The following is a 60,803-nucleotide window of genomic DNA, read 5'->3' on the forward strand; positions in this document are numbered from 1 at the left end:
CTCCCAGGCCTCTAATACAGGACCCATGATCGAAGGATAAAGAGCGCCTTCAGGGGTGAGTTTGGATTATTCTTTTTTTTTTTTTTTTTGTAATATTTGCAGTGCCACGTAAAATCAAAACTTTCTACAGGCCTATTTTCTGAAAGAAATGCAAAACTGAAGTAAGAAAATGTGACCCACAAAAATATTTACAAAATGGTTACATTGTGACTTGAGACACTGACACCATAACAGGTTGCATGCAATTTAATGTAAAAGCTGGATTTAACAACTACCATAAAATACAGTCAACATACACCTACCTATTTCCTAGATACGAACTTTTAACCTTAACATGAAATTCCACTGGATAAAAATATAAAATGTATGCCTCTTCTATATCATTCACAGTGGCCTGTCAAACTTGCATGTTCTGATATGTCCCAAAAGATGCCATTATGGCCAACACAATACGGGGCTTTTATTTCTTTCTTTCCTAGGATCAAAAATCATAATAAAAACACACGGAATTTTTATAAGGTTACATAAAACCAAATGCTAAATTCAGGTCACCATTTAACTAACTGATGAGAAGCTAGACAAGATTCAGTTACATTTTTAACACAAGTAAAATTTCATTACAACATTTGACAAAAAAAAAAATGCATATCTGTAATGCATTAAGAGAAAATATTAAGCTGGAAAGTGAACAACTGCATTAAAAACATAGTTTGCTGATTACACAGTACACATTTGCTTCTCTTGAGTACTGGCCTGTTCATGTCGTAGGAGATTTTAGGGTAGGCATACAGAAAAACAAAGGAAAATGTAAAATAGCAGAATTACAGATTGATGTTCCAGGTAACAGTATGCACTGAAATGATATTCAGCCTCCGATCTACTTCATCCTCGATATACTGCTATTACACATTTTCTAACTGAGCTTGCATTGGCCTGACATCAATGTCAATTAGTCATTTATCCTGATGAATTGCATCCAAAAAGATGATTCTGCATATCAACATTTGATGGTGAACACTAACATTAACATTACATGTCACTGCAAGAAATAGGGCCTACTTTGCAAAGTAGTAAAGTATAGTTTGGCGTGATGAAAGGGCATGTATATGTCAGACATTGATACATTCTTAGTCCTGTCTTACACTTGGATTTATTAAACATAACAAGTGGTTATAATTTTAGGGGCGGGGGGCCACATGTGGTTTTCACAGGCACCCATCCATTATTAGTTTCATGTTACACTGTGAAAGCCTCCTACTAGAAGCATATAATTGTGCAACTTAAATTGTGGAGGATCAACATGCTTTACATCTTGCTATTATATTATTTTGGCTTCTACAGTGCTATTTTTTTACGCTTTATTTTCTGTTTGAAAGTTACCATACCTGTGACAACTGCTTTTTAAGGGATGGGATGAAATGAGATGTGATGTTATTTCAACACCTCCTGTAGCACTATTAGAGGAGACAAGTTTAACTACATGCTCATGTTGTATCCATAGAAGAGATTGCTCTTTATACCAATTCTAAAGCTAAAGCTAGATGAGAGATTTGTAACCAATCACAGACAATCACTGACTCTCTGTCACCCACATCACTTTGGTCTGGCATCTTGCTTCCTGCACCTACTGACGTGACTGCACATACTGGTGTGAATTTCCCTGCTGTTTTACAGATTTGTGTTTAGTGTCATTATAAAATTTATTCAACATCAGTCTTGCTTCATAATTAACACAGCAAGTAGGTACAGGGTGACAAAGGAACTGACACACTTTCAAATCCATACATATTAAGAACACCACAAAAGTCCATTTCTCACTGGAAATAATTGAACACATTAGAATTATTCTCTTACATTGTTTCCATAAACTGGCAGTGACTTTACAATTGAATTTGAATTCACAGCTGTTGGCAGACAGAATGTGTTAAAGAATGCCAGGCACAGTAAAGGTGACAGGGAAAGAGAAGCTTGATCCTTGCAAAAGTGTTCACAGAACATTCTCTCGTTGGGTATGCCAAACAATTCTACCTGGAAAAACCTGGGAAAAAAACCACAAAACAAGTCTAAAAATAAGTACATCTCCCACTGGGAGTAACTTGTGAGAATTAAGTGTTTCCTGCATTCAAAATAACTTCACCTTAAAACAGGATTGAACAGTATCTTTAGGTTAAAAGTTTTAAATGAGCTGAGCTAACATACCACAAACAAGAAATTGGTTAAATTCAATGCACTTGTTTGATTCCATCCTTGAAGAAAATGAACAATAATACCAACTTGTTTGCATCACCCCTTTGTTTTTGCCAACACAGTTCCATTTCTCTGTACATGCTATGGAAAGGGATGCCAAGTAGATAACATATGAACTTAGTTCTCAAATATTTAATGGGGTTGGCTGGAAGTTCTTCAGTTCCTTTCAGGCACCTTAAACAACAATCACATCTCACTCTACTCCCTACCACCTGGAGAATGTTTCTAAGATACAGAGTCTTTGTTACCCACTGCTGAGCTCCCTCCACTTGTGACCAAATTACGGAGCAGTTTGCGTCGACCAGCTTGGTAGTCCTCCTCATCAACATTGACTAACAGTTTTATAGCCTCGTGGCCTACAGCCTGTTTTAGGGAATCTGTGATAAAGACCCCTTTGAGGGCCTCTAACAATGATCCATTGATGTAGTCCCTCCAAAAGGCATCCAAGTAGGTGAGCTCAGAAAATTTGATGTCACAGATGATGGAGCCCAAGTCTCGCGATTTTAGGATAGTGTTGGCCTGGTTGAAGCGCTCAAATTGCCGCTCCACTGCCTCTTGCTTGTTGGAGAAGACGTTGCCCTGAAGTGCAGATTCATGCTGGCAGTACTCAGCACGAACTCGTAGACGAATATCTGAAAGGATTGAATAAAAACACAAAAAACAAGAGACTGTCAAAGTATTCTGGGAAACTTCTTTGTCATTAATTGTCTTGTAAATGTTGTACAAGATAATGATTATTTCAATCATTACAGTGTTAAAACAAACAAACAACAGAAGATATGCTTCAAACTCACACATCGCTTCTATACTATACCCTTCCTGATATTCCAAATAAAGCAACACTCCTAAAAGCAGCAGTCATATCAACTACAAATTACCACATGCTTTTTTCTGTTCAGTGCAATTTGCAGTAAATTGAGAGCTACAGAGCTCATAAACCACATGTGTAGTTTATTTAGGGGCGATCGTGGCTCAAGAGTTGGGAGTTCGCCTTGTAATCGGAAGGTTGCCGGTTCGAGCCCGGCTCGGACAGTCTCGGTCGTTGTGTCCTTGGGCAAGACACTTCACCCGTTGCCTACAGGTGGTGGTCAGAGGGCCCGGTGGCGCCAGTGTCCAGCAGCCTCGCCTCTGTCAGTGCGCCCCAGGGTGGCTGCGGCTACAATGTAGCTTGCCATCACCAGTGTGTGAATGTGTGTGTGAATGGGTGGATGACTGGATCTGTAAAGCGCTTTGGGGTCCTTAGGGACTAGTAAAGCACTATATAAATACAGGCCATTTACCATTTAAATATATCCCACCCAAAATGTTAAGTTCTGAAAGGCAATAATAAGCAACAAGGCTAGATTAAAAAACAAAAGGTAGTTCGAGACCATGACTTTCATTGCAAAACTAATTGCACTGCTTTAGTTAATACAAAAGACTGCTTTGTTTCTACTCTTTTATCTCTTTGAACTGCGTGTGGACATTAAAGGTGAATCTTTGGATTGATTTAAAGTCAAACTAACAGAAGTTTCTCTGTTAAAATTTGCCGTTGCCCTCTTGCGGTGTACCTCAAGGGTCCTCTATTTTGTGTACCTCTATTTTGGGCCCATTAGGTTTGCTTTGAGGAAACATAATCTGTCTTTTCATCGTTTTGCTGATGAGATCCAGATTTATAATCATATGATATTCACTGCGGTTCTTGTTAAACTGCCTTAAAAACCTAATGAATTGGTTAAAGCAATACTTTTCGTCATTTTCATTAATGAAAGCAAAACAGAAATTGTTATATTTGGTGTGCTAACCAGCTGATAGACTGTGCTGCCTCTTTTGGCTACTTGGGCTCACACATCCATGAATCTGATAAAAACTTGAGTGGGACTATTGACAGCTCTTTCAACTTTGGAGAATGAAAAAAAAAAAAAAAAAAAAAAAAAATTATATATATATATATATATATATATATATATATATATATATATATATATATATATATTAGGGGTGCAACGATATTCGTATCGATATTGAACCGTTCGATACAGTGCTTTCGGTTCGGTACGCATATGTATCGAACAATACAACATTTGTAATTTATTTTATCAACTTTCCTTCTGACGATGCTGTCTGTGTTGAGCGCTCAGTGAATCTGCGTTCGACTACTCCGCCTAGGCTGCACTGTCGAGCGCAGGGCACCTCCCCCACCCTCATTCAGATCTGGCGTTTGGAATTATTTTGGTTTTCATGTGACGTATGACCCTGAAGGTAAGCGAGTCATGGACTAAAGTAAAACAGTATGTTGGATGTGCCATGCAATGCTCAATTACATTGGTGTGAACTAGTGTGTTAGCGCAGTTAGCTCGTTAACGTGTTGGCCGTCTAGCCCCATGCACGGGGCGATCGGCGGTAGCTCGTTAACGGAGATTTGCCGTGTTGTGGCGTTAAGGTCATTTCAACGAGATTAACCTGAAAGCACTAGTGGGAACACAACGAATATGACTGCACATTTACGCCGACATCATCCTAGTGCAAAGACAAAAACAACAAGCATGCTACTAACTTTAGCCGAGTCATTTAGACAGCTGTTAGCACATGATTCTCCTTATGCTGCTGAGAATATAGCCCAGAAGAAGCGGATAGTATAGCTTTTATTTTGGAAAGAGACATTTCTCTGTAATAAACTCTCTTTTCCAAAGATGAGTGATTCCTCAATCAGATACAGGGCTTGCAATATCGCTAGCCTGACATCCTGGGGCTAGCGATTTTTTCAGTCGGGCTACCCTGCCCGTCGGGCTATTGTAGGAAGGAAAAATATATGTCAATGCTTTTGCATTCTTTCAGAAATGTAGCTGGGTAATTATGTCATTGGCATCGGTGAGCCACTGCCAATATGTGACATATTGAAGTCGCGTTTGAATTTGCGCTTGTTTTTTTGCTTTCACTTTGCAATCGTGCGAACTGTGTATAGAGAGCGACAGCACTGATCTGTGAGTGACGATAATTTGTGCACCAATTCCTCTGACATCGTCTTATTAATCGTTAGCTTACTATGCAAACATGACAAGTGAAATCTCCCGCAGCTTAAACTTGTGAGAGGTTGATCACACAGAGGATCGCTGAGCTTATGTGAGTGAGTGTGTAAAAGCATTTCAGTTCTGCTGAGCCAAACAAGACAGGTCAGGGTGAAGAAGTGACAGCCAAAGAAAAGCTTACCACAAAACGGAGAAGTTATGACAAATCAGACTATAAGGCAAAAAGAAAGTGCAGCTTTATGGTTTCATGGACAAAATAATTTCTGTGGCTGCAATATGATGAGCTAAATAACCAGGGCTGCACATAAGTGGTCCGCAGGTGCGCATTCGCTGTCAAAATAAAAAACACGCACAAGGGTTAGGGTTAAATTTAAAAACTGTACTTTTGAGTTAAAATATATATTTATAATTTTAATAAATGACAAATTAAAAATGCATGAACATTTTTTTTGTATCGAAAAAATATCGAACCGTGACACCAAAGTATCGAACCGAACCGTGAATTTTGTGTATCGTTGCACCCCTAATATATTTGTAAAAAAAACCCAAAACAAAACGATGCAGGGCTGTGATTGGATATGTTTGGTGTATGTGTGCACACACACACACATAAGATAGTAGAATAGAAACACTGATATTTCACTTTGTGGGACTAATAAAGGTATAACAAATCAAATCAGATAACGCAGTATATGCAGTTTCTTCTTACCGCATGTTTGCTTCTCTCTGCAGTCAGCCGAAGAGTGAATTCTCTTCCGTTTGCGGTTTGGTACAGGAGGAGTTGGCTTTGTTTGTGCAGGACCCACGTGTGGTGCTGATGGGGAACAACAAATGACTGGCTGGGGACCTAGAAAACAACATTATTTTTATTATGTTTTTTAGTCATCTGAATCGTACTACAAAATGTGAATAGGAAGACATAAGCGTGCACTCAGATGTCAGAACCCACCTGTTCTTCTGTACGGTACAGTGTCTTTGTTCTGTACTCTTCCTCTTGGTAATATATATCGTACTGATGTCTCTTCCAGGTATTTATCAACAGGGTCTGGGCACACTGAAAAGAAATGATTTCTGATATTATTTTATTTCAAAAGCTAATGTGTGTGTGAATGTGTGTGTGAATGACTGGTTGTGTAAAGCGCTTTGGGGTCCTAGTAGTAGTAAAGCGCTATACAAATACAGGCCATTTACCATTTAATCCTCTTCAAACTACAGGAATCAGTCACACATAATGCAAAGATGACATGCAGCAATCAACATTTATGTAAAGAACGGATTAAATTAGCTTTATATGTATCATTTTAATGTTTGCATTAAGACAATACACAAATAAGGTGACGGTTCTAGAATGATGTCTTTACTCCAAGCAACATGGTTATAAACAAAGGCTTTGAATGAAAATGGAACAGAATTAAATTTTAAAAAAAAATCATGTTAAAAAAATGTAAAAAGTAAAAAGGCTTGAAATTCATGTTAGTGAGCCGGTGACACTGGATGATATTTCTGACTGCTGGATTGTTTTGTTTTTTAAAGCTAGAGCTTAAATTACAGCATTGGGTATTACTGTTTAACATTACTGCATTTACTGTATATTGTCTCCTTAACTTCTTCTCCCCATGGTGTCTATTGTGCTGGCAGAGGAAAGCAAAGAGAAAGATGATATTTGCAACAGAAAAAAAGAAAAAAAATAATCAGAAACTAGCATTATTAGTTAGTTCACATCCCATTTTATCTTAGGATGATATGGTATACCTCATAGTACCATATCACCCCAACAGGACGCGTCCTCAGACTGCTGGTTTACTTGTGTCACCGGGGTATTTAAAAGTAGAATGGGAGGCGGTGCCTTCAGCTTTCAGGGCCCTCTTCTGTGGTTTGGATTTGTGAAACAGACACCCTCTTCTACTTTTAAGGTTAGACTTAAAAATTTCCTTTTGATAAACTATATAGAGCTAGGGCTGTGCAATATTACCAAAAGTAATTTCTTATCCCGATAATGATGTATTATAACAAAATTCTGTGCATTTTCTGTAAATTCAGTGAACAGCTTATTTAATCACCACATCAAAAATACCATTTATTTTTTACACTTATATTAAACAATCAAAATGAAGTAAAGACTGGGCCTTAAGTAGCATTATCCCACAGTAAAACCCACTAGATGACGCACACAGTCACACAAGCGCTTCCCTGAGGCCTCTGGCTGTCATTACTGCTCCTGTGTGGTCGTCAGGCAAACATCCTGTCTCCAAACATCGACTGCAGTGTCAGTCTTGGATTAAGTGCACCGTTAAGCTAACACGGGGTGAGTTGCAGATGGCTGCCCGTACCGGAGCCTGGTTCTGCTAGCGGTTACTTCCTGTTTAGGGGGAGTTTTTCCTTATCACCATCACAAAGTGCTTGCTCATGGGAGGTCATCTAATTGTTGTGGTTTTTCTGTTTAATTGTATGGTCTTTACCTTACAATACAAACACTGTGAGGCAACTATTGTTGTGACTTGGTGCTATATAACTTACTGAAGTGAACTGGTCTGCAACAATGCTTAAGTTATATGTCAAAGTAACATCCAGAAGACCTAAAGTTTCCCAGCAGAACATTACCCAAACATCACACTGCCTCTGCCAGCTTGCCTTCTTACCATAGTGCATCCTGGTGCCAGGTGGTCCCCAGTTTAGTGATGGAGATGCACATGTGATGTAAAAAAAATTGCAATTCATCAGACTAGGCACAGCTTTCCCTTCCTCCATGGTCCAATGTTGACGCTTACTTGGCCACTGTTGGTACTTTTAGCAGTGGACGAGACCAGCATGGGCACCCTGACTGGCCTGCAGCTATGCAGCCCCATATGCAACAAGTTGTGATGTACTGTGTATTCTGACACATTTCTATCAAAACCAGCGTCCACTTTTTTTGTTTAGCTACAGTACCTTGTCTGTTGGATCTGACCACATGGGCAAGCCTTCATTTTCCACATGCATCAGTGAGCCTTGGCTGCCCATGACCCGGTCAATAGTTTACAACTGTTTCTTCCTTGGATCACTTTTGATAGATACTACCTACTGCAGACTGGGGCACTGAGATGCCCCAATCCAGTTGTCTACCTATGACAATTTGGCCCTCGTCAACCTAACTAAAATCCATTTTTCCAGTTTTTCCTGCTTCACACCACTCTAATGTAAATTCCTGCATGAATGTGCAACTTATTTTTGTAGTCATTTATAGGACAACATGGAGTTGGCTAGATTAACTCACCGGCCTGCCGTTTCCTGAGTGTGACATAAGGCAAAAGGTCATGGCGGGTGATAATCCTTAGAAGCTGCAGCACGTGTCTGAAGTTTGTCTCATCACAGCGACCCTGGCGCTCTAACGCCAGCAGAAAATCTCTTCCACTCCTGATGCCACCTCGCTCATACTCGTCAATCACATCAACAAACAGGAATGACAGTACCCTTACATCCCGATGTGTTAGCTGGGCTCCAACTATGTCAAACATACGGTGGAGTGAGTACAGCCCATGGGAGTTATCCACTGCTTCCTCGGGCCATGGTTCAAAGCCCCCATCTCTTCTGGTCAAGCTAGAGTTGGTGGAGGAAACAGAAACATTCCTGTTGACCAACTCCCCAGTAGTGGCTAAAGCACCAGGGCAGCCTGGCCTGCCTGTCAGAGGCCTATGTTCAAGAAGCCCAGCATTTGCACTGCTCTGACTCGACTCCAGCTGATTCGGGTGAATGTGAGGTCGGATCTGCTGAGCATTGGAGTTCTGAGCAAGCTGGGGAGGTATAAGAGCATTAGGGAGTTGAGGTTGTTGTGATGTCATCTCAGGGGCCAATGGTGACGAGGGATGCGAGAATCCCTGCAACTCCTCCTTCCAATCAATTGATGAACTACAAATAAGGAAAGGAACAAAGACATAAATTTTCAAGCACTTCTGATAAAGCTTACCGTTAGTGAACATAAACATGAATAACCAAACATTAACATGATACAAACAAATAGGATCACTCACATCTTACTTTTGGGAAGGCATTTCATAATTACAGTCACGGGTGGAAATTAAAATTTATCAGCCACTCAAGCATTTAACCTGCCACTATCTTGCTTTTTTGTGTGTAAAAAAAAAAAAAAAAAAAAAAGAAGCCTGGTGCTTCGTGGACCACGCCGTTGCTTTTTTATAACCATTCCCTTGTTTCCGGGTTTCAAAAAATGGCGGTTTTAATTTTCACGAACGAGACCGAGTGACGCTACTGACCAGCAGCCGTCTCATACCGCTACCTGGGCTGCAGCAGATATCTTGCGCTTAAACTGTATAATATATAATCTACATTTATTTCCTCTCCTAATATTTTACACTACAGTTCATTCTTCATTTACAAAATATGTGCTTTCCTAACCCCTGTGATTGCATATTCTGTAAACATCAACTCTTTGTGGGTGCGGACAAGATAAGAAAGTTTAACTTTTATACTTTTACAAAAAGTTGAATTATTTAGATGCCAGATGTTGGGTTGTTTGTTCTTCCCTTTCTTTATTAGAGGTTTCATACATGTTTAATGTCACAGACGCCTTCATTTACATCTGATGTTCACTTTTCCTCACTTATACAATCAAGCAATCCACTAGGTGAGATAATGTGAAATGAGAATTTCTAAACCAAAGCAAGGAAAAGGGTTTCTGACAGAGTATATCATACCCTAAAAATACCTAAAATAAAAATACTTTAATGACAATTACATTCCATACTGCATTCTGGGAACATTCAGACTGAATGCAAGTAAAATATCAATATAAATGGCCGTTACATCACGGTCCCAATGCCTGCGAAAACAACAAGCATTATAAATCACTAGTCAAATACGAAAATGTCTGCTTATGTTGTGGCGACTGTAATTCAAAGTCTTGTTAGCATTTATATAAATTCACGAGCCCAACTCACTTGAATAGTTTCTAAAATAAAATAAACAAGAACCACTTCCATCTGAGCAGCAAACCACAAAACAGGTTAACAGCTAGCCACGTACCAAACGGAAGTTAGCTAGAAAGCTAACTACATTTAAATAGATTTAAAGAAACTGCAGTTTGTTTGTTTTTCGTATGATTGCCACATCCCTGTTATTGTTCTCTAGCTTAATAACCACTAATATGTAAAGATTACGCAATACAATGCTACACCGATCTTTATGAATTACGTTATTTGTTGTGACTCCTCATCGATTTAGTCATGATTTCATGTAAGCTGTAACGTCACCTACCTACAGTAATAAGATCAGTAAAAAAATTACAACGAAACAAAAGATATACATAATTATCAAAGATACATTTATGTTACCTTTAATGTGTCCTGATGAGTCCGAAGCTATCAAACTTCAGTAGGCAGCTAACGGTAAGTTAGCTTCTCGGGATGTAATAGCAACGCTTCTTTGAAGGTAGAAACCAAGTTTAGCTACGTTTAATGTTTTGGTCAACTGCACGATATTTGTTAAAGACATAGGTTCCCACCCTATTAACATGCGGCACTGCTGCTTTCAGGGTGAGTTTCAGATACGAGTTCGTTTAATGGTTTTGGTCTTCAGCCTGACACCGTGGGAAAATAAGGAAACAATTTTCAGTCTTCAGCTAAAATGAAAGAACTTCCAGTTCAATGATCAGTTCAGTTCCGGTGTTCGGGGTACTCAAATTAGCCACTCGCTTTGTGAAAACCCCTTGGTAGTACACAGACGCGCTTGTGTCTGTAGTTCAATATAATATTATCTATGAGTTTTTGTGCAACCTCATGACTGGATAGCTTATTAAAATGTAACATGGACGGTCTGTGTCAGTGGTTAACCTTATTCTTGTACGGATTCTCCTGTGATATTTGGTGATACTAGTTCATATCACCAAATCTGCTTCTGCTTCTGTCAGATTTTGTATATATATATATATATATATATACAAAATCTGTTCTCTAATAAAGTTGGGATTCTAAGTGACATTTACTGTTTGTCGTGTGAGGGTTACTAAGTAAGATCAGATTTTTTTTTACCTGAGATGTCAGGTAACGTTGCCCACATGTGACCAAAAGTAATTTTTTCATGTTCTTCGATACTGGAATATTTGTGTCGCTAGTTTAGTAAATTAGGATAAAACTAGAGATGGGAAGCTCCAAGAAGACATTTCGACATCCCGAAGTGCAGATGTTTCGAAACACTGCTCCAAAACGTGGTCCACAACACCGAGATCACGTGACCACGACAAACCCAGGTTTTGGTACCCCAGTTTCGACTGGTGGCGTACCATACCCAGTCTTTTGGACTGAGGCTTGTAATTATTGACTTCATATTTTTGATACTACCGTTTCAATTATATGCGCAATAATACCGTCTCTGTCATTATTATTTTTGCTGTGGATTGTGAAGACTAGACTATCCAATCTCTTAAACACTGGAATCTAAAGGATAATGAAATAAACATTATATAGATCTATAAATAATATATAAATAGCTTATTTTAATGATTACTGGAGAGAAAGCGAGAGACAGAGGCTGGTGGGTGAGCTCCATTCACTCCTATCAGCAGAGAGAGAGAGAGAGCGAGAGAGCGAGCGGCACACTGGGCTGTAAAATCATTAAAAGATCTCAATAACAACAATACGCCTGCTTTAAGGAGAACATTTAGTTTTGTCTGCTTTCAACAGAAAATGTCATTTGCAGCATTAAGTGACTTCATCCTCACTACAATCCGTATACTTACACATGCGCCGCCATAAAGAATATGTTTATACTATAAAAAGAGGCGCCAATAAAACTAATCCATCAATTACAGGCGATCTATTTCTTAACAATTTTCATGACAGATGTGTGGGTTTTTTTTCTTTTTCTTATGCAGGTTCACTATGACCAAAACTCCAGACTCCCAGTAAAACATCACGCCAGTGTCACAAGATAAAGTTCAGGAAAGTTTCTGCATAGTTCAGAGGCTGCTCAGCAGAGGATGAAGATGTGCGTGAAATGGACTGTTACGATTGGTCAGAATTATCCCATGAAAATGTTAACTTTTTTTTTTATAAAGAAGGAAAACACATGTAGTCTTTTCATTTAAATGTATATTTTTAAGTTAATTAAAATCAAAGCTAACGCTATGCCAGCTTCTCACTTTGGTTGACAGTGTAAAACCAACCTGATGACATGAACTTCCAGAAAACCTAAAAGTCAAACAAACACATTCAAAGTTTCAGGGCTGTGAGCACAAACAAAACGTCTGAGCCCCAAAACAGCTGTAAATCAGTGTGGTCGTTACAGTGAACATCGCAGACTTTTCTCTGTTTGTTTTACTATATAAATTGATTTATTGTGAGCAGCAGGAATATTAACAGATGGAGAAATTTGCTGAAGCACATCGATCACTATAGTCACAGATCTGTCTTTAACAGTCTCATTATTTTTTCCCCCTTGTTTGTATGAAAACATCTGCTGATCACAATTACTGACAGTCTGATATAATAAGTAGCTTTGCTTGAAATTGTGCAGGGCATGTCTGCGGGGATGGGGTTGGGTTTCGAAGCCTCAATAAAGTTTCGACACAACTGCTTTGTTTCAGAGTGTCACAAAGCCTCGCTTTGCCATTCACTAGATAAAACCCAGTAATCAATTTTAGAAATTTACTCTTGAGCCGTGCGCCATTATTTAGAAAATATTCCACCACCGCCGCGCTGTGAATCTTGGGATGGTTTGGGCCACGAAGGAAAAAGGAGGCTACACATCGAGGCTTTTGAATGCGCCCTTCGAAGGCTGCAGCCCCTGAATTGGGACACGGCTATGTATGATATATATATTTTAAATAAAGTTGAAGAAAAAAAAACGTTATCATAGTCATGAGACTGTCTTTATGGTGCATTCTGGGAACTGTATTTTGGCGAGTTTTCATTTCTCATTCATTCTCGCTGACAGTAAGTCTAGAATAAAACTCAACCTCCCAGAAACACCGCGTTCACTCACACATTATTCGATTGGCTTGGTACTTCGTTTCCACACTGTAGGAGACACAGAAGTGTCAGATTTATTTAGTTTGATAGAGAAATCCCCGGTCAGGTTCAGTTTGCAGGGAATGAAGAAAACTAATTACAAAAGAAGCTGTTTTGTAGCGAATGGTCTCCAACGCAGCGGATAATTACAATGCGTTTTGCCGATATAAGGAGTGGCAGTCGTGCTAAGTAACTGGTCTCTATTTTCAAGCTAGCAGAAGATGGAATGTACCTTAACTGTGTTTTATGCATGGAAATGATGCTAATACTTTAGCTTTAACCAGTACCAGCGAAGTCGATGTTCATATTTCGCCTCACTGTCACCGGATGCTTTGCTGTTATCCAGTTGGTTAGCTAGTTTAGCTTCTTTCAGAGAAGCTCCGGCCATGGAGGAAGTTGATAAAATTCTGATTCACGCCCTAAAACAGGTTGGGACGTAAGTATCAACAACAGGGTTTCATAAATGCCAAGCAGTGCACTGTGATCTTAAAAGTAAGCATAAGTTACCGAGCTGACATGTTTACAGGCTAATGGGAAGTTTTCCGCTCAGTCCTGTGTTGAACCAGCCCCAGTCATATGATCATGCTGTATGTGGGTTATTTGAAGCTTGTGTGGATACGACCAGCTTTGTAGCAGCTAAGAGTTATTTTTTTTTTGTCTTCGTGTCCCGCAGGGAAGTGCCTGAAGAAATTAATAGCGTGAAACAGTTCAGTAGTGAGCTGATAGTAGAGGCGGTGGTCAGATGTATTCGGGTGATCGATCCTGGTCTGAGCAGCACGCTGGCCACCTCCCTCCCTCCGGGTATGTCTGCCCGCTTCAGAGTGGGCATGAGCCTGGCACAGGCCTGTCAGGTAAGATATCTGAATGGAACTGTTGTCCCCTGTTATCACTGGCTGAATCCAGTCAGGCAATTGGCAGTGTTCAGACACAAACACTGTAAGCAGTTGTCTACTTAAAGAGTTTGTGCACAACTAGTTCTTCGCAACAGGAATCATTAACTGGTAGAGAAAGTACAATTAGGAACCCCACCTACACGTTGTTTCTCTTTTCACCATGGAAAGAAGAATGTGAAAAAAGCTGACAACCTAGTTTTTTCCAAAACAGTTCAATGTAAATAAAACGCAGTGATAGACCCTGATGGTTTTAATGCCATAGCTTATCTGCTGTTTGTATGAGAATTAAAAAGTGTGATAGCTCTGGGTCCCAATGATTTTCTGTCTCTTTGTTTTACAAGAGAGAAAGAGTCATCTTCTAGTAGTGATGTTTTTTTTTGTTCTGTAAAGATGCTGTGAGTAAGGGATTGATCAAAGTTATTCAAGATGACTTCTAACATCGTTAGTGTGCATCTTTCCACCACTTCCCCCAGTGTGTCCAGTCTGGCTCCAATTACAGAGCTAGTTTATTTTTAGGATGGGAGATGTTATCAGAACGAGAATGTGATCAGCTCTAAGCTGTGAGCGCAGTGCCATAACCTTGGCTCTGTCCTAAAACTCTTCGCTCATTTCTCATGCTGAGAGGTGAGGTGAGCCCCACTTACTGCAATTTAATGCCGCAGTTTTCATGAAACACTGCAGAAATGAACTGAAATGAGCTTTTTCTTGGCACTGTGCACACACTGAGCGGCTTCTCTCTGCTGAATCTGTAACAACAAAATGTGGCACAATAAGTGATCTGACGGTAAATACAGTTTCGGGTTCTTCTTTATATTGTACAATCCAGCTGTTCCACATAGATGTCAGGTTTGTAGGGAAAATCTCCTCCTTTAGATAAATCTTGCACCACACCTGAATCCTAATCCTCTGAACCCTGTGCTCAGTGCGGAATGATTTCTATCAGAAGCATATTGATTTTCCTTTATCTGAGCTGACGCACTGTTTTCAGAGAAAAACATTTGTGTGAAGTCTGAGCTTACACTGAATTATTTTGGTTAGCAGGCCTGCAGCGGCTCCCTCACACTCCCTCTAGATTTTTCACGCTGCTCCTGGGAGAATGTTGGTTTTTACTGAAGTGAACTGCCTGCATCTTTGTATGTAAACTACAGCACATTGTTTGTAGATCACCTTGCAAATTTTGGCCCACTTTGCCTCATAGGATATAGAATGAATCCTAAGGACTGCAGTAGTTCAATGGACAGTACTGATGAACACTGATAATGCTTGAGCACACTTAGTTAATATTGATCATTATTATAGAGCTTATACGGCGGTCTGTGCTCTTTATGGAGCAACGACTCCATAATCCAGCTGTATGATGTTCAGCTGTGAGTTTAACAGGCTGTTTTTTTTTTTTTATATATATATATAAATATATCAGGCAGTTATGACAGGAAATGAAAAAGGAATAACAATGAAAATGCTTATTTTGTTGATGTTTTTATGAATGGTCAGATGATCCTTTGCAGTGGGATGGAGCTTTCTCTCCCCCTTTCATAAAGGATTGTCCTTGAAGAATTAGAATTAGTTACTGTGTGGATCTTTTCGGGGTTTTTCTTGCATGGTTGAATTTGACCTTCCTTTCATGAATGGATCCTTAATAAAATAAATGATTAATTTTACAGTTTCCAAGTTACATGATCTTTTCTCACTTGAACCCACTGAGTTTGGTTTTGTCAGCATTGTCTGTTGTATACAGATATTTCTATTTTTCATTCTTCTCATTACTAAAATTTGTATCAATAAATATTTTTCTTAAATTGTGAAATTATTTCTTTCTGAGTGATGAACCTGTTCTGTCTTTACTTTTGAAAGATTCTACCTTCCTGGGATCCTCTTTTTACACCCAGTCATGAGTGCATTATTTATTTTTGGCTGAGCGTTACACAAATTTAATTCCCTTGTTGCTTGTACCTCAGTGTCTCCTGTGGTAGTTAACACATTATGAATGAAGACGTGAATCCTTGGAAGTGTTCCATCAGGAAGGACATGCGATGTAAATATTTACCAAATAAAAGATGAAAGAAGATGTTTTTCACCTCAGCTGTAAAACACTGATGTTTATGGGTATTGTCGACTCGTGACCCTGTTGGGCAGATGAGCGACGTGGTTATCCAAGTTTGTCAATGCAATAACTTGAGAATCAGGTGCCGTCTGAGTTGAAATTGATAACATCAGTGTATCTACTAAAAATCTCAGATGAATTTGAATTTGAGTGACCTCGACCTCAAGGACAAGGTCAGAGGTTAAAGTTTCTGAAAATCTTGTGAGTGCGATAACTTGAGTATGAGGTGACATAAGATTTTAAAAGTATACCACTCGGATGCTGAGGGGTACTGCTGGCTGCTGCCAGTATTGTCTTTGTACTATTTTAAATTTAATATAGGCTTCAAATGATTTATTGCACAGCTTAACAAGTTATAGCCTGTACTGGAGTTTTGGCTTATCTTTCTCATCAGGTGAAATTTCTAAATTGTTAATGACAACTGAGAAATTCAGTGAGTGATGAAGCAAATAATGTTCACCGAAGATATAAGAGCAAAATTGCGTATTATTAGAAAAGTACAAAATTAGCTTTCTGTTGTCTCAAAGTAAATTCTTATTTTTCAGGACATTGGATACAAAGGAGAGCTAGGATACCAGACTTTTCTGTACAGCAGTGAACCAGAGATCCGCTCCCTGCTCATGTTTCTGGTGGAGAAGCTGCCCAGAGAAAGTGCTGAGACTTCAGACCAGCCGACAGGTGCACTGACACAGTTTATCTCTGGCATACACATAGTTTCATATAATATTGGAGATATAGACTATATTGTCTAGTAATTGTTGTTTTACTTTAGCCTCTAATGTTAGATGTAATTAGAGTATTATGAGATACAGCTACAGGTAAATTCAAAGGTCTTATTTTGTGAATTTTTTTTCTGTCAGTGCAAATCTTTTTGAGACACTCGAGTAGAAAATGTCTCTGACATTCAGCAGACATTAAAACAACCCACTGACCCAGGCAACCTGATGGACAGACAAAGGCTGTTGTTGTGTTAACTGCCTGAAAAGCACGAGGCCCTCATCAAATGGCTAAAAAGAGAACTGATAGAATAAGGTCTTGGCACTACAGGCTATATGAACAGGGGCAAGGCCATAAAAGGCTTTATATCTTATTAATAACATTTTCAAATTAATTCTACATTTCGCTGGAAGCCACAACAGAAGTGATTTGCCAATTCAGCCAAGTTGTTGAATGTTGTCATCCTGCCGGGCAGGCAGACAGGTGGCTGACATAAACAACCCAGTTTGTGATAACTTGAGATTAAAGCGATGTAGGAGTTTCAAATTGATGCCGTAGTTTTGTCTACTAATAGCTAGAACATACAACTTTGACAAGTATGAAGCTCAGTGACCTCCACCTCAAGGTCAGGGTTCAGAGGTCACGTTTTATGAAAATCTTGTGGATGCGATAACTCGAGAACTAAGTAACGGAGGAGTTTCAAATTGATACCATAGGTGCATCTTCTAGAAGGCTGAGGGGTACTGCTGGCTGCCACCAGTATTTTCCTTGCTGTTATATCTATAAACCACGTTTGTAGTGGCGATTCTGTGAGGACTAGGGATGGAAATTGAGAGCTGGTTCTCTACAAAAATAGATTCCCAGTAGTCCAATTCCTTGTAATTGTTAATATGCCTGCATATCAATCCCACTTATTGGTTCTTACAGTCAGCTGATTTCAGTCTGTGTGTCAGAGGAGAAAAATAGTGGCAACACAACTTCAGCTTTTGATGAGCAGACAGATTGCAGCCTGTGTTTCTACCTGGTCGTGTTTCTACAGTAGAATCACCTACTTTGAAGTGTCTTTGTTCTGGTTTTACATCTTTGATTTGTTAATTGATAAGTTATTGATAAATGATATTGATAATGGACTCAGAATCGCCAAATTCTTATCAATTCCCACCCGTAATGAAGAACAAATATGTGTGAAAAAAGCCAAACAAACAAAAAATGGTTGTTCTTGAGATCAAACATATCTTGGTTTTTAAAAAAAAATCATTTACATATATATGTATATACAGGTGCAGATAGGACCGCCTTACTGGAGGGTAAGTGGTATGACGCCCGATCTATAGGGAAGTTTTGGGTTCGGGAGACATGAGCAAAGGTAGCTATTTCCAGTGACAGGAAATAGCTAAATAGTTAACACTCTGTGGAATGCTAAGCTAGCTAGCCTAAGAAGGCTGAGATATGCCCTGAAGCGAGAAGAGGTCTTTGAATAACGGTTATGCAGAAAGACCATTTAGGGTTGGTTGCTCTGCCCTGTCGCCAAGTTTCTAAGTAAGTATATTTCTAAAGGTGACTTTGACATGGAATTCTCACCAGATGTTGGTAACAACCCATCCAATCACCACATGCAAGGAAATCAAACCTTAGATGTCCAACAATTAAGTTCTGTAATAATGAGAAATAACACAGGGACTGAATTTACTGAAACTTATTGAATACATCATAAAGTAGCATTTGTTGGTGCTGATAGCTTCAAGATGCCTCCTGATTGGAGAGGCTAGTTGCAGCATTGCTCAGGTGTGATTTTGGCCCAGTCTTCTATGAACTCTGAGCTTTAGTTCTTAAAATTTCAGTAGATTCAGATGAGATGATTGTCTGGGCCATTCTATTAGCCGAGTTTTCCTCGGCTGTGTTTGGGATCATTATCTTACTGAAACGTTCACCTCGTTTCATTTCCATCATCCTGGTAGATGGCAGCAGATTTTTATCAAGAACGTCTTGGTACATTTTTCCATTCATCATTCCTTTAGTTATGTGAAATCCTGTAGCTGAAAAACAGCCCTCATGATGTTCCCACCTCCAAATATCACTGTTAGTATGGCATTTTGGGGTCATATGCAGTGTCGTTTGACCTCCAGACTTTATGGTATATTATGACATCCAAAGAGTTCTATTTTGGTCCCATCAACAGGGAATATGCTCCCAGTATTTCACAGGCTTGTTTAAATGTCTAAACTTTGAATGTGCTTCAACGTGCTCTTTCTTCAGCAGTGGAGTATTGCATGATGGAGCATGCATGCAGGTCATGGCGGTGGAGTGCATCACCTGTTGTCATCTTTGAAACGTTGTTTTTCTGTCCAGTGGTTCTTGTTTTAGCTCCTCTGTCTGAAATCTTGGGGGCGAGGGGGGTTGCCTGAGCCTTTGTGATTATTACTAGCATTATTACGTTGTGGTGGGATTGCTGTCATTCCTAATCGCTTCCACTTTATTAAAATACCACAAACAGTTGACTGTGGAATATTTATTTGTGCAGGCGGCATCCTGGAATTCAATGATTCATTTGTGAAATGCTACATTTTCTTATTTTGAATATTGGATCAATTTGAAATTGATGACAGTAGCATGTATCAAAAGCTAGGACGGGGCCATGTTTACCCCTGTGTAGCATGCTCTCCTCTTTTAACAACAATTGGTTAATATAGACACAGGGACATATCTACGGTGGCCCCTAGAGACAAAGCACGTACAAACCCCAAAACACTTGCAAACCCCAAAACACTTGCAAACCCCAAAACACTTGCAACTAGGGGCAGTGTTGAGCTCGATTTGCAAAATAAACGGCAAGTTTGTCTGTATGGGACGGTCTAGTCTCCGTCGCGCTTCCCAGGTTGCCTAGCAACCATGATACTAACCGCTAGAAACGTGTCATACAACTTGGTTTGACAGAAATGAAGGAGAACATATTTTGTTCATTTGTTTGTTTGTTTCTACAAGAGCTTTGTGTGATTTGATAAGTATCTGAGGCTGAGACCACAGGACAGTAAAACATGATTTTTGGGCTTCATTTCTGTACTGAACAGTCATTTAAGATTAGTTAGTAAATAAGAATTAGCTGATGTTGTTCATGAGACTAAAGTCATATCACTTTGGTAATGTAAATATAATATGGCCAATATTATAGTTATTATATTAATCATTATTAGCTATTACAGCAGTGAACATGAACTCTGTGCCAAATAGGGCTGCTCAATTAATCGAATTTTAATCACGATTACGATCTGGGCTTTCAACGATCATTAAAAATGACTGAGCCGATTATTAGCCCCTCCCTCATGCTTTACTCTCGCGCTGCTCCGTGTGGCAAATCAAGCGCACTACTCTGCATTTCGAACACGCGTCACAACAATTAAGAGGACCCGAGGGAAGCTCGGAAAGCTAAGCAGAAGTTATTTGGAGAGGAGTGGACTGCCGTTGGTTGAAAAGAGAGGTAAAAAAAAAAAAAAACTTCAGTGGTGTGGAAACATTATGGGTTCGCGGAGTCAGACGTGGATCAAGTAGACACAGTGTGTAAACTTTGCTATGGTGTCGTAGCTGCACCACAGAGCAACACTGCAAAGTTTACATTTTTCATTTATTTCTTTTATTGCAAACATTTGCACTGTTATCAGTATTTGCACACTATTTTATATTATTTTTTAAAGTAATTATTCAATACATTGTTATTGTTAACCCTTTAAAGCCGGTCAGAGCAGCATGCTCGTTTTGTATAACTATTTTTAAATCCCTGTAGAACCTGAACCGCTAAGCTAGCACAATAAATTTTTTTCCATATGAAACCAGAGGAGTTGTACTTACATCTTATGCCATCAGCTTGTCCTAGGTCACGGTTTCCTTCCACATATAGCTTTGCAAAAATTGCATAAAAAGCGCTTGCAGGAACAAAAACATAATATTCCAGAAACACGCTTTGCCGATCCGATCAGCTGTTCTTAACACTTCCCACATTGAAAAAGACGTCAACGCGAACTATCGCAAGTGACGTCATTTTCGCGGAAAATGTAGTTTTTTACTTGTAGGCCTTAGAACTCGAATTGCACTGCTGGAAATAGTTTATTTTGATGCACATGCACATTCTTTGCAAATTTGCATCATAGGATTGTTTTTTTGTTTTTCCTGCAGTATATAAAAATTGCTGTATCTCCAAAAATAAAACTATGAAGACACTCAAAATAAATTTCCTGTGGTGGGAAACTATTTTTTGCAACTTTTTTGTATTTAAAGTTTTGAGGGATAAGCCTCTTAAATTTCTCCAAGTAGAAATATATGTAAAAAAAAACAAAAACGATTTTCAATTTTTTTGTAGTTTATTGCACTTTTTTGCAATTAATGTAGTTACTATGGACTTAATACATACACATTTTTAAAATATGGGCTATAACAGTTGTATTGATGTATAGCAACTTGAAATGCTCCCACAAATGGCACTACAGCATGTAAAAAAAATATTATAAGCTCTGGCGGACTTGGTTCTATGGTAGATCTTAAAGGGTTAAATAAATATCGTCAAATAATCGTGATCTCAATTTCAGTGAAAATAATCGTGATTATCATTTTTGCCATAATCGAGCAGCCCTAGTGCCAAATACTGAGCTTCAGTACAGATTCAAGTTGCAGTTATTTATATGTCTTATCACCTTAAATCTTCACTCAAAGACAAGTATCTTTGACAGTGTGTATATAGGTGTATCATATATAAGAGACAAATGTTGTTCCTTCAGTATGTTGGCATTACTAAATTTGGCTCATTGCTTACTTATATTTATAAAAAGAAAATGTACGAGCTGTGATAACTGTTTCTGATAAAATGAAGAGTAGACTGATATATTGAATATTCCTTTATTGGGTGAGAAAATCATACCATGTCATAACTGCTTTAAGTCATACAGAATAGATATCAGAGCCTTAAACAGGCTGACTTCTGCTAAATGGGTCAAACTGGGCAGAAAGTATGCAAACACATAACATCCTTACAGAATATGATGTAACACTATAGATCAACTTACCTCAGAATATATAAAGCATATAAACAATTACAGCAATATGATGCAACAAACACAGGAGTGCTACTAATCCCAAATACTCAAAGCTTCATAGAACTGAAACAAACATTTATTTTAGGTCCATTCTGCTGCTGATACATACTTTAGGTTTCTGAATATTAAACTTGTTGCTGCCTTTCATAGTGTGTAACTTGAAGGCCCTGAGTACTTTCTCCCACACTGAAAACACTGGAATGATATAATTATTTGAACATTACCTAATAAGACTGATTCAGGACAGACAATTAGTTATTTCAAACTTTTCTAGCAGTCCTTCACAAACAGGGAACAGTCTGTCTATTCTCTCCATCTGTCAGCTGGCTCTTCCTCCTCCTCTTCCTCACACACTGTTGAGTTTGTCCTGGTGGATCATCAGGGATGCAAAGCCTCACAGATGATGTGCAGCAGTGGGTCCCTCAGTCTGTCCTCACTCTGGACACTTGCAGTTGTCACACATGGAAATCAAATGTGTGATAAGCTGCAGGATTCAAACACAAGTGTAACTTATAAATACATGTTCATACTTTTATTCCACAATCAGAGAGAAAGAAAAAGAGAGAGAGAGTGCAGGACAGACAGACAGGTGACAGTCTCGGGTGTATACACTGCTACAAAACAGCACAAAAGAAGGAGGATTTAGTGTTTGTGTTATTACGAATCAAGAAGAGTTCCCAGATGGTACAGTGGACACATGTGTGACCTTAAAATGCGGCCTTCAAGGCTGCAGACCCCAAATCCGGTCATTGGTACTTCCTGGCTTGTGTAGTAGGTTGTTACTAGGTAACTTTGACTACGATGACCTGGATGACTGAGAACCTTCACAGACATGTTACTAGGTAACAAAAGCTCAACACTGCCCCTAGCGTCCTGGAGCACTTCCGTTGTTTTTTGGAATTTGCATGTGTTTTGGAGTTTGTACGTGCTTTGTCTCCAGGGGCCACCGTACATATCTGGTTTAATAGGCGTTTGCAGATCTATGTGATGGGACAATAACGTATTCATTAAAGGTTCAGAAAGGTCACAAATGACCTTGTGCTTAGTGAATACCTCAGGTAGCAGACACCAGAGAGAGAAGAGGAGCCATGATGGAAGGACAGGTCCCTGCACGACAAGCGGCAGGTAGAAGTGGCTGACATCCAGAAATCCTGCTAGTGGCTGGACAAAGCTGAAACATCTGTTCCTGTATACTGTTACATTTTTTATATTACACCTCTAACCATCCTCTCTGAGATTGATTTAAGTTGTTATTGGAGATATCATGTCCAAATGCTCCCTGACTGCTGATCTTTTTCGGTGGATTTATAGTGTGCTTACGATCTCCTTGCAAGCTCATAATAATCCTCAGAATAACCTCAGGTCCAGTTCACACAAAAAAAACAATGTCAGCGTCTTTTCAAAAGCTTGTATCACTTAACAAGGCAGTCATGTCATTTCAGAGAATCAGGACCTTGTTTATCTTTGATCATATAATATTCTGAAGAATGATTCGGGCCTTGACACGGGCTTTATTTGGACACGCCCCCTTTACTCAGGACAGACCTCGGGCTTCAGTGTCAAAGATAATATCTCTACTTGGTTTAACACACAAAATTAAAGCAGGACCAGGAGCAGGAAAGATAACCAGCAACAACGCTTGCAGGTGGATCTGTGGCCTGTATAATGTCTGACGGCTAATTATTGAGTGAGCCAAGGTGCCAACTGTGGGTAACTGGTGGCAGCTGAGTCCTGGAGTGAGAGTGGAAGTTTGTCCAGTCAGTTGAACTCCAGATCTAGAAGGAACATTCTGGTCCTGGAGTGCTAGACCAGCTATTTATTCTCTTGACGATATTCGAGGATGTGTTTTAGAGTTTATCTAACCAGTCTACCTGTTTTGTGAACCTGGGACCAAATCCCCCTGAGATACCCTCTGAGGGGTATTTGGCATGTTGTTACAGACCATTTGGTCCTGGTACAGAGCTTGGTCTGCATTGTCAGCCATAAGTTGGAGTTGTTCTCAGTGGGTGTTGCACTCTGCCAGGGATTTGTTTATAATAAATTTTATGGACAGAATTTTTAGGCGTAGCCAAGTGGGAGAAGACTTCCACTCAGAATCTCTGCTTTTTGCAGATAATGTGGAAGTGCTGGCTTCATCAGGTGGTCCCCTCCAGCTCGTACTGGAGTGGTCCGTAGTCGAGTGGGAAGTGGCAGTAATGAGAATTAGAACCTAAAATAACACTCTTAGGGTGCCCCTAAAGGGTGCCCCTCCCACTCTTGGATGGGGACAGGTTAAGTGGAGAACTGTGTTTAATCTTGTAAACTTGTCTTGTTCATGTGAGAAGAGAGGGGAGATTGGCAGGTGGATCGGGGCAAAATTCAACACGAGTAAAATCATAAACTACCTACCTCCTATTACCAGTTTTATTTCACTTTTTTATGCCAGTTAGTTTGTATAGATACATAACTGTACGTACTAGTGAGTAATTTTAAAGTGAATTTCTGCGACCCACCTGTAGTAACTTTGTGGCCCAACAAGGGCCCTGGCTCACACTTTGGGAACCACAGCTGTAGAAGACGACACATTTTTCTGCTGTGGATTGTTTAAAAAAAGTGATGTGATCATGATGTGGACATGACCGGGGCACTTTTCATCAAGGACGATGCATTTAAGTCACCCAAAGCTTTGGTTTTTGTCTTCCTTTAGGGAAATCAGTGGTACTGGAGAGAACCATAGCTGCTGCGATCAAAGCCCATCTTGCTGTACCTTGGCTGCCTCCAAAATGCAGACTACCACTAAACTGTGAAACACAGGTTAACTAATGCCCCATTCTGCTCGTTGTTATATGCTATAGTTTTAATTTTGTTTTTGAATGTATGTGTATAATTATGACTGGCAGTGAGTGAGACTTTTGAATTACATTTTTTGTGTCTTCATGGCATCAGTACAACGTATAAACTATGAAATAATTTATAATATTCTTATAAATAATAATAAAGTGGAGCTAAACATAGCTATGTTTCCTGAGTTAACAGACAGCCAGGTAAAGATCAGTTTTGTTTATAAAATGTTTTACTTCTATTTTCACATGTATAGAGACAAGGAGTCATGCACAGCTTCCACGTCCAGCCCCTCAGCCTAACAAACTGCACTAAAGGCTCAAGCAAGAGGCACACAAAAGGTAGTCCTCTTACTGTACACACACACACACACACACACACACACACACACACACACACACACAGTGTGTTTTTTCCTACTAATTATGAATAATGAAAATGTTCAGTTTGCCATCACACTTGCAGTGAAATCACTTCTGAAAAGTTTTTACAAAAGAGAAAGTGTGAGTGAAATGTAAGGTGTGCTGTGTTTGCAGAAGTGAAGGACTACCAGCGGGACGTTCTCTCCCCTGTCACCGCCCAGATTTCCAGTCAAGCTTCTGTGGTGGCGTCCATACTGGAGCAGCACACAGCTGAAATAAGTGCTGCTCAGGAGTGGGACAACGAGTGGAACAATCAGGGACTGTTGTCCCGCTTTACTCCACAGGCAAATATTCACACAGTCCTATTTGAATCTTAGAGTTATTTGCTTCCTATTAACCTAATGTTACTAATGCCAGTACAAAAAAATGTCCAAAAGTTCATTATTTTGTAATTTAAATCAAAAAAGTTAACTTGGATATATTGTATCAACATTTAAAAATATTCATGCCCTTTTTGTTTCATTATTGGCTTGTAGTAAGTCAGTAAGTAATGTCTTTTTGAATGAAACTATGAAGGTTTTTCACAGATTTCTAATCTTTTGAATCACACGAGTCGATATAGTATTAACTATACCCTGTTGAGTATGCTCTGTCTAAATGCACCAAATTTGAAAGTGTTAACTCCTTGTACACCTCTGTATGAACATGTTTATTGGATGTTGTGTAACAGGAATATTGCTTACGGAAATTCACCCGGTTGCATAAACGGATCGAGGACCAACTGCGTTCTGCTGCCCTGCCCTCTTCTCATAGTGCCTTTGGTGTTTCTCGCTCCACCTCTGACCTGTGTGAGCTCCTGCAGGCCTTCAAAGGCTCCGTTCAACCCGGCCACATCCTGACCAAGGGCACACACTTCACCCACACACAGAAGTTCAACTTCACACAGGTAGAGACCTCAGCATTGTTTAAAACAACTGCATACATACAGTTTGATCCTCACAAAACTCTTAACCAGTGAAAACATTTTTTTCAGCCTAATTTACACTTTGTCCAACAAATGAATGCATTCTGATTGAAGTTTGACCACCTCAGCAAACCTAAAACAACCTGCTTGACAGTTTGAATTCTTTTTTTGTGGGGCATTTAACACATCCTGTCTTTGAATCTGTAAGTTTGGTCCTGAATGTATCTCTCAGGTCTCACAAAGCCTACATCACATCCTTCAGCCTGTGTAAGAAATTTCACTGAAAAAAGAAACTTAAAAGTTGAATGATTGTGTGGTTTACTTCTACCACACAGCCTCTCTTTCCACTACTAAATTAGATACAGATAACAATAAACTTACCTTTACACGTCATTACTTTGGGCTCAGTAAATTGAAATGAAGTTTTATTTCAGTAATGCTGCAAACTAAGTGCCTGAAAACTCTTTAGAATTGCTTTTGTTTCTTATAACAAGAAAGATTTTCACTGTAGTTCTAATAGCTCCTGAGTTGAGCAACTTCCTGATGGATCCTGTCTGTGACTCCGTATGTTTACAGATTCAAACAGGAAATTTTAATGCAAAGTTTGTTCTGTGAAAGTACGCATTGTTACAACAAATAGACTTGGCCTTTGCTCTGTAGAGTTTACATGTTCTCCCCGTGCCTCCAGGTACCCTAGTTTTTTCTAAAGACATGCACCAACTACATGTTTTTGTTAATTAGTAGTTGTTAATTAACTGGAGATTTTAAATTGCCCATAGCTGTCAGTAGTTGTTTGTCTCTGTGTTAGCATGGGCAACCTGTCCAGGGTGTAACCTACTTCCCCCTTAAAGCGTGTGTGTGTGTGTGTGTGTGTGTGTGTGTGTTCTACAGGAATTGCCTCCAGTAGCAAAAACCATCCCGACTAATCATCAGTCAGAGGGGGATGTACAGCTGGGTCAGCAGGAGGAGTTGGCTTACCTTCAGCAGCAATTCCAGCAGCTTTGCAGTGAGGTTGACCATCTAGCGGCAGACATGAAGCACATGAGTGTTACCAGCGCTCAGGTAAGCTCACCTAAGATGAACCTGATGGACTGGTGGCAGTCAATAGTTACTTTTTTCTCTTTCTCCCGTTTTCATTCATAAATAAGAACTGAATACACTGCAAAGATGTCATTTACTCTAGTCTCTTTCTCCTGAGAGGAAACTGGAGTGTATAGCTGTTTTTCCTACTTATCTGAAATGGAGAAGTCATTATTGACTAAGTTGATTGAATTGTTCATGTTACAAATGTGTCTTTCATATCTTACTTCATTTTTTCCCTTAAGTATTGCTACTAATGATAGAAAACATTTGGTGAAAGGTTTCAATTAGAGGAACGAGGGACAGAAGGCAAAATTTGTAAGTGATTTTTAAAGAGTTGCTCCAAAGAGCTCGTTTGTCACCCTTTATTTTGAATTATGTAATGTCCACTTAGACATTTAAGCGTTTTAATTTATTTTTGCTTTTGTTTTTTACTTTATTCTAAGTTGTTTTTCATGTACCTCAGTGCTGTCCCAGCATTTTGGAATAAAAGAAGTGTTTTTCTCAGGTTGTCTTCAGTAGGCTTTAAAAGCTGGTGACGTGGGTGATGTAATCACGAGGGCTAAATAAATGCCCCTAAGCAGCATCTAGGAACGTCGACGGTAATGTCTTGTGTATCCACCAGGGGGAGCAGCATGGACGTACATTCATTTGCAGGCTTGCTACACTATATGCTTAGACCTTTTAAATTTGTTCAAGGATTCTGTAATTATATAATCATATTTACATTTTATATTATAATTATAATAGAATCATAACGTTGAGCCTTTCTATAAAACATACGTATTTGATTGCAGCAATTAAAATAGAGCTTGTCCACACCGAACGAGCAAGACAGAAGACGGGAAGTGACGCTTGCACTCTGTGATTGTTGCTGATTTATATTTCTGAACATGAAAGCGTAGAACAGTTATTTACCTCCACTGCTAATGTTCTTATATAAAATGCAAAATCAAAACGTAACGTGAATTCGTTAATTGATGGATGTTGCAACACCCAGCAAGTAATGCTATACAGATGGGCAGGCAGAGAGCACTGCTCTGGCACTGTGCATGTAAAAGCAACTTCACATTCTCCATTTACATTTGTTTCATATGGCAAGTCGCCTGTACGTAACTTAACAATCACCAAAATGTTATGGCAGTGGACTTTTGTTCAACTCAACACTAAGTATGGAATGAAGAATTTGAAAAATATGACACTTCCCAGTTTGTCTTGTTTCAGCTCGAGCATATCCAAACATTCAGTTACCTCCAAGAACAAAACCCTCACTGTTGGAACAGACGTTGATGAGTCCTGCGAGTTGCAAGGGCCAAATGATGTCATCTTACATTAAAGAGAGAGAGAGAGTGTAGAGGGTTTTTTTTAACACGACGTCAGATGTAAAGCTTGTAGAGAGATGATTCCTGTATTTAAGGATTACAATTTGAGTCATTATGAGATGTAACATGCATCAGAGTGTTTGGTGGCTGAAAAGCTGGACAAACTGCATGAGCTATACTTCCCATTGATCTCAACTGGTTCAGTCAGACATAACCAAAGGGCTGAATGTGGCCGTACAATGCCCAGGTTTGCTCTAGATTTATAAAGTAAGACGAAGATCAACAAGGATGACAAAATCCATCTGTCGTTCTCTCTATAATCTTTTGCTTATCTGGAGTCAGGTTGCAGTAGCAGAAGGCTAAATAGGATATTTCATATTTCCTTTGTTCCCAGCAACATCTCAATGGGAAGTCTACACCAGTCTAGAGGTCAGGGGAGTTAAACAGATCTGTCTTGGCGGTTTGACGTCTGTAATCCATAACATGGTGAGAGTTATGGGTTGCAACATGCGTAGGAGTGGTAAATTCTTCGTTACCACTTCTTGTTCTGCTTCCTTTTCTTTACTCCTGACACTGTCAGTCTGTTCATCTCACAGACAGAAGTGACAGTATACTGAAAGGTGCTGACAGAAATGTAAGAACCTGTGGAGGATATGAATTGTCACAATCTCTGAAAAGAGCAAAATGAGCACAAATGATTGTTTCCTGATTCAAGATTCACAAATATGCACGGCGACGTGGCTAATGATGTAACAGAATAACCTGTAGATGCATATAATAATATCATTTTTATTTATTTGTGGTGTGGTGCAGGTGTTGGATGAGTTGAAACAGAGAGAACTGAGAAACTCTGAAAAAGAAGAGAAAATCCAAGTGAAGAAGAAAACAATTGATCTTCTGCCAGATGCAGATAATAACCTGCTGAAACTTCAGGTAGGAGCTGATGCTTGATGTCACCCAGCCAAGCAGGTCTCACAGATCCACTATATATATGTGCCTTCCTCTCTGCAGGCTCTGGTAGAGGCCAGTGCCAAGCGAGTCGTGAACCTGGCATCTCAGTGGGAGAAACACCGTGCTCCACTCGTTGATGAATATCGCAGACTCAAAGACATCTGCAGCAGCAAAGATGTATGTCGTGTAACAGGCCTTTTGCTTTTCTTTAACAATAAATGTACAGTTTGATCATTTTTGTGTATTTTCCGCAGGTGGAATCATCCAAGAAGCTGTCCGAAATCAAGTCTTTGCATGAAAAGATCCGTGTTTCTACAGAGGAGGCCAAGAAGAAGGAAGATGCATACAAACAGCTGGTATTGAAGATACTAATTACATTTTTATTGGGGTTGACATAGACAAATTTAAAAACATTAAAAATGATTTTAATTTGTAACGTTGAGTGGTTGATATACCTTTAAATAACGTGAAAATTGTATTTTCTAAGCCTGAAAAAAATGTCATGAGAAAAGGCAAGGAAATTTGCTCCACAGATCCCTTTTCTAAAGTAGTGCATCTCCAATACATCAAATTAGGTCATTCATTCTTTGAAGCTTGTTTCGTAATATAAGGTTTATAATGGTTATGGCAAGTAGTTGGAAGGATTAGTTTGCAAAATATGTGTTTTGGCTGCTGAATGTAATAAATGTGCTGGTCTTTTGTCCCCGTTTGCTTCTAACGTAGGTAACAGAGTTAGAAAATCTTCCTCAAGATGCGTCTCGCTCAGCGTACACTCAGAGAATTCTAGAGATTGTCAGCAACATCAAGAAACAGAAGGAGGAAATTACAAAGGTATGTTTAAAACCAAGAACTGAAGGAATCTTAATTAGTGATTTTTACATGTCCTATGACCAGACCAGCAGTCTGCATACCTAGGTTCCTGATTTTTATACACCTGTGGCCATAGAAATTATTGAGCTGCATGAATTCGATTATTTGGATGGTGCGTGAATAATTTTGGCAATATAGTGTATTTCTCCCAGCTTCTGTTTATTGGCTCCCTGGGATATCTAGGATTTAAAGTCCTTTGCACATAATACAAATGGTAAATGGTAAATGGCCTGCATTTGTATAGCGCTTTTCTAGTCCCTAAGGACCCCAAAGCGCTTAACACTACATTCAGTCATTCACCCATTCACACACACATTCACACACATTCACGATGGCAAGCTACATTGTAGCCACAGCTGCCCTGGGGCGCACTGACAGAGGCGAGGCTGCCGGACACTGGCGCCACCGGGCCCTCTGACCACCACCAGTAGGCAAACATGGGGTTAGTATCTTGCCCAAGGATATTTGGCATGCAGCCAGGAGGCAGCCTGGGATCGAACCACCGACCTTCTGATTAGTGGCTGACCTGCTCTGTCACCTGAGCTACAGCCACCCTATAATACAAGATCTTGAATAAACAGGCCCGATCTTAACTTAATGTCCTCAGATATCACCCCATATCTTATCACCCTAGCAGAGTACTTGTTAGGGCTGGATCAGGTAACCCTGAAGCAGTACGCCTGGGCTGCTGCAGGCTCACTCACCATTTCTTCTTCACTCATCTAGTTATAATAGTGTGAATGCCTCAAGGCATTCACACTATTGAGATCCTGTTTCTCTTTAAACTTTGTTCTTCTACCTTATTGTGTGAATGCTTCACAGGCATTCACACTATTGAGTTCCTGTTTCTCTTTATACTTTATTCTTCTACCTTACTATTCTAGTTGCTCAGACCTTTGCTGGTTAACTACTCCCTTAGTTTTCAGCTGATTTTCACCATTCAAACTTTAAACTGTTCAGCTCTTTCCGCTGAAGCGTGCTATATCTTTTGGCGCTCATACCTTTTATACTTTTTGAGATATTAAGCTTTTTATGCCATTTTGCTGAATGGGACCACATTAGCGGGTTCGAATCCCGCTTATGGCAACATTTTCTTCAGTTAACATTTCAACAGTTTTAACTCTTTTCCATGCAAATTTCAGCTTTTTCACCTCTTTTTAGCAGAATTTTCAGTTTTTCACTACTTTTCAGCACAAATTCCAGCTTCTTCAGCTGTTTTTAGCACAAACTTCAGCTTCTTTACCTCTTTTCAGCAGAAATTCTGCTAATTCACCTGTTTTCAGCGCAAAGTTCTACTTCTTAACCTCTTTTCAGCAAAAGAATTCTGCTGATTCACCTCTTTTGAGTACAATTTTCAGCTTTTTCACCTCTTTTTGGCACAACTTTTAGCCTCTTCTGCTCTTTTCAGCACAATTTTCAGCTTTTTCACCTCTTTTCGGCACAATTTTTAGCCTCTTCTGCTCTTTTCAGCACAATTTTCAGCTTTTTCACCTCTTTTCAGCGCAATTTTCAGGTTCCTTATCTTTTTTTTGTTTGCTGAACCTTCAGCATTTTCACCTCTTTTCAGCACCATTTAGCTTCTTCTGCACAGTGAACATTTTTTCTCTCATCATATCTTTGTTTGAGATCAGAGCTGGTTTGGCTCAATAGGAAGAGCAGCCGCTGTGAGATCTAGTGGCGCAGGTTCAAATCCTACATGTGACATTTGCTGCACATCTTCCCTGCTTGCATGTACTCTGCTTTATTGACACTGCTTAGTGTACTCTTATATTCCAGTACAAGGCATTCACACTGCATTTTCGCAGGAAATGCAACTTTTTCTAGTTCTAGTTGCTCCGACCTTTGCTGGTTAACTACTTCTTCAGTTTTCAGCCGATTTTCACCATTCAAATTTTCAACTGTTCTGCTCTTTCTGCTAATGCCAGCTATATCTTTTGGTACTCATAACTTTTATACTTTTTGAGATATTAAGCTTTTTATGCCATTCTTTTGGCCCATTTTACTGAATGGGACCACATTATCAGTGTGATCACCAGCTTAGCTCGCTGAGCTGAGCCTTGTTTTAGCTCAGTAAGATGAGCAGCCGTTCTCAGAGCGGGAGGCCCGGGTTCAAATCCCGCTTAGGACAAAAAAAAAAAAATTCAGTAAACAGTTCAACTTTTTTTTAAACTCTTTTCAACACAAATTTCAGCTTCTTTACCCCTCTTCAGCAGAATATTCAGTTTTTCAACTCTTTCCAGGAGAAAGTTGAGCTTTTTCACTATTTTCAACACAATTTTCTGTTTCTTCTGCTGTTTTCAGCACAAAGTTCAAAAGTTCACCTCTTTTCAGCACAATTTTTGTTTCTTCTGCTCTTATCAGTGCAAATTGATTTTTTCATTATATCTTTGGTTGGCATCAGAACTGGTTTGGCTCAGTAGTATGAGCAGCCGCCGTGGCGAAGGTTTGAATCCTACCTGTGGCGATTGCCACACATGTTAGCCTGCTTGCATACACTCAGCTTTCTCGACACTCTTCACTGTACCCTTTCAAATACAGCCATCTTTAGCAAGCAGTTCAGCTTTTACAACTCTTTTCAGCAGAAAGTTCTGCTTCCTCTGCTGTTTTTAGCAGTTTCTACTACAAGACATTCACACTGCATTTTCGCAGGAAATACAACTTTTTGTAGTTAAATTCTGTCTTGCTTCCATAGTGTACTTTTTGTCCTCTGCTCTCTTCTTTTCCCCTCACCCACAACAAGTAATGGCAAATGTTTGCTTCTCTCTGAGCCCGGTTTGTAGGAGTCACCGTGTCCTCATGAGGTCTTTTGATTGTTTGGGTTTTCTCTCTGTTTTTACCCCTCAGCCATAAAAGGTTGATGAGGTCTGGTGTACAGGCTGGCAGGTGGCGTGAACACTCAAGTTTGTGAATGCGATAACTCTAGAACGAGGCGACGCAGAAATTTTGAAACGTGTACCAAAATCCTAGAGTGAAGGTTTTCAGTCATCCAGGTCATCGCAGTCTAAGGAGTTTGGAAAGAGAAGCGTCTGGACTTTAAGTTTCTTGAAGACGTTTCACCTCTTATCCGAGAAACTTCTTCATTTCTAAGAGCAGTTGGTAGAAAGAGCAATCACACACGAGCCAAGGTTTAAAAACGGGTGTGGGTATACACCCTGGCTCGTGTGACTAGGCAGAGGATCAGTAAGGACACTCCCATAGGGCTTAAAAATCTGAGACTCTCCACCAGTTGCTCTTAGAACTGAAGAAGCTTCTCGGATGAGAGGTGAAACATCTTCAAGAAACTTAAAGAAGTCCAGACTCTTTTCTTTCCAAGCTCCTTAGACAGACCATATGTGCATCTACTAAAAATCTCATACGTTTGAATTTCAGTCGAGGTCAAGTTTTCTGAAAATCTTCTGAATGCAAGATCTCAAGAAGGGAAGTCATGTAGGACTTTCACATTCGCACCATGTGTGCATCTGCTAAAATCTCAGACAAGTTCAAATCCTGGTGATTTGAAAATCTTGCACCTTAAAAATTCAGATTTAACACTGTTCACTTTCCTTTCAGATTTTATCAGACACTAAGGAGCTCCAGAAAGAGATCAATAATCTGACTGGAAAACTAGACAGGACATTTGCTGTGACTGATGAGCTGGTCTTTAAGGTAGTAGAGAATTTTTATTTTCACAGGATTGGAACTCTTCTGTCTCATTGTTCAGAAATGTTATGCATAATTATGAGGATGATTTCTTTTTAGCATTTTACCATTTCTCAGCAAATTTTTTTTCTTCATTGAACAAATGTTTAGTAAAAAGAGGTTTGAGTTCTTCCCAGCGATGGGATAGATGCTCTTTAATCTTGTCATTCCCTGACTTGATTGTTTTCTTTTTTTCCAGAGAAATCAGTTGCTCCTGTGTTTATTTTGTCAATAAATATTTGTCATGTATGATTTGTGTAGGATGCCAAAAAAGACGAAACCGTCCGCAAATCCTACAAGTACCTGGCAGCCTTGCATGAAGTATGTCACTGTTTGTCTGTGTATCATATATTACTATACCCTTGATGACTATCAACAACAAATGCTTTCATCATCTTTGATTCTTCTGTAGAACTGTAATCAGCTAATCCAAACCATTGAAGACACCGGTACAATCCTGAGAGAGATTCGAGATCTCGAGGAGCAGGTAGGATTTATAGTTCGACTGCTGCAGTGTTGATTGCTGTGTTACATTGGAATAGAATCAAAAGTCAAAGTTGTCCAGCCTGGAAAGAGCTGCGGGATGTAGTTAACTGTGACCCGATGAGCAGGATGTTGAAGGCCGTGGTAGAAAGGATAGGTGAGGTTGAGCAACCCATTGCAATGCCTTTTCCAAGCTGATGCCAGCTGGTTGTGGCCTCTTGAAGTGTAAAGGTGGCGACTGCTTGGCTGTACTCTGAGGGGATGGCTTGGGACTTCCAGGCTATTCTCATCAGTTTCCAGAGGAGCTTCAGCACCATGGGACAGTTCTTGTACACCTTATGAGGCATGCCATTTGGTCCTGGTGCCAAGGCAGCTTTATTTACCACAAGATTAATTTCAGACCATTTGGGAGGCGCAGTATCAAACCTGAAGACTGGCTCAGTGAGACGAGGCACATGCTTGTGCGAAGTGGGGTGTTCTCAGGGTCACATAATTGAGTCTTGGTGTGCTCTTCAAGGTCCTGCTGGGTGGCAGCTTTCTGTTATTTTTCTCCTCCAGTAGACTTTTACACGTATTAAAAAGTGTCCTGAAAGAACCTCATCCGCTCCTTTCTCTTTCTTGTTTCCGTGCTTGTGGATCCGCTCTGCCCTCCTCAAGGTTAAAACCTGCTCTTGATTTGGACCCAAAGTAGCTGCCTCTCCTTTATAAACTTAGAAATCTCCTGCTCAGGTCACCCTTTTCCCCGAGGATGTTCTTCCTGTGGGTTATTGCCTCAAACCTCTACCCACCAATCCCCACAGACAATGCTGTCAAAGAGGTTTACAGATTTTTCTCTTTAGTTTAAATATTTAGTCTTAGCTGAGAGTTTTATTCAATACTGTATTTATGAAAACAAACCAACAAGGAAAAAGTATTAGACTTGAAATTTGAGGGCTATTAGTTGACCAGCAACAGTCACAGATTGCTGAGGTCTTTTTGTTTGTTGTTGTATTTGCTAAGCTACATTATACCTGTAGCAGGTCCATAGTAGGCACACAGTAATTATATTTTTATCCATGTTTGTCTTTAGTCACCACAGGCAACATGTCTTTTAAAAAAATCTTTGGTCTTTTGGTCATTTTGTGTTATTCTCTGTTAGATTGAGACAGAAAACGGAAACAAAACTGTGGCTAACCTGGAGAGGATTCTGGAAGACTACAAAGCGATTCGACAGGAGAACGCTTCACTCGCTGCCAAAGTGAGAGAAGGATGAAAGTACAGCTCTGCTTTATGAGGCTAAAGTGAAAACATGAATGGGACTGAAACAGCACTTCAGCTGTCACACTTAGATGTTTGTCCATTAATGTGGAGACCCGCTTTTCTTTGAAAAAGACAAAGTGTGTTTTGGACCACAGGAACTCTGTAATTGAAATGCATGCCATGGATGGACAAATAGGTCAGTAGATGGAAAATGTTGAATTTGTACTTGGTGTGCCTGGGGGATGATTGTTATGCATTCAACTGAAACACGACACTGGGCAGCAGCAGGTGCTGTCATTTATAACGATACATGAGACATCATAAGATGTTGTGATTGAAATTTAATGTTTTCCTTTGACATTTTAAAACACAAGTAACTTTTCCATTTTCAGACCTTCAGTCTATAAGTTGTCATGATTTCATGTGAGCTTAAGTTGAGCGAATGGCATTTGAATGTAGTTAATCTGTCGTCCATCAGCAAATTATTGTATATATGGTACCAGCCTAAATAAAGATGCCTTACATGCTTGAAGATACTGTGATTTTTATTTATTTATTTTTTAAACAAGTAGCAATGATCCAATAATACCCCAAAGCAGAGATTCTTAATGATATATATGCTTTCAAACATAGTGCTGAACAGCTATTTGAAGATAAATAAAACAACACGAAAAGAAAACTACACTTTAAAAAAAAGATAAAACAAAAGGGAATAGCAATAAGAACCAGTAAAAACTTTAGGCATACAATTAAGACACATAGGATAGGGTGAACATGTGGGTCTTTAACTTAGCTTTGAAACCCCCCCACAGAGCATGCCTGCCCCAAAGATGGGGCACGAGAAGAAAATGGTTTTTCTTCTCGCTTTAGGAACCCTTAGAAGGCCAATATCCTGAGACCAGAGCGCACAGGATGGAATATAGGGGTGCAAAAAGGCAGAGAGATATGAAAGTGCAAAACTATTTTAAAGCCTTGTAGGTGAGCAACAGGACCTTAAAAATTCTAATTCAAATTCAAATTTTATTTGTCACGTACACAGTCATACACAGTACGATATGTAGTGAAATGCTTGGACAACTGCTCGTGACCTAAAGAAAACAAAAAAAGGAAAGGCTATGAATAAGATAGGAAATAAATATGCAAAATTAAAAAGGGTAAATTTAACTAGGAAGGAATAAAATATAAATTAAGGTTAAAAATGAAATAACTGTACAACACAAATTAGAATGAAGGGTAAATTTAACTGGGAAGAATAAGATAAAATATATAAATTAAAGTTGAAAATAAAATAACTGTACAACAAAATACACAATATAGAACTATATAAGAATGTATGAAGAAATCTAAATATAAATAAATATATACACAATAACAGCAGCTGTACAAGTATTAACTGGAAATGAAGAATATAGTGACCAGTGTTGTGCAAAAACAATGTCCAGAAAGTCCAGTGTGTGTGTAAGAACCATATGTGTGGGTCAGTACTGTGTGGTGGTGTGATTGAGAGACCGTATCGCCTGCGGGAAGAAGCTCCTCCTCAGTCTCTCTGTGTTGGTCTTCAGGGAGCGGAATCGCTTTCCTGACCTCAACAGAGAGAACAGTCTGTTGTTGGGATGGCTGAGGTCCTTCACGATCTTCCTGGCCTTGGTCCAGCACCGCCTGCTGTAGATTGAGTGCAGGTCAGGGAGCTCGGAGCGGATGGTGCGCTCAGCTGACCGCACAACCCTCTGTAGAGCTCGTCTGTCCTGCATGGTGCTGTTCCCGAACCTTTTTCACCACGGTGTTGATGTGACAGGACCATGACAGGTCCTGCGTGATGTGAACTCCGAGGTATTTGAAGCTGTCCACTCTCTCCACTGGGCACTCGTTGATGACGGGGGTCTGGTAGTTCCTCTCCTGCTTAGTGCTGAAGTCCACTATCAGCTCCTTTGTCTTACTGACGTTTAGAAGGAGGTTGTTCCTCTGGCACCAGTTCTCCAGATTCCTAATCTCCTTCAGGTAGGCCGTCTCGTTGTTATCAGAGATCAGGCCCACCACGACGGTGTCGTCAGCAAACTTGATGATGGTGGTGGAGCTGGTAGTGGCCACACAGTCATATGTGTACAAAGAGTACAGCAGGGGGCTCAGAACACACCCCTGGGGGGCTCCAGTGCTGAGAGTGGTGGAGGCTGAGACATGTCCGCCCATCCTTACTGCCTGTGGTCTGCCAGTTAGGAAGTTGGAGATCCACTGACACATAGATGAGCTGAGTCCCAGATGCTCCAGCTTGGTGGTGAGTGTGGAGGGAATTATGGTGTTAAATGCAGAGCTGTAGTCTATGAAGAGCATTTTAACATAATTCCCCCTTCTAGTGTCCAAGTGAGTGAGTGATGTGTGGAGGAGATGAGAGATGGCATCGTCTGTGGAACGATTTGGACGGTAAGCGAACTGTAGTGGGTCCAGTGTGTCTGGTAGTGAAGAAATGATGAAGTCTCTGACCAGGCGTTCAAAGCACTTCATCACTACTGAGGTGAGGGCTACAGGGCGATAGTCATTGAGAGAAGCAGGGTGGGGTTTCTTCGGGACAGGAACAATGATGGACTCTTTGAAGCATGTGGGGATCACCGACTGAGATAAAGAGATGTTGAATATCTCAGTGAACACAGGAGCTAGCTTGTATGCGCAGTCTCTTAGGATACGACCTGGGATGCCGTCTGGTCCTGCTGCTTTCCTGGTGTTCACTCTCTTGAAGGCTCTCCTTACTTCATGCTCGGAGATGACGAGCACGTTTCCGGTGCTGGCAGTATCTTCCTGTCTGCAGCCGTTAGCGCCGCTAACACTAGCATTGTTGGAGACCTTAGCTGCAGCCTCGAAGCGAGCATAGAAAGTGTTCAGCTAGTCTGCCAGAGTCACGGCCGCGTTCGTCATACCGGTTGTTGGTGCTTTATAGTCCGTTATTGTCCTTAGTCCCCGCCACAGGCTCCTAGAGTCACTCTGTTGGAGTTGTGACTCTAGTTTCCTCCCGTAGCGCTGCTTCGCCTCTTTCACCGCCCTCCGCACGTTATATGACGCGGCTTTGTACGGGTCCATGTCCCCCGTCATGAGTCCCGTGTTGTAGGCAGCGGTGCGGGATCTCAGAGCGTCGCGGATGGTTTTATCCACCCACGGCTTCTGGTTGGGAAACGTTGTGATAGTCTTTGTCTCCACGGTATCATCCGCTAGTTTCCCGATGAATCCCACAACCGCTTCCGTAAACACGTTGACGTCATCGTCGGAGCTGTTTCTGAACATGCCCCAGTCTGCGTCATCGAGTGCGTCCTGTAACGCGGCCACCGATTGATCCGTCCAGCGCGCGACCTTCCTCTGAACCGGAACTTCCTGTTTCAGCCTTTGTTTGTATTTTGGCATGAGGAAGATGGCGGCGTGATCAGATTTGCCAAACGGGGGGCGGGATTGTGCCTTGTAGCCGTCCTTGACCGTAGTGTAGCAGTGGTCCAGTGTCCTTTCACCCCTGGTGGGGCAGGTGATGTGTTGATAAAAGTTCGGCGCTGCGCGTTTGAGGTTGGCGCTATTAAAGTCCCCCGTCACAATAAGCGCAGCGTCCCGGTGTTGTGTCTGGTGCTGTGTGAGTGCCTCATGCAGCTCGCATAAGGCGGTGACCGTGTCCGCTTGTGGTGGAATATAAACGGCACTTACAATGACCGATGTAAATTCCCGAGGTAGATAAAAAGGACGACACATGATGGACAGTAGTTCCAGATTTGGTGTGCAGGAGCGTGTGAGAGGAACAACGTTCGCACTGTTGCACCAGTTGTTGTTCACCATTAAACACACACCGCCTCCCCTTGACTTCCCCGAGTCCCGTGTCCTGTCCATGCGGTGAACCGAGAAGAACTCGGCCGGCTGGATGGCGTGGTCCGGCACCGCTGGGTTCAGCCATGTCTCGGTGAAGCAGAGGAGATTGCAGTCCCGAATGTCTCTCTGGAACTTTATCCTGGCCCTGAGGTCGTCAAGCTTGTTCTCCAGTGACTGGACGTTGGCGAGCAGGATGCTAGGCAGAGGTGTGCGGTGTGCACGAGCTCTCAGCCTGTTCCTGACGCCGGCTCGCTTCCCTCTAGGCCGCCGCCGCTTCCCTTTGTTCTCCCTCGAGATCTCACTCGGCCAGCTCGGATCCGGAGTTAAAAACTTCGAATTGTGAGTACATTGTATACCAATAGAAACAAGAGTGTCACTGTCATATCTAATGTACCCAATGGTGATGATTTTGCCGATTTAGAAACGCTGAAAACTAACTTAAAAAACAAAGACAAAGAAAAAGTGGTCGGAGCAGTCGTGACGGCAGCCGACCTCACCGGCGCCATCTTTAAATCGGCTCAAACCTGACAAGGCAACCAGTGAAGAGACTTCAGTGCTGGAGTAATGTGCTCACATTTCTCACTTTTGGTTTAAGTGCAAGCAGCTGCATTTTCTACCATCTGTAAACCTCTAAAACTTTTCTTTGGTAACCCAGAACGAAGAGTGTTACAATAAGCAAAGTGCAAAGACACAAATGCATGGACAAGAACCTCTGCAGCATCAAGTGATAAAACGTGTCTGATTTTAGCTGTAGGTGATAAAAGGCAGTCCTTGTAGTAGTAGTAGTAATATAATTTTTGTGGTCCAATGGCTGTCAAATCTGTCTTATCAGCATTAAGAAGCAGGGAATGCAGATAGACAAGCTTCTACTTTGGACAAGTCTTAACTTCTTTACAGGAGCAACAGAGTCCAATAATTCAAGAAGTACGTTATTAAAGTTCACAGTCAAAGTTTCCACACACAATTCATGGGTAAAAATGTGATCCAACACATGATTTAAAGCAATGCTTCAGGGCTAATATGACGAGAGAACCCGAGGGGCGATTTTCCCCTCTCAGAAGATGGAGATTTAGGAATTAAATAAAATAAAATTGCTAAATGGTCTAAAATAGGGTAAAACACAATTTTTAGTCACTGATACTTTCAGTCCATAACCCGAGAGAGAGAGAGATCTGTTCCAGAACAGCAGGGACGCTGAGAGACCAGGACTATATGTTTCAAACTAACAATGTGAGGTACTCTGCAGTAACTGAAATAACTGACAGAAGGACCTGAGGCACCGCATTTTCTCGGTAAGTGAAATGTGTGCTTGTAAGCTGATTAGTAACTCCTTGGCCACCTTACTAAGATGAGCAGTTAGCTGTCTGTGCAAGGTGTGATAGGTAGCTAATCAGTGCACATGAGTGAATATACCCTGACTGAAGCAATCACTCTGTGCTTGAATGTTCATTAAAGTCAGTGCTGTAGTTCAGACATGAACTCTGCTGCTCTGACTGAACTGAAGGATGTTCAGACTCACAGCTGAAGATGAGGCAGTGAAACGGTTAACATGAACAATGGAGAAAATCCCCAGGCTGCTTACTCACTCACTACCAATCATTATTGTGCTTTTATTATAATACTGCAAGAATAACAGGCTGGACTTATCTTCAGCTCCTGTGCAGAGCTAATTATTAAATATGTACAAACAGCAGCATGTTCCTGTCTCCACATCTGTAAGGACAGAAACACTTCAGTAACCCCTCGTTAATCATTAACAGCAGATTTAATGGAGTTTTAATTGAAGGTGAAAATGTTCTCACAGGATTCTTTTTTTTTTTGCCTGTCCCGTTTGGCTCTTTTGCCATCAGAATTGTTGTCTAAAGGCAAAGAAAGATGCCCAACGGATTTACTTTACCAAACTGACCATCCCAGCCTTGCCGTAATGGTCCATTTGATTCACCTTTTATTGTTTATTTTATTTTCACTTACTGAATACGGGACAGACTTGACTGGGGGAAAGAAGGGGAGAAAGAAAGAGGGAAAGAGAAACAGCTGAGAAGAGGGATGGGGGAGAAGGGCAAAAGACAAAAACCAACAGAATGAGCAGAAAAAAAAGAGAAAAAAATGCATATATCAATCACCTGGATCACCTGCTGAGAAAGAAAAAAGAAAACAAGCAGAAGAGAACAAGAGTAATAGAATAAACAGCATCACAATGATATATGGGAATATGACAGTAAATACTAAATATTAAACATTATTGTGCAGCACATAAGATCAACAGAACACAGTGTGCTTTGAGGTAGGAGCCAAAAAGGGTGTAGTTTGTGGGTGTGATCACCCGTGTGTACACGTGTGAGCATGGACGCGCTTGTTTTTTTTTAAAAGGTTCCTCCATGTAATGATCTGCTAGAGGGTGTGGGGGGGCCACAGCCCCGTCCTCCAGGGCATGAAACGGGTATGGAGGAGATCAAAACTCCAGACATCCAGAGGCCCCCAGAACACAAGAGACCAAGGAAGACCAACAGAGGGGCAGCTGCGCCACTGTCCCGGAAAGAGCTGAGGAGAGTCCCAGATGAGGGCTCACTCAGCAGCCGCGGAGCAGAAGCCAGGGGGAGTTGCAGTGACGCGCCCGTGAGCTCCGCCGGCAGCCAGCCGTGCCCGAGTGACCGAGCCCCAGGCCGAGAGGCCGGGGGGCACCCCACCTCCGAAGTGGCCCGAGCGAGCCCCAGGCTCCAGGCCCCGATAAGCGGCCGCCAAGGAGTGAGCCGGTGTGTACCTGGACGCCCATCCCCGGACACAAAGAACCACCAACGCACCGATGTCTGAGGGAGTCCGCCACTGGATTCTTCACTCGCAGACTGTTTCAGTTTCAGGTTCAAGTCAGTGTCTCAGTTTGTTACTGTGGAATACACCAGGCACAGACACACGCACACACAGGTAGGTACAGCCAACTTCCACATTTATTCAAGTGTTTGTTGTTTTGACAGCTGACTCAGTCACACAGTCTGACAGCTCACGAGCCCAGCTGATCTCTCTCCTGGCCGCTCCTCCTCGTCTCACTATAAACACAGCGGAGGGAGACCATCATCAGTCCATAAACAACATCAGCTGTTCTTACCGGCCTCGCAGCGCCGCCCTGATGAGCCTTCCGCTCCACTCCTCCCCTGCAGCTGCGCCCGGGGCCACGCCTCCGCCACACACCCCCACCGCCCGTTCGAGGCCGGGGAGCCGTCCGGCCGAGCCAACTCCCCCCCCGCGAGCGAGAGAGGAAATCGGCCACTGCCATCTGCGCCCCCGGCCTATGGATCACCTTGAACTTAAAGGGCTGCAACGCCAGATACCACCGGGTGATCCGGGCGTTGGCATCCTTCATGCGGTGGAGCCACTGCAGCGGGGCGTGGTCCGAACAGAGGGTGAATGAGCGTCCCAGGAGGTAATAGCGCAGGGAGCCGACCGCCCACCGGATGGCCAGGCACTCCTTCTCCACGGTGCTGTACCGGCGCTCGCGCTCTGCTAGCTTCCGGCTGATGTATAGGACAGGGCGGTCGGCCCCCCTTACCTGCTGGGACAAAACGGCTCCCAGCCCTCTGTCCGAGGCGTCAGTCTGCAGAACAAAAGGGAGGGAAAAGTTAGGAGTGTGAAGCAGCGGCTCCCCACAGAGAGCCTTTTTCACCTGCACAAACGCCGCCTGGCACGGCCCCGTCCACTGGACCAGATCCGGGGCACCCTTTCGAGTGAGATCGGTCAGGGGGCTGGTTAGCTGCGCAAACCCCGGCACAAAGCGACGATAGTAACCCGCCAACCCCAAGAACCGTCTCACCTCCTTTTTCGTCCTGGGGCGCGGGCAGGATGCGATAGCCGCCGTCTTCTCCACCTGTGGACGCACCTGCCCGCCCCCCAGGTGGTACCCCAGATACTGCACCTCCCTCCGTCCAACCGCGCACTTCTTCGGATTGGCCGTGAGCCCCGCCCCCCTCAGGGACTCCAGGACCGCGGCCACCCGCAGCACATGCTCCGCCCAGGTGTCGCTGTGGATGATCACGTCATCCAGGTAGGCGGCAGCATACGCTGCGTGCGGACGCAGTACCCGGTCCATGAGACGCTGGAAAGTGGCCGGGGCCCCGAACAGGCCAAACGGAAGTGTCACGAACTGGTACAAACCGTACGGAGTGGAGAAGGCCGTTTTCTCCCTGGCCTCGGCAGACAAGGGAATCTGCCAATAGCCCTTGGTTAAGTCCAGTGTCGTGAAAAAGCGGGCCGTGCCTAACCGGTCCAGGAGCTCGTCGACCCGAGGCATGGGGTAGGCATCAAAGCGTGACACTTCGTTCACCCTGCGATAGTCGACACAGAACCGTATAGACCCATCCTTCTTCGCCACCAGAACGATGGGGCTACACCAGGCACTGTGCGACTCTTCTATTACTCCCATCCTCAGCATTTCCGCCAATTCCCTCTGCACGATTTTTCGCTTGTGCTCCGGGAGCCTGTAGGGCCGTGAACGCACCGTCACGCCAGGCTGCGTCACGAAATGGTGCTCGATGAGGGACGTCCGGCCGGGCAGGGGGGAGAACACGTCCGCAAAACGCTGTTGCAACGCGACAACATCCGCTCTCTGGGCCTGTGTGAGATGGTCATCACAAGGGAGGGAGGCGGGAATGATAGAATTTGGCACCTCAGGCCCCAACTCATCTCTCTCCTTCACCAAGCTCACCAGAGAAGCGGTTTCAACCTCTCGCCACAGTTTGAGGAGATTGAGGTGATAAATCTGCGTGGCTCCTCCCCTGTCCGACCGAGCGACCTCATAGTCCACGTCCCCGACTCGCCGTGTGACCACAAAGGGTCCTTGCCACTTGGCGAGCAACTTCGAGCTGGAAGTAGGGAGTAACACAAGCACTTTATCTCCCGGTGAAAATTGCCTGAGCCTAGCCCCTCTGTCATACAGGCGTTGCTGACGCTGCTGAGCCTGGAGCAAATTCTCCCGTGACAACCTCCCCAAAGTGTGGAGTTTTGCTCTCAGGTCCAACACGTACTGAATCTCATTTTTGGCGGGGCTCGGACCGTCCTCCCAGCTTTCTTTAATCAGGTCGAGCACCCCACGTGGCCTCCTGCCGAACAGCAGTTCAAAGGGAGAAAATCCCGTGGAGGCCTGGGGCACCTCCCGCACTGCGAATAACAGAGGGTCTAGCCAGTGATCCCAATTGCGTTCATCCTCGTTAATGAACTTCCGAATCATGGACTTTAAAGTCTTATTCAGCCGCTCCACCAGCCCGTCAGTCTGAGGGTGGTAGACGCTGGTCCGAATAGATTTAATGCCCAGTAATTCGTACAGTTCCCGCAGTGTACGAGACATAAACGACGTGCCCTGGTCAGTCAGTATCTCTTTCGGGATTCCGACTCGGGAGATGACCTGAAACAGTGCCTGCGCCACACTCTTTGCAGAGATGGTGCGCAGCGGAACTGCTTCCGGGTACCGCGTTGCGTAATCCACCAAGACTAACACAAAGCGGTAGCCGCGTGCACTCCGGTGAAACGGCCCGATGAGGTCCATGCCGATGCGCTCAAACGGGACCTCAATGAGGGGGAGAGGGCGCAGCGGCGCCTTCGGTATGGCCGGCTGGTTAACAAGTTGGCAGTCCGGGCAGGACGCGCACCAGCGGCGCACATCCGCTCGGATGCCCGGCCAATAAAATCGGGCCGTTATTCGCTCCAGAGTTTTCTCATAGCCCATATGCCCTGCCATGGGGTTATAGTGGGCCGCCTGGAAAAGCGTTTCCCGGCGGCCCTGCGGCACCAACAACTGGGTGTGTGTTTCCTCTGTCTGAGTGTCACGACTCACTCGATATAATCGGTTGTTTAATAAGACGAAACGCGGGTAGGTCTGCGCGGCCTCAGGGCGCACCACGTGACCATCAATAGCCATCACTTGGTCAAAGGCTGAGCGTAGGGTGCCGTCACGAGACTGCTCCAGTGGGAAATCACCCATGGGGGACACTTCCGGGGCCGGCGGGACGTCCAGTGAGGGACCCGCCGGCTCCTCCCCCCCGGAGTCAGTGTCGGACGACCCCGCGTCACCGCTGAACGCCGCGCACACGCTACACCCCGCTTCCGGTCGTGATCGCACCCCCGCGTACTGTCCCAGTAGCTGATGAAACCCCGGCCAATTGGTACCCAGAATCAGGGGGTGCGACAGGCGCGGGCTAACCGCCGCCGTTACTCTATGCGTTTTGCCCTTATACTTTAATAACAGCGGCACTATGGGATACCTGTGAACGTCACCATGCACACACCTCACCTCCACCCATTCTGCCTCCAGCAATGCCCCGGGGCGAACCAAGCTTTGGTGTACGAGGGTCTGCGTGCAGCCCGTGTCCACCAACGCCTGGCGTATACCCCCTCGAGTCCTTACCGGAATACTGTATGTCCCTCCTGGACCGGGGGAGGGTGCTGGGGCGCCAGCAACACGAAACACCTGCCCCACTTCCATAAGCGGACAATCCCTCCTCAGGTGCCCCGGCTGCCCGCACTTCCAACACTCCGGCCCCGGCGTCTGTGCTGCTCTCCGTGGCTCGGGGGCGGCTCCACTTGGCTCGGCTGCCCTGGACGGCACCAACGCCGCGAAAGGGTTAGTGGGGCTCAGCGCCGGCAGCCGCTCTGCCTGCCCTGGTGCCGGCACACGGCGCCTCGGGGCCGGCACCGGGGCCTGTTTGTTCGGCCTCCGTCCGGCGTCCCCGGGTTCCCCTGCTCCAGCGGCAAGGTGGTCCTCCGCCAGCGTCACCGCTACCTCCAAGCTTGCGGGCCGCTGGCACCGGACCCATCTCGCCGTCTCCGCTGGCAATCCCTCCGTGAACTGCTCCAGCACCACCTTGTCCACCAGCTTCGTCTCCCCCTCCGATGTTCCCGGTTGCAGCCAGCGTACCGCCGCGTCGCGCAGCTGCCGGGCCCAGGCGAATGGTCGGTCCGTTGTAGCCAGCCGACAGGCCCGGAACCGCCGGCGGTGGTCTTCGGCGGTGAGCCCTAGCCTGTCCACCACCGCCCGGCTCACGTCCGCGAAGCTGCTCCTCGACGCCGGAGGCAGACTCAGGGCCGCTGTTTGTGCCTCCCCGGACAGCAGGGGGAGCAGCCGCGGAGCCCACTCCTCCCGCGGCCATTGGCAAGCCTCCGCCGTGGCACGGAAGGTCTCCAAAAAAACCTGTGGGTCGTCCCCGTCCCCCATCCGGGGCACCGCCACCGACAGTGGCGAGGGCTTCGGCGTGGCAGCGGCCCCGACCAGCCGCTCCAGAACTTGCGTCTGCCGGTCCGTCTGCTCCCGCAGCGCGGCCAGGTGGGCACGCTGGTCGGCCGCCTGATCCCGGCTCATCGTCGCCATCTCCGCCAGCATCTGCGCCAAGAATTGCAGAGGCTGGGCGGGTGGCGCGGCCTGTGGGTCGGACATTTCCCCACCGGCACTTTCCTGGGATTCGGCACCACTTGTGGAATACACCAGGCACAGACACACGCACACACAGGTAGGTACAGCCAACTTCCACATTTATTCAAGTGTTTGTTGTTTTGACAGCTGACTCAGTCACACAGTCTGACAGCTCACGAGCCCAGCTGATCTCTCTCCTGGCCGCTCCTCCTCGTCTCACTATAAACACAGCGGAGGGAGACCATCATCAGTCCATAAACAACATCAGCTGTTCTTACCGGCCTCGCAGCGCCGCCCTGATGAGCCTTCCGCTCCACTCCTCCCCTGCAGCTGCGCCCGGGGCCATGCCTCCGCCACAGTTACTAATACATTTTCTGTACTGAGTTCAGGTAAAAAGAAACATTATTCTCAACTAGAAAAATTTGCATTTCCTGCGAAAATGCTGTGTGAATGCTGTAAAGCTGAAGCTGTCTGCTGAAAACAGCTGAAAATAGCTGAAGAAGCTGAAGTCAGTATTTGAAAAGTAGTTGAACTTGTAATCATTTTGCTTAAGCATAACAACTTAGCAAAAATGTAATCACTTGGCAGAAATAGTACAACATAGCAGAAGTATTGTAATCAAGCAGAAATGTTAATATTTAGCACACATATAACAACTTGGAAGAAGTGGTGTAACAGTATAACTTAATATACAGTAGTATAATAGTATAACGTAGTAGAAATGTCAGTCAATAGGGATGGGTATCGTTAAGGTTTTATCCGATACCAGTACCAAACTGGTACTTTTGAAACGGTGCCGGTGCTTAAACGGTGCTCAAACCGGTGCTTAAAGAATGGAGAACACAAAATTGGTCCAAAAACCTCTCACGTTCAGCTGGGTTTTTTTTGTAAAATAATAACAATGTTAGCCTTTTCTGCAGCTATAGGGCATATATGGTATCACTCTTAAGGTGTTCATATTATACAAGTATTGATAAAATGCATGATAAACTTTCTTGGCTTTCTGTACAAGCTAAATTATACTATGGCTTACTTGTATTTTTAAAGAAAGCAATACTGGTAAACACACCACACTTTTTTTATGCTCAGTTGCAGTATCCAGATGAAATACATAATCATGCCACACGATTTTCAACTAACCACAATTTAGTAACTCCTCGAGTTAAAAGTAACTTTTTGAAAAACACTGTTATATTTAGAGCACCTTTTCAATGGAATAAGTTGCCTTATGCAATTAGAGAATTGGCTTCTATTCATAATTTTAAAAATCACCTAAAAGCCTATTTAGGCAGTTTTTAATTTATTTGTAAAAATTGTAGAGGGTAATGTCACTTGTAATGGAAATTGTGTATTTTGTTCGAGTGTTTTGTTTTGGGGTTTTTTTTTTTGGTTTGTTTTAATATAATTTTTAATATTCACATGTTTACATTTTCAGAATTGTAAAACCTTATTGTGGATGTAAGAGCCAAATTATGTGGACAATTTGCATCCAACTCATTGTGTATCATTTTATTTGGTGGTATTTGATGGTTTGGGCCCCAGGAAGACTAGCAACCACTGTTGTGGAAGCTAATGGGGTTCCTTATAAATAAACAAATAAACAAATAAACTCTTGGCTGGAAGCAGTGCTTAAACAGTGGAAAAAACACAAACTTTGTCCAAAAACCTCTCATGTTTAGCTGTTTTCCACTTTTTCTTTGGTCATTTTAGCCTTTTTGGCCAGGGTGAAGGGAGTATCTGCCATCAAACAAGAAGACAGCCGCATGTAACTACGACGGTGTTTGCTAGTTCACCTTACAGGCGTTAATTTAATAACGTGTTTAGCCTTATCAATGTAAATTACATACAAACAACATTAAGCTACTCACGCAGAGAAGAACAGCAGCTGCTGCATCATCATCTGTCATCATTTCTGCTACACTGGCAGGGCTAGGGGCCAGGACTCTACTCTTCGTGTTTTTGGGGGATGTTGCTAACTCCGGTCCGATAACAGGCAACACACCCGCAGTAGATGCGCTCGGTGTGAGGTCTCGCAGCAAGCTATCAAATACGGCGCATTTTTCGGCTTTTAAAAAAAACGCTTTTATCGGATTTGAGGTGTTACCTCCTTTGACAGTATCACAGTATCAGCTTAAAGCACTTGTTGCAGGCTGCTGAGTTTGCATATTTTGCTGTGAAGTACAGCCAGACTTTGACCGCTTTGCCTTGGGCATTTTTAATCTGTAGCTCTGCTCTAAAAGAACGTACGTACCTGGACCCGCCTACTATCCTCGGAAACGTAAAATGATTGGCTAGAATCTAAAGTGTATCACAGCTCAGGAAAAAACGCACCGAAATAAAGCACCGAAATGTGCGCTACTTTTTGGTCTGGTTACTACCGTTTATGTTTATGTCAGAACCGGTACCCATCCCTACCAGTCAATGAGTCTGAACTCTGAATCCACCAAACAGAGAGGCTGTGTACTTTTTCCTGCCCAAACAGCTGCACCTGCTGCAGCCCTTACACACTCAGACAAAGAGAGACACAAGCTTTCTGCAGTGTATTTCTGCAGAGGATTCCCCTCGAACAAATGGCAGATACACAAGGGTAAGGCAAAAATGACATGCCTAACAATGTTTACAAATATGGACACACCCACACAGAAATGCAGTGACACATAACCTACATCCAGAATGCAATGTTTACAAACATGGATGCAAACATAAACACAGACGTACAAACATACACAGACAGGGGCACAAAGAGACACACACAGAGCATGGAGTGTCCTGCGTGTGTCTATGCCAGTCAACCAGTCTGAAAATGCTCAATTTGAATCCACCAATGAAATGCTGCCCCCGAAGAATAAAAATTGGATCTCTCTCACACACACACACACACACACACACACACACACACACACACACACACAGCAGATATTCTGAAAATATTCTGTTTTTTTTCATTTGAGATTGTTGAGTTTAGACATTTAAAATACATAATTCCACTCTTCCAGTGATTTAAAGAATATGAGCTATTAATATTCATTCAGATGTATTCTAGTTCTAGATTTTCTTTTGCCATTAGACAGTTTTTCTTATGTACATTTTCAAGCTGTTCAGCTAGTTTCCAAGTTCTTCTGTGTGAATTTCAGTTCTGTGCTTTGGCTGTCAGGTGAATGTTTCGCTGTATTTCAGCCCATTGAACATGTTTTTTACCAAAGATATCAGCAATTATCAAAATTCAACTCAAACTATTCAGCTATTAGCATTCACACTGCATTTTCTACAGGAAATGCATTTTATATACCAGTTTCAGTTACTGTTGTTCATATGTTAACAGAATAAGTTCAAATTGTATTAAAAATAATACCATCAATATGTTATGTTTACCCGACTACACCTACTGGACTATAAATATTTTGAGAACCATAAGAGACTCTTACAAAAGTTTGAAAGAAAAAAATCTTTAATATAGATGAAGACTCATGTAGAAATATGAATGAGTTTATAAAGTTTGATTTCTGTCATGGTGTGTTGTGACAGGTATAGTCGGACCCAAACATAGGACTCTTATGTGGAATGAAACTTAAATTGGCAGCTTTTATTGCGGAAAAATATTTTCATTAGGGATAAATGTCACACACACACACACACACACACACCCATTCTCTGCGGCCCATTCTCTCACCCCCGTTCTCTGCGGCCTGCTGGAGCGGGGGGGGCTAGGAGGAGGAGTTGGCCGTCCGACTGCGTTCTGGAGTGTGGGGCCTCCCTGCTGCTGCGGAGTCGGGGCGGTCTGCCTCTCCCCACCGCAGGGAAAGAGTAACACCACCTGGGTCTGGGTGCAGTTCCCCCCTCCAGGGGCAAGGGTACCTAGACCCGGTTCGTAGAGTACGCTTGGGGAGTGTGATCGTGTGTACAGCGTCTCTTTATGTCTGTCTCCACGTTGGTTGAGTGTGGAGTAAGTGCATATGAGAGCATGAGGGTGGGAATGGATGTTTGTGTCTGTGTGTGCCTGTATGTCTGTGTCTATATGTCAGGTTGGGTATCAGACGCCACCTCTCTGGGGACATCTCAGGCCCTCCAAGGTTTGGAGGCCTATCTCCACCCACCACCACTTCCCCTGCCAGTGGCGGACTCCCTCAGGTGTCGGTGCGTTGGTGGTTCTTTGTGTCTGGGGGTGGGCGTCCGGGTACACACCGGCTCACTCCTTGGCGGCCGCTTATCGGGGCCTGGAGCCTGGGGCTCGCTCGGGCCACTTCGGGGGTGGGGTGCCCCCGGCCTCTCGGCCTGGGGCTCGGTCACTCAGGCGCAGCTGGCTGCCGGCGGAGCTCACGGGCGCGTCACTGCAACTCCCCCTGGCTTCTGCTCCGCGGCTGCTGAGTGAGCCCTCATCTGGGACTCTCCTCAGCTCTTACTGGGACAGTGGCGCGGCTGCCCCTCTGTTGGTCTTCCTTGGTCTCTTGTGTTCTGGGGGCCTCTGGATGTCTGGAGTTTTGATCTCCTCCATACCTGCTTCATACCCTAGAGGACGGGGCTGTGGCTCCCCACACTCCCTAGCAGATCGTTACATGGAGAAACCTTTGGAATGCAAGCATGCTGATCCACACAGGTGTACACACGGGTATTCACAGACGCGGACTACAGCTTTCTTGGCTGCTGCCTCAAAGCACATTCTGCACTGTCTATCTTGCGTGCTGCACAATATCGTTTATTATTTAGTATCTACTGATATCTACTGCTAGCTAGTTTATTGTGATGGTGCCGTTTTTTTTTTTATTATGTTGCTCTTTGTTGTTTGCTTTCTCTTCTGTTTTTTTCCTCCATACAGGTGACCCAGGTGTTTGTTTGTTTTTTTCTTTCTTCCCCCCCTTCTCACCGTCTCTTCTCCCCTTTGGTTTTCTTTCTCTCCCTCTCTTTCTTTCATTCTTTCTCCCTGTCCTATCCCCCAGTCATGTCTGTCCCGTTTGTAGCAACTGTAAATAAAATAAATTCATAATTATAATAAAGGTCAATCAAATGGACCAATATGGCAAGGCCATGATGATCCACTTGGTAAAATAAATCCGCTTGGCATCTTTCTTGGCCTTAAGACAACAATTCTGATGGCTAAAGATCCAAACGGGACATAAAAAAAAAAAAAAAAAGGGATAAATGTCACAAAAAACAAACCAAAAACTCAAAACTCATATAGAAACTCAACTGGAATCAAGAACTAAGAAACAAGAACTAGGAAAACAAATCAGGAACTATGAACAAAAATTAAGTAAAGAACACGAAGGGGAAAAAAACACCCAGCCCACTGAAAACTAAAGAAACCCCCAAAACATGAACAACAATCATCAAGGAACATACTATTTACATATTTACAGTTACTGGAACACCAATACTGGGCCGCAGACTCAGTACGGTGACAATTTCAGTTTCAATGTCAGTCAGTGTCTTTTGGTCTGCAACAACAGCAGAACAGACTTTTAAGTCTTTTGAAGAAGCCCTTCTTCTTCTTCTTCTTCTTCTTGATCTGAAGGTCTTTGGACTTCATACTGGATTCAGGTTCAGGAAAAGGTTCTTCACAGGGAACATCAGGAACTGGCCCAATTTCCGAACGAGATCCTTTGATCTTATGATCTTCGCCTTCAACACTGGATTTGGACTCAGCATAGGGTTCCTCACAGGGAATGTCAGCCACTGGCACACTTTCTGAAAGAGCTCCTTCGGCTGGTGGAACATTTGCCATTGAAAGACCGTCAGAGGAGCGTTCTTCATTTGTGCTCTGTAGAAAAACATTATAAGAGTTATCTTTTAAACATATTCAAAGCATCATTTAAATATTGAAACACTGTAGCTGGACTGTTAACCCTATAACCGCCTTTGTATCATACATGAGTTTCTGGGAGCTCTATCTCATCAACATGATCAATACTTTCCATAATTTCTAAATGTTATGGACAAAACTCTTCTTTTTTTTGTCTAAAATTAACATTGTTGTTAACAAAAAGTTGCCAAAACACCCAATGTATCAAATGCGATACAAAAAAATATAATAAATACATAATAAAAGTATATCATACACAACATGACGTTTGTTGTCGTGTTGTTTTGTTGTCAAAAAACAAATTTGTGGATTTTGTTTAAAGGGTTAATAAACATCTCAGTTCCAAAAAAATCTGAATTTTCTGGCTATTTTTTGATGGGTTGGGTCTTACAGGGTTAATAACTGTATATTACACGTGACTCACTGAAATTTAGGAGGTATGGCCTCTGGGAACTGAAGAAGCATTCTGGCTTGAAATTCAACGTCCCTCATTTTATTGATATCGTTCACTGCCCATACCTGAAACGGAAAGCACATTTATAGTGCACTTATGTTTAAAGGTTATGTGAACATAATGAAAAAAAAAAGTCCAAATTACTACAAGTCTTGTGAGTTTTCTAGTCTTACCAGCCTTAGAAGAGGTTTGGCTTCCTCTTCTTCAAAATCCTCTAATTCAAACTCCCATAGCCTTCAAAAGAAAGCAAAACAGAGGTTTTCTCTCAGCATTTACATGTCATCACAAACAGACTTTCAGGTGTGACAGCAACGCACTGCTCTCTGAGTGTCTCCCTGTTTTTCTCCACCAAAAGATCTCTCAGATCTTCAGCAGTGAGGTTAGGTGGAATTCGATCTTCCTGCTGAAGTCTGAGAAACTCCGTCATAATCGCAATCTAAAAATAAAAGGAGACATCTAATCACCACCACTCTCAGGTCCTCAGAAATTACCTGATATTTTCTGTCAGCTTTGGTTTGCATGAGTCCTGTAGCCTGGAAGATGCCAGCAGATCTTTGAAGCTGTTTCATAAATCGGTGTGTTGAACAACACCTGTCAAAGAAATAGCAATTTAGTCATTGTTACTTAAAATGATTCTCAGTTTGTCAACTTTTAAAACTACAACAAATTCTTCAAATTATTGAATGCAGTAAAAACAAAAATGGTCACATACCCTGATTGGTTTATAGATTCCTTGACTTGATTCCATTTAGACGTTTTCAAATCACAGTCAGGAAGAAAAACTTTTAAATGCTCTCCAACGATGGCGTACGGGGAGATCTCGACCTGAAAATGCTCTCAGCTCGGTGGTCTCGCACAGATGAGCTCTTTTGACAGTCTGATATTTATTTATGAATGCAGAATTTCTTGAACAGTCACCATGGAAACTTGATGCAGCTTCATGTTATTAAATTAAAAGTGTATTTTGCACTACATTGCACTAAACTTAATTTATCATATAAGTAAATAAAGTGTGGGTTAGGTCACTCCTGTGAAAAGAGCCACACAAACCGATGAATCAGAAAAGACAAAGTCAACCTACAACCTTTTCATATTATGTGCCTGCTTATCTCCATTACTGTAGATGGGAACTTATGCAGTAAAACAATGGCTTACAAAACAGTGGACATGTTTTCTTAGTTACTCATATTTGCAAAGGCCACATTCGTCATGTTTCACAGGAGTTCGGGAGTGACCGATGAAAGTGATGCTACATTAAAGTCTGTCCCTGGGCTGGTTGTTTGCTGCTCTATGAGTTCAGCAGGAGGAGGTGAACCCACAGCTGGGAGCGGTTCCCTAGTGGGTGGGATGATCATACTTCAGGTTCAATATTGTACTTATGTTCATCCTGGTCTGAAACTGGTCAGAAGAACTGACTTCAGTTTTGAAAATTCAATACTAGTCCCACATTATAAAAGGTAACCCCAAACAGTCTACAATGGTTGTTTTCTGTCCACCAAAGCAAATTTGATTGAAGAGGTTTTTGTAACTTCACTCCTCCAAAAAGCAAACAAAAAGATTAAGATTTATTGAACGATCATCAGAATTACCAGAGCTAAAGTAGATCGGTTTATGCACTTGAATTAGGAGGGATAAGAAAAGTGACTGAATTGACTGCAATCTGCAATCTACTGACATCTAATGGTGAGATTTATACACGTGATAACTGATAGGTTATCACGTGTACAAATGAACCTATTCGTTGGAATGTTCAAGACAATTTAACCACACAGCAAAGCAAGACACGAGTAGGCAAAGTTCTTTATGTTTCTCATGCACGGGAGAGAACTGGACAAACGCTGTTCCTTCGCTTGACCCCAGTTGCTCTCGTCCGCTCCCCCCGCAACACTACTCTTTATTGAGGTTACATGAGTATGCATAGGTTCATTAACATATGACGTATACATACAAACAAAGAGTACCTTGTCTGTGCGTTGTATAAGTATGTGTGTGTGTGTGTGTGTGTGTGTGTGGGGTCAGAATGTGAACCCATAAACGACTTCCCTAAACCTGCTGGTCTGGAAGTCCAGCAGTTCATCTAAACAAAAGGCACTTATACTAAAACAGATATAGATGTGTTTGCTATACCATATATCAGTAAGAGAAGATATAACCTCTCTCATGACATTAAGCTGTGTGTGTGCATGCCAGAACACTCTGGAATGCACACAAATTCTTTGCAGACTACTAAGGATCAAACCCCTATCAATATGCCATTGATTATAAACTCTAAGCATATATGAGTAAATATTTCTAAGCATAAATGACAATCAACAATATAATCCTGACAATAATCCATCCATCCATTCGCTTCTGCTTATCCTTTTCAGGGTCGCGGGGGGCGCTGGAGCCTATCCCACCTGACAATAATTTTAATGATAACTGAAAATAGGCCAGGAACTGCACTGCTTCAGTCTGAGCCTGTTCAGTCAGCACAAACAGTCTGTGTAATATGTGAATAATACTAAATATGACTTTTCCTTCCTTTTCCATAAAAAGGGATGTCTCCTGTGCTCACTGCAGTTAAAGTAGTGTTACTAGAAATATTAAGACAAAAATGGCAGTAATACTTTTTAAAAGCCCTATTGACTAAAATCAGGTAACTTAGGTACATTTGCTCAACTGCTCATTAAGACAAATAGCTAATCAGCCAGTCACATGACTGGAAATCGATGCATTTACAGTAGGCATGCAGACCTAATCATGATGACCCTCCAAAGGTCAAACTTACTACCTTTAGGTGACTGAATGACATAAGACAGCAACATTCAGGTATTTGTAATGTTTCTGTGACCTCTATCTCTGTGTTTGATCATCAGTCTGCAAAGGCAATGTGTTTTTTGGTACTCTGAAAAATTTACACATGTACTCTGCATACTGCAACAGAGCACTGATCTTTCCTGCCATTTCACATTTGTTGTGCTCAGAATGCAATATAAGATTTTCCATTTATAACATTCCTGATAACATTTACATTTACAATAATTGTTTACACAGCAGTGGAGAGTAGACTTTATCAAAGTAGATGTCTTTCTGAATCAGAATCAGAATCAGAATCAGAATACTTTATTGATCCCTGGGGGAAATTATTTTTTGTTACAGTGCTCCATTTTAAACCAACATTAAGACAAGACAGACAATACGCTAACTAAGAATAGTACAATATATACATATATATACATACATACATACATAAGTCACTTATAAATAAATATTTGGAAAAGAAACATGTGTAGTTGTAGCAGCAAACAGTGTGTTAAGTGGATGCGTTGTACAGGGAGATGGCCACAGGCAGGAATGATTTCCTGTGTCGTTCAGTGGTGCTTTTCGGTAATCTCAGTCTCTCACTGAACGTGCTCCTGTGACTGACCAACATGTCATGGAGTGGGTGGGAGGTGTTATCCAACATTGTCTTTATCTTGGACAGCATCCGCCTCTCCGACACCACCTTGAGGGAGTCCAGCTCCATCCCCACAACATTGCTGGCCTTACGGATCAGTTTATTAAGTCTGTTGGCATCTGCGACCCTCAGCCTGCTCCCCCAGCATGCAACAGCATAGAGGATCGCACTGGCCACCACAGACTCATAGAAAAAAAGTGCTGAAAGTGCTGTAACTAAGTTTAAGAATATAATCCACCCACTGTTATCATCTTCAATGCCCTGTACCAACATACAGCAGAGCAGCTATCTGAATACTACTCCAACAGAGTCAAAGGAGCTTGCAAAGAAAAGCATCTGGACTTCTTTAAGTTGCTTGAAGACGTTTCACCTCTCATCCGAGAAGCTTCTTCAGTTCTAAGGTCAAATGGTGGAGAGTCCCAGATATAAACCTAGTGGGAGTGACCTCCCACTAGGTTTTTCTGGATGACTGAGAACCTTCACAGACATACTCCAACAGAGGTCGATTATCTTGTTAATAATTTTACCTCCTCACTACGTACGACTCTGGATACTGTAGCTCCGATGAAAACTAAGGTCTCAAATCAGAAGTACCTGACTCTGTGGTATAATTCTCAAACACGTAGCCTAAAGCAGAGGACTCTTAAGCTGGAGAGGAAATGGCGTGTCACAAATTTAGAAGATCATCATTTAGCCTGGAGAAATAGTTTGTTGCTTTATAAGAAAGCCCTCCGTAAAGCCAAAACATCTTACTATTCGTCACTGATTGAAGAAAATAAGAACAACCCTAGGTTTCTCTTCAGCACTGTAGCCAGGCTGACAAAAAGTCAGAGCTCTATTGAGCCAACCATCCCTTTAACGTTAACTAGTAATGACTTCATGAACTTCTTCGCAAATAAAAATCTTATCATTAGAGAAAAAATTACCAATAATCATCCCACAGATGTAATATTATCTACAGCTACTGTTAGTACCATTGATGTTAAGTTAGACTCTTTTTCTCCAATTGATCTTTCTGAGTTAACTTCAATAATTACTTCCTCCAAACCATCAACATGTCTTTTAGACCCCATTCCTACAAAACTGCTCGAAGAAGTCCTGCCATTAATTAATTCTTCGATCTTAAATATGATCAACCTATCTCTAATAATCGGCTACGTACCACAGGCCTTCAAGGTGGTTGTAGTCAAACCTTTACTCAAAAAGCCATCTCAAGACCCAGCAGTGTTAGCTAATTATATGCCAATCTCCAACCTTCCTTTCATATCAAAAATCCTTGAAAGAGTAGTTGTCAAACAGCTCTCATCTGCAGAGGAATGGTTTATTTGAAGACTTTCAGTCAAATTTCCAAACTCATCATAGTACAACAATCACATTAGTGAAGGTTACAAATGATCTTCTTATGGCCTCTGACAGTGGACTCATCTCTGTGCTGGTCCTGCTAGACCTTAGTGCAGCATTCGATACTGTTGACCATAATATCCTATTAGAGCGATTAGAACATGCTCAATCAATCAATCAATCAATCAATCAATCAATCAATGAATCAAAGCTTTATTCGCCACATGCAGGTTGCCCTGCAGTGAAATGGGAACCCCCCCCCCCCCCCGACCTTACAGACACAACACAGACATTACATGGGGATACAAGTCGGAGATCGGTAGCGTTACAGAAAAACACTGAAATATACACAACAATGGGAAAGTACAAGAGGAAAAAAAGAGACCTCTACTCATGCTGTGCTTCTATGGTAGGACAGCATGAGAACAGGAAACAAAAAAACTCCCCTGCACAAAAAGCACATAAATGTCCACAGCACAACTTTGTGAAAGACATGACAAGCCACAGGATTGGGTAGGGGGGTGAGGAGTAATACAAAGCGAACACAGCAGCCGCCCTGCACAGCGCGGCACACAGACCCACCATGTTCCCCCGCAGGAAACAAGCATCGAAGGCATTTGTGTGTGCGTGTCCAGAGTTCAGCTGAGACAGTGTCCTCCCCCCTATCAGGCTAAGTAAACAGTCTGCCAGCCAACCCAGGTGGCCTTGCATGGGGTGGGAAGAATAGTCAACACACAGTCGTTATCTGGGAGTTTTTGTTCGGCTCCAGCCTTGGGCCCGCAGCTGGCGCCTAGGTATCCGCGTGTTGATGTTGTTGATTTTTCTTTTATGCGAGCAGCTCAGGAGAATTTCAAAGCTGTTCTTTAACACTCCGACACTGGTCTCTATATCTCCCGTTGGAGAACCGCGAGCCTCCCCATGATGGTATCAAACTTCCATTCCGTGGTGTTGTCATTCTTTTAATTCTGAGACCCCACAACTGCAGTGAGCCGTTCTGCGATGTGATCCAACTTTCGCTCAAGGGTGTCATTTTGAGCAGGCCTCTCTTTGATGTATCCCAATATACGCTCAATGGTGTTATTTTGAGTCTTCATGGCAGCTGTAAGCGTCTCCAAGGTGTTAGCCATGCTGCTTTCGTTGTGAGAAGTCGCGCCTCGTCCCATCGTTTCAATCCCAGCGGGCAGCCTTGGGGGGGTTTGAACAGCCGGTTCCGCTCTCTTAATTCTCCGATAAGCCAGGGCCAAGACAGCTCCGATCAGCAAGAACCCTGTTATCATGGTTCCGAATAGGTAGATATCTTCAGCGTCCTTGATCGACAGTCCCACCAGGCACATGATCCTCCATTTCTGCCACCCGTCCATCGTGTATCCGGCAGGGAAAGTCCCTCCAGGGCACTCGGGCTCTCCCGAGCCCAGACTTCTCGTTGAGAAAAGGGTGTCAATAGCATTCAGAGACCAGTTGATCAAATCCATAATTCTCTTTTAGGTTTTAGAGAACGACAGTGAGAGACTGTTCGAGGGAAAGTAATACACACGAGACAGGACAAGGACACAAGAGGCTAAGCAGGGAAGATAAGCGGAAGGAGGAGAGGAGAAAAAGTGCGACCGCCTTCGACGAGAGCCAAACATGCTGTAGGTATTACAGGTACCGTGCTGCAGTGGTTTGTATCATATCTATCTAATAGACTCCAATTTCAAGGTTCAAGGTTCTTTATTTGTCACATGCATAGTTATACAAGCATAACACACAGTGAACTGAGGTTAATTATGGAGTTCCACAGGGTTCAGTGCTAGGACCAATTCTGTTTACACTATACATGCCTCCCCTATGCAGCATCATTAGAAGACACAGCATGAATTTTCACTGCTATGCAGATGACACCCAGCTCTATCTATTAAGCCAGATAACACACACCAATTAGTTAAACTGCAGGAATGTCTTAAAGACATAAAGACCTGGATGGCTGCTAACTTTCTGCTTCTTAATTCAGATAAAACTGAGGTTATTGTACTCGGCCATGAAATATGGTATCTAATATGGTATCTGGTATCCTGCGCGGACCAACTGTGTGGGGTGATGGAGCACCTCTTCAACCTGAGCCTGAGGTTGGGAAGAGTCCCACAGCTCTGGAAAACCTCCTGTGTTGTACCAGTGCCAAAGACTTCACGCCCCAAGGACCTCAACAGCTACAGGCCGGTGGCTCTGACATCCCACCTGATGAAGACCCTGGAGCGGTTGGTCCTGGCTCAGCTTCGGCGCCTAACAAGCTCATCACTGGACCCACTTCAGTTTGCCTACCAGCCTGGCATTGGAGCGGATGATGCCGTCATTCACCTCCTACATCGTTCCCTCGCTCACCTGGAGACCGCTGGAAGCACTGTGAGAATCATGTTCTTTGATTTCTCCAGTGCCTTCAACACTATTCTTCCCTCGGTTCTGAAGGACAAGCTGGAGAACTCTGGAGTGGACCATCACCTCACTACCTGGATTTTGGACTACCTCACCGACCGACCACAGTATGTGAGGACTCAGGGCTGTGTGTCGGACAGGGTCGTCTGCAGTACGGGGGCCCCACAGGGAACGGTTCTGGCTCCGTTCCTCTTCACCATCTACACTGCAGACTTCTCCCACAATTCCACCCAGTGCTTCCTGCAGAAGTTCTCTGATGACTCTGCAATAGTCGGCCTCATCACTGATGGGGACGACAAGGAGTACAGAGGACTGAC

At 42.6% G+C, this 60,803-nt stretch overlaps 2 protein-coding genes across 3 annotated transcripts; one reads left to right on the forward strand and one right to left on the reverse strand.

Moving 5' to 3' along the window:
• Nucleotides 1-230: 230 nt before the first annotated feature.
• Nucleotides 231-10,905, reverse strand: dedd (death effector domain containing). 2 transcript variants are annotated; one of them, XM_082519539.1, is made up of 5 exons: nucleotides 10,583-10,905; nucleotides 8,509-9,140; nucleotides 6,205-6,309; nucleotides 5,965-6,102; nucleotides 231-2,879 (listed from the first exon to the last, which is right to left on the reverse strand). In XM_082519539.1, exons 2-5 carry the CDS (start codon nucleotides 9,071-9,073, stop codon nucleotides 2,473-2,475), a joined length of 1,215 nt encoding a protein of 404 aa, XP_082375665.1. In that variant the 5' UTR covers nucleotides 9,074-9,140; nucleotides 10,583-10,905; the 3' UTR covers nucleotides 231-2,472. The 2 variants fall into 2 exon arrangements, with proteins under 2 accessions (XP_082375665.1, XP_082375664.1); XM_082519538.1 differs by lacking the exon at nucleotides 10,583-10,905 and adding an exon at nucleotides 9,263-9,352.
• A 2,312-nt stretch (nucleotides 10,906-13,217) lies between these two features.
• ccdc22 (CCC complex scaffolding subunit CCDC22) lies at nucleotides 13,218-36,351 on the forward strand. The gene is made up of 16 exons (XM_082520245.1): nucleotides 13,218-13,691; nucleotides 13,929-14,106; nucleotides 16,798-16,930; nucleotides 24,737-24,843; nucleotides 25,127-25,211; nucleotides 25,407-25,576; nucleotides 25,963-26,178; nucleotides 27,088-27,258; nucleotides 29,412-29,531; nucleotides 29,610-29,726; nucleotides 29,804-29,905; nucleotides 30,273-30,380; nucleotides 33,969-34,064; nucleotides 34,359-34,418; nucleotides 34,510-34,584; nucleotides 35,719-36,351. Exons 1-16 carry the CDS (start codon nucleotides 13,642-13,644, stop codon nucleotides 35,830-35,832), a joined length of 1,902 nt encoding a protein of 633 aa, XP_082376371.1. The 5' UTR covers nucleotides 13,218-13,641; the 3' UTR covers nucleotides 35,833-36,351.
• Nucleotides 36,352-60,803: the final 24,452 nt, after the last annotated feature.

Source organism: Aulonocara stuartgranti, assembly GCF_965226115.1.
Source record: "Aulonocara stuartgranti genome assembly, chromosome: 20".
NCBI lineage: Eukaryota > Metazoa > Chordata > Actinopteri > Cichliformes > Cichlidae > Aulonocara > Aulonocara stuartgranti.

Coding starts and splice junctions, on each gene's coding strand:
- ccdc22 (XM_082520245.1), top strand. CDS start 13,642: ATGGAGGAAGTTGATAAAATTCTGATTCACGCCCTAAAACAGGTTGGG. Junction 26,179..27,087: donor AGAAGTTCAACTTCACACAG/GTAGAGACCTCA, acceptor TGTGTTCTACAG/GAATTGCCTCCAGTAGCAAA. Junction 29,906..30,272: donor AAGATGCATACAAACAGCTG/GTATTGAAGATA, acceptor CTTCTAACGTAG/GTAACAGAGTTAGAAAATCT.
- dedd (XM_082519538.1), bottom strand. CDS start 9,288: ATGAAATGCCTTCCCAAAAGTAAGAT. Junction 6,103..6,204: donor TGTACCGTACAGAAGAACAG/GTGGGTTCTGAC, acceptor GTTGTTTTCTAG/GTCCCCAGCCAGTCATTTGT. Junction 2,880..5,964: donor CAGAGAGAAGCAAACATGCG/GTAAGAAGAAAC, acceptor CAATCCTTTCAG/ATATTCGTCTACGAGTTCGT.